Source organism: Coregonus clupeaformis, unplaced genomic scaffold (genome assembly GCF_020615455.1).
Source record: "Coregonus clupeaformis isolate EN_2021a unplaced genomic scaffold, ASM2061545v1 scaf0473, whole genome shotgun sequence".
Lineage (NCBI taxonomy): Eukaryota > Metazoa > Chordata > Actinopteri > Salmoniformes > Salmonidae > Coregonus > Coregonus clupeaformis.
Window position 1 is genome coordinate 17,251 of NW_025533928.1, and position 62,677 is coordinate 79,927.

The following is a 62,677-nucleotide window of genomic DNA, read 5'->3' on the forward strand; positions in this document are numbered from 1 at the left end:
CTGAGGGGGAGTGGGGGACATGGTGCCTGTGGGCCTCTGGAGGGTAGAGAATGGACTCAGCGCTGAGGGGGAGTGGAGACATGGTGCCTGTGGGCTCTGGAGCGTAGAGAATGGACTCAGTGCTGAGGGGGAGTGGGGACATGGTGCCTGTGGCCTCTGGAGGGTAGAAAATGGACTCAGTGCTGATGGGGAGTGGGGACATGGTGCCTGTGGGCCTCTGGAGGGTAGAGAATGGACTCAGAGCTGAGGGGGAGTGGGGACATGATGCCTGTGGCCTCTGGAAGGTAGATAATGGACTCAGTGCTGAGGGGGAGTGGGGACATGGTGCCTGTGGGCTCTGGAGGTTAGAGAATGTACTCAGCGCTGAGGGGAGTGGGGACATGGTGCCTGTGGGCTCTGGAGTGTAGAGAATGGACTCAGCGCTGAGGGGAGTGGGGACATGGTGCCTGTGGCCTCTGGAGGGTAGAGAATGGACTCAGTGCTGAGGAGTGGGGACATGGTGCCTGTGGGCTCTGGAGGGTAGAGAATGGACTCAGTGCTGAGGGGGAGTGGGGACATGGTGCCTGTGGCCTCTGGAGGGTAGAGAATGGACTCAGTGCTGAGGGGGTGGGGACATGGTGCCTGTGGCCTCTGGAGGGTAGAGAATGGACTCAGTGCTGAGGGGGAGTGGGGACATGGTGCCTGTGGCCTCTGGAGGGTAGAGAATGGACTCAGTGCTGAGGGGAGTGGGGACATGGTGCCTGTGGCCTCTGGGGGTAGAGAATGGACTCAGTGCTGAGGGGGAGTGGGGACATGGTGCCTGTGGCCTCTGGAGGGTAGAGAATGGACTCAGCACTGAGGGGGAGTGGAGACATGGTGCCTGTGGGCTCTGGAGGGTAGAGAATGGATTCAGCGCTGAGGGGGAGTGGGGACATGGTGCCTGTGGCCTCTGGAGGGTAGAGAATGGACTCAGTGCTGAGGGGGAGTGGGGACATGGTGCCTGTGGCCTCTGGAGGGCAGAGAATGGACTCAGTGCTGAGGGGAAGTGGGGACATGGTGCCTGTGGCCTCTGGAGGGTAGAGAATGGACTCAGCGCTGAGGGGGAGTGGGGACATGGTGCCTGTGGCCTCTGGAGGGTAGAGAATGGACTCAGCGCTGAGGGGGAGTGGGGACATGGTGCCTGTGGACTCTGGGGGGTAGAGAATGGACTCAGCGCTGAGGGGGAGTGGGGACATGGTGCCTGTGGACTCTGGAGGGTAGAGAATGGACTCAGCGCTGAGGGGGAGTGGGGACATGGTGCCTGTGGACTCTGGGGGGTAGAGAATGGACTCAGCGCTGAGGGGGAGTGGGGACATGGTGCCTGTGGCCTCTGGAAGGTAGATAATTGACTCAGCGCTGAGGGGGGGGAGTGGGGACATGGTGCCTGTGGGCCTCTGGGGGGTAGAGAATGGACTCAGCGCTGAGGGGGAGTGGGGACATGGTGCCTGTGGACTCTGGAGGGTAGAGAATGGACTCAGTGCTGAGGGGGAGTGGGGACATGGTGCCTGTGGACTCTGGAGGGTAGAGAATGGACTCAATGCTGAGGGGGAGTGGGGACATGGTGCCTGTGGACTCTGGAGGGTAGAGAATGGACTCAGTGCTGAGGGGGAGTGGGGACATGGTGCCTGTGGGCTCTGGAGGGTACAGAATGGGCTCAGCGCTGAGGGGGAGTGGGGACATGGTGCCTGTGGACTCTGGAGGGTAGAGAATGGACTCAGCGCTGAGGGGGAGTGGGGACATGGTGCCTGTAGGCCTCTGGAGGGTAGAGAATGGACTCAGCGCTGAGGGGGAGGTGGGACATGGTGCTTGTGGGCCTCTGGAGGGTAGAGAATGGACTCAGTGCTGAGGGGGAGTGGGGACATGGTGCCTGTAGGCCTCTGGGGGGTAGAGAATGGACTCAGCGCTGAGGGGGATAGGGGACATGGTGCCTGTAGGCCTCTGGGGGGTAGAGAATGGACTCAGCGCTGAGGGGGAGTGGGGACATGGTACCTGTGGCCTCTGGAGGGTAGAGTCTGCTGCTGTTGCTAGCTAGCTCCTGTTTAGCTCAAAAACCGGCAAAAAGAGTTAGAAATCTTCACACAAAGAAACAGAAGATATGTTTAAAGTTAGAGTCCGTGCTTCTTTTTGATTTACTCACTCAGTTTGATTGTTTGATGTAGTTGTATTAACTCCCCTTGCTAGGTTTGTTCTAGCTCAATTTTCTGGCTGGCTTGTTAGCCTGCTGGCTATGTTTTTGTGGTGTAGCTAGCTAGTGAGAGTAAAAACTTCTTAATTTGAGGTGCAAAGTTACTTTTTTCTCTATTCTGATTTAATAGAGTTGTTTTTCATCACTTCTTGTCTTGAATTCTTTTAGATTTGAGTGTTTATCTCTTTCTAAAAACAAAACAACAGAAATATATCAGGAGCTCACGTTGAGCATGTCTCTCTCTCTCGCTCTCCCTGCCTCTCTCTTTACTATTTTTCCTTCTCTCTCTCTCTCTCTCTACTATCTTTCCTTCTCTCTCTCTTTCTCTCTCCCTTCCTTTCTTTTCTCTCTCTCTCTCTCTCTCTCTCTCTCTCTCTCTCTCTCTCTCTCTCTCTCTCTCTCTCTCTCAGATCTCTCTCTCTCTCTATCTTTCCTTCTCTCTCTCTCTCTCTCAATTCAATTCAATTTCAATTTAAGGGCTTTATTGACATGGGAAACGTGTGTTAACGTTGCCAAAGCAAGTGAAGTAGATAGTAAACAAAAATGAAATAATCAATAAATATTAACAGTAAACATTACACTCAGAAGTTTCAAAAGAATAAAGACATTTCAAATGTCATATTATGTCTATATACAGTGTTGTAACAATGTGCAAATAGTTAAAGTACAAAAGGGAAAATAAAACAACATAAATATGGGTTGTATTATCAATGGTGTTTGTTCTTCACTGGTTGCTCTTTTCTTGTGGCAACAGGTCACAAATCTTGCAGCTGTGATGGCACACTGTGGGTTTTCACCCAGGAGATAAGGGAGTTTATCAAAATTGGGTTTGTTTTCGAATTCTTTGTGGGTCTGTGTAATCTGAGGGAAATATGTGTCTCTAATATGGTCATACATTTGGCAGGAGGTTAGGAAGTGCAGCTCAGTTTCCACCTCATTTTGTGGGCAGTGTGCACATAGCCTGTCTTCTCTTGAGAGCCAGGTCTGCCTACGGCGGCCTTTCTCAATAGCAAGGCTATGCTCACTGAGTCTGTACATAGTCAAAGCTTTCCTTAAGTTTGGGTCAGTCACAGTGGTCAGGTATTCTGCCACTGTGTACTCTCTGTTTAGGGCCAAATAGCATTCTAGTTTGCTCTGTTTTTTGTTTGTTCTTTCCAATGTGTCAAGTAATTCTCTTTTGTTTTCTCATGATTTGGTTGGGTCTAATTGTGTTGTTGTTGTTGTTGTTGTTGGCCTGGGGCTGTGTGGGGTCTGTTTGTGTTTGTGAACAGAGGCCCAGGACAAGCTTACTTAGGGGACTCTTCTCCAAGTTCATCTCTCTGTAGGGTGATGGCTTTGTTATGGAAGGTTTGGGAATCGCTTCCTTTTAAGTGGTTATAGAATTTAACGGCTCTTTTCTGGATTTTGATAATTAGCGGGTATTGGCCTAATTCTGCTCTGCATGCATTATTTGGTGTTTTACGTTGTACACGGAGGATGTTTTTGCAGAATTCTGCATGCAGAGTCTCAATTTGGTGTTTGTCCCATTTTGTGAATTCTTGGTTGGTGAGCGGACCCCAGACCTCAGAACCATAAAGGGCAATGGGTTCTATAACTGATTCAAGTATTTTTAGCCAGATCCTAATTGGTATGTCAAATTTTATGTACCTTTTGATGGCATAGAAGGCCCTTCTTGCCTTGTCTCTCAGATCGTTCACAGCTTTGTGGAAGTTACCTGTGGCGCTGATGTTTAGGCCGAGGTATGTATAGTTTTTTGTGTGCTCTAGGGCAACGGTGTCTAGATGGAATTTGTATTTGTGGTCCTGGCAACTGGACCTTTTTGGAACACCATTATTTTTGTCTTACTGAGATTTACTGTCAGGGCCCAGGTCTGACAGAATCTGTGCAGAAGATCTAGGTGCTGCTGTAGGCCCTCCTTGGTTGGTGACAGAAGCACCAGATCATCAGCAAACAGAAGACATTTGACTTCAGATTCTAGTAGGGTGAGGCCGGGTGCTGCAGACTGTTCTAGTGCCCTCGCCAATTCGTTGATATATATGTTGAAGAGGGTGGGGCTTAAGCTGCATCCCTGTCTCACCCCACGGCCCTGTGGAAAGAAATGTGTGTGTTTTTTGCCAATTTTAACCGCACACTTGTTGTTTGTGTACATGGATTTTATAATGTCGTATATTTTTCCCCCAACCCCACTTTCCATCAATTTGTATAGCAGACCCTCATGCCAAATTGAGTCAAAAGCTTTTTTGAAATCAACAAAGCATGAGAAGACTTTGCCTTTGTTTTGGTTTGTTTGTTTGTCAATTAGGGTGTGCAGGGTGAATACGTGGTCTGTCGTACGGTAATTTGGTAAAAAGCCAATTTGACATTTGCTCAGTACATTGTTTTCACTGAGGAAATGAACTAGTCTGCTGTTAATGATAATGCAGAGGATTTTCCCAAGGTTGCTGTTGACGCATATCCCACGGTAGTTATTGGGGTCAAATTTGTCTCCACTTTTGTGGATTGGGGTGATCAGTCCTTGGTTCCAAATATGGGGGAAGATGCCAGAGCTAAGGATGATGTTAAAGAGTTTAAGTATAGCTAATTGAAATTTGTGGTCTGTATATTTTATCATTTCATTGAGGATACCATCAACACCACAGGACTTTTTGGGTTGGAGGGTTTGTATTTTGTCCTGTAGTTCATTCAATGTAATTGGAGAATCCAGTGGGTTCTGGTAGTCTTTAATAGTTGATTCTAAGATTTGCATTTGATCATGTATATTTTTTTGCTGTTTGTTCTCTGTTATAGGGCCAAAAAAGATTGGAGAAGTGGTTTACCCATACATCTCCGTTTTGGATAGATAGCTCTTCGTGTTGTTGTTTGTTTAGTGTTTTCCAATTTTCCCAGAAGTGGTTAGAGTCTATGGATTCTTCAATTACATTGAGCTGATTTCTGACATGCTGTTCCTTCTTTTTCCGTAGTGTATTTCTGTATTGTTTTAGTGATTCACCATAGTGAAGGCGTAGGCTCAGGTTTTCTGGGTCTCTATGTTTTTGGTTGGATAGGTTTCTCAATTTCTTTCTTAGGTTTTTGCATTCTTCATCAAACCATTTATCACTGTTATTACTTTTCTTTGGTTTTCTGTTAGAGATTTTTAGATTTGATAGGGAAGCTGAGAGGTCAAATATACTGTTTAGGTTTTCTACTGCCAAGTTTACACCTTCACTATTACAGTGGAACGTTTTGTCCAGGAAGTTGTCTAGAATGGATTGAATTTGTTGTTTCTAATTGTTTTTTGGTAGGTTTCAACACTACTTTCCTTCCATCTATAGCATTTCTTAATATTATTCAGTTCCTTTGGCTTTGATGCCTCATGATTGAGTATTGCTCTGTTCAAGTAGACTGTGATTTTGCTGTGGTCTGATAGGGGTTTCAGTGGGCTGACTGTGAACGCTCTGAGAGACTCTGGGTTGAGGTCAGTGATAAAGTAGTCTACAGTACTACTGCCAAGAGATGAGCTATAGGTGTACCTACCATAGGAGTCCCCTCGAAGCCTACCATTGACTATGTACATACCCAGTGTGCGACAGAGCTGCAGGAGTCGTGACCCGTTTTTGTTGGTTATGTTGTCGTAGTTGTGCCTAGGGGGGCATATGGGTGAGGGAATGCTGTCACCTCCAGGTAGGTGTTTGTCCCCCTGTGTGCTGAGGGTGTCAGGTTCTTGTCCAGTTCTGGCATTTAGGTCGCCACAGACTAGTACATGTCCCTGGGTCTGGAAATGATTGATTTCCCCCTCCAGGATGGAGAAACTGTCTTCATTAAAGTATGGGGATTCTAGTGGGGGGATATAGGTAGCACACAGGAGGACATTTTTCTCTGTTGAGATCATTTCCTTTTGAATTTCTAACCAAATGTAAAATGTTCCTGTTTTGATTAATTTAATAGAGTGAGTTAGGTCTGCTCTATACCAAATTAGCATACCCCCTGAGTCCCTTCCCTGTTTCACACCTGGTAGTTTGGTGGATGGGACTACCAGCTCCCTGTAACCTAGAGGGCAACCAGTGGGTCCGTCTCCTCTATACCATGTTTCTTGTAGGATGACAATGTCTGTATTTCCGATTTCTTTGGTGAAGTCCGATTCCTGCTCTTTAGGCCAAAGGCAGATAACCTCAGGCCTTGGATATTCCAGGATAAAATAGTGAAGGCTTTGTGTTCCATAAAGTGTCTAATGTTGTTGGTTGTGTGGTTTGGCCTCAGGCCAGTAATTGTGAGCAGAGCCTGCTGAGCATCTGGTACATGCCATTGGCTTGGGCTAGTGTAAGAGTGGGTGTTGGGCCTGTTTGCCTGCTCACGGCCTGGGCGTATGTGTGACTTTCATGTTGAGGCCCTCTTTGTGGGAGTGGGGGGCGTGGGGTGGGTAGGAGGGGCATAGGTCTGATCTGAGGGGGCCTAAATGGGGTGTGGGCATGGTTGACTTGGGGGGGTATTGTTTGGGGTGGGGGTGTAGATGTGGTTGATGGTGCTGTGGTCTGGATGTAGGTCCTCTCTGCGGGGGGTCCTCTATGTGTGGGTCCTGGGGGGGGTCCCGCAAGTCTGGGAGAGTGTCTCGCTGGTCTGGGCGGGGTGTCTGTTGATCTGTTGCTCCTGTGTGAGGTGTTGGGTCTGCGGTTGAGGGCGATATCCTTTAGGGTCCGGGAGAAGGTGGGCACTGCTGCCTTGTATAGGTGGACCTGGTCATAAAGGCTGTTCACGTCCAGGGTGGAGTGGTGGGCCAGGAAGACATTTGGTTTTGATGCACAGTCACGGGAAATACTTGCGTTTACCCGCTGTATGGTAGCAGGGTGGAAGTCTTTTCGTGGTAACAGGGTTGAGATAACCACTTGTGCGTTGGGGAAAGTAGAAGAAGCTTTTTCTATCACTCCCTTGAGTGATGTGGCCACCCTTTCCTGCTGTGTTCTCAGGTCGTTTGTGCCTGTGTGTATTATTATGTGGCTGGGTGACCCTAGTCGGTCCTTAGACAGAAGGTCTAGGGCGCGTTGGGTGTTTGGACACCAGAGTTTAGAGACTGTGTGTTTTGGAAAAAGTTTATTTTCTTGTATGTATTTCCCGTTTGAGTCCATAAGGAGTACAATCTGTGGCTTGTGTATGGGGAAAAAAAGTATTTAGTCAGCCACCAATTGTGCAAGTTCTCCCACTTAAAAAGATGAGAGAGGCCTGTAATTTTCATCATAGGTACACGTCAACTATGACAGACAAAATGAGAAAAAAAAATCCAGAAAATCACATTGTAGGATTTTTAATGAATTTATTTGCAAATTATGGTGGAAAATAAGTATTTGGTCACCTACAAACAAGCAAGATTTCTGGCTCTCACAGACCTGTAACTTCTTCTTTAAGAGGCTCCTCTGTCCTCCACTCGTTACCTGTATTAATGGCACCTGTTTGAACTTGTTATCAGTATAAAAGACACCTGTATAATAAGTATTTGGTCAATAACAAATGTTTCTCAATACTTTGTTATATACCCTTTGTTGGCAATAACACAGGTCAAACGTTTTCTGTAAGTCTTCACAAGGTTTTCACACACTGTTGCTGGTATTTTGGCCCATTCCTCCATGCAGATCTCCTCTAGAGCAGTGATGTTTTGGGGCTGTCGCTGGGCAACACAGACTTTCAACTCCCTCCAAAGATTGTCTATGGGGTTGAGATCTGGAGACTGGCTAGGCCACTCCAGGACCTTGAAATGCTTCTTATGAAGCCACTCCTTCGTTGCCCGGGCGGTGTGTTTGGGATCATTGTCATGCTGAAAGACCCAGCCACGTTTCATCTTCAATGCCCTTGCTGATGGAAGGAGGTTTTCACTCAAAATCTCACGATACATGGCCCCATTCATTCATTCCTTTACACGGATCAGTCGTCCTGGTCCCTTTGCAGAAAAAACAGCCCCAAAGCATAATGTTTCCACCCCCATGCTTCACAGTAGGTATGGTGTTCTTTGGATGCAACTCAGCATTCTTTGTCCTCCAAACACGACGAGTTGAGTTTTTACCAAAAAGTTCTATTTTGGTTTCATCTGACCATATGACATTCTCCCAATCCTCTTCTGGATCATCCAAATGCACTCTAGCAAACTTCAGATGGGCCTGGACATGTACTGGCTTAAGCAGGGCGACACGTCTGGCACTGCAGGATTTGAGTCCCTGGCGGCGTAGCGTGTTACTGATGGTAGGCTTTGTTACTTTGGTCCCAGCTCTCTGCAGGTCATTCACTAGGTCCCCCTGTGTGGTTCTGGGATTTTTGCTCACCGTTCTTGTCATCATTTTGACCCCACGGGGTGAGACTTGCGTGGAGCCCCAGATCGAGGGAGATTATCAGTGGTCTTGTATGTCTTCCATTTCCTAATAATTGCTCCCACAGTTGATTTCTTCAAACCAAGCTGCTTACCTATTGCAGATTCAGTCTTCCCAGCCTGGTGCAGGTCTACAATTTTGTTTCTGGTGTCCTTTGACAGCTCTTTGGTCTTGGCCATAGTGGAGTTTGGAGTGTGACTGTTTGAGGTTGTGGACAGGTGTCTTTTATACTGATAACAAGTTCAAACAGGTGCCATTAATACAGGTAACGAGTGGAGGACAGAGGAGCCTCTTAAAGAAGAAGTTACAGGTCTGTGAGAGCCAGAAATCTTGCTTGTTTGTAGGTGACCAAATACTTATTTTCCACCATAATTTGCAAATAAATTCATTAAAAATCCTACAATGTGATTTTCTGGATTTCTTTTTCTCAATTTGTCTGTCATAGTTGACGTGTACCTATGATGAAAATCACAGGCCTCTCTCATCTTTTTAAGTGGGAGAACTTGCACAATTGGTGGCTGACTAAATACTTTTTTTCCCCACTGTATATATGATGTTTATATATTATATACAGCTGGTGCTGTGATCCTGGAGAGACCTGTTTATATATGATGTTTATATATTATATACAGCTGGTGCTGTGATCCTGGAGAGACCTGTTTATATATTATATACAGCTGGTGCTGTGATCCTGGAGAGACCTGTTTATATATGATGTTTATATATTATATACAGCTGGTGCTGTGATCCTGGAGAGACCTGTTTATATATGATGTTTATATATTATATACAGCTGGTGCTGTGATCCTGGAGAGACCTGTTTATATATGATGTTTATATATTATATACAGCTGGTGCTGTGATCCTGGAGAGACCTGTTTATATATGATGTTTATATATTATATACAGCTGGTGCTGTGATCCTGGAGAGACCTGTTTATATATGATGTTTATATATTATATACAGCTGGTGCTGTGATCCCGGAGAGACCTGTTTATATATGATGTTTATATATTATATACAGCTGGTGCTGTGATCCTGGAGAGACCTGTTTATATATTATATACAGCTGGTGCTGTGATCCTGGAGAGACCTGTTTATATATGATGTTTATATATTATATACAGCTGGTGCTGTGATCCTGGAGAGCCCTGTTTATATATGATGTTTATATATTATATACAGCTGGTGCTGTGATCCTGGAGAGACCTGTTTATATATGATGTTTATATATTATATACAGCTGGTGCTGTGATCCTGGAGAGACCTGTTTATATATGATGTTTATATATTATATACAGCTGGTGCTGTGATCCTGGAGAGACCTGTTTATATATGATGTTTATATATTATATACAGCTGGTGCTGTGATCCTGGAGAGACCTGTTTATATATGATGTTTATATATTATATACAGCTGGTGCTGTGATCCTGGAGAGCCCTGTTAATATATGATGTTTATACACTGCTCATAAAAATAAAGGGAACACTTAAACAACACAATGTAACTCCAAGTCAATCACACTTCTGTGAAATCAAACTGTCCACTTAGGAAGCAACACTGATTGACAATACATTTCACATGCTGTTGTGCAAATGGAATAGACAACAGGTGGAAATTATAGGCAATTAGCAAGACACCCCCAATAAAGGAGTGGTTCTGCAGGTGGTGTCCACAGACCACTTCTCAGTTCCTATGCTTCCTGGCTGATGTTTTGGTCACTTTTGAATGCTGGCGGTGCTTTCACTCTAGTGGTATCATGAGACGGAGTCTACAACCCACACAAGTGGCTCAGGTAGTGCAGCTCATCCAGGATGGCACATCAATGCGAGCTGTGGCAAGAAGGTTTGCTGTGTCTGTCAGCGTAGTGTCCAGAGCATGGAAGCGCTACCACGAGACAGGCCAGTACATCAGGAGACGTGGAGGAGGCCGTAGGAGGGCAACAACCCAGCAGCAGGACCGCTTACTCCGCCTTTGTGCAAGGAGGAGCAGGAGGAGCACTGCCAGAGCCCTGCAAAATGACCTCCAGCAGGCCACAAATGTGCATGTGTCTGCTCAAACGGTCAGAAACAGACTCCATGAGGGTGGTATGAGGGCCCGACATCCACAGGTGGGGGTTGTGCTTACAGCCCGACACCGTGCAGGACGTTTGGCATTTGCCAGAGAACACCAAGATTGGCAAATTCGCCACTGGTGCCCTGTGCTCTTCACAGATGAAAGCATGTTCACACTGAGCACATGTGACAGACGTGACAGAGTCTGGAGACGCCGTGGAGAACGTTCTGCTGCCTGCAACATCCTCCAGCATGAACGGTTTGGCGGTGGGTCAGTCATGGTGTGGGGTGGCATTTCTTTGGGGGGCCGCACAGCCCTCCATGTGCTCGCCAGAGGTAGCCTGACTGCCATTAGGTACCGAGATGAGATCCTCAGACCCCTTGTGAGACCATATGCTGGTGCGGTTGGCCCTGGGTTCCTCCTAATGCAAGACAATGCTAGACCTCATGTAGCTGGAGTGTGTCAGCAGTTCCTGCAAGAGGAAGGCATTGATGCTATGGACTGGCCCGCCCGTTCCCCAGACCTGAATCCAATTGAGCACATCTGGGACATCATGTCTCGCTCCATCCACCAACGCCACGTTGCACCACAGACTGTCCAGAGTTGGCGGATGTTTTAGTCCAGGTCTGGGAGGAGATCCCTCATGAGACCATCCGCCACCTCATCAGGAGCATGCCCAGGCGTTGTAGGGAGGTCATACAGGCACGTAGAGGCCACACACACTACTGAGCCTCATTTTGACTTGTTTTAAGGACATTACATCTAATTTGGATCAGCCTGTAGTGTGGTTTTCCACTTTAATTTTGAGTGTGACTCCAAATCCAGACCTCCATGGGTTGATACATTTGATTTCCATTGATACTTTTTGTGTGATTTTGTTGTCAGCACATTCAACTATGTAAAGAAAAAAGTATTTAATAAGATTATTTCATTCATTCAGATCTAGGATGTGTTATTTTAGTGTTCCCTTTTTATTTTTTTGAGCAGTGTATATTATATACAGCTGGTGCTGTGATCCTGGAGAGACCTGTTTATATATGATGTTTATATATTATATACAGCTGGTGCTGTGATCCTGGAGAGACCTGTTTATATATGATGTTTATATATTATATACAGCTGGTGCTGTGATCCTGGAGAGACCTGTTTATATATGATGTTTATATATTATATACAGCTGGTGCTGTGATCCTGGAGAGACCTGTTTATACATGATGTTTATATATTATATACAGCTGGTGCTGTGATCCTGGAGAGACCTGTTTATATATGATGTTTATATATTATATACAGATGGTGCTGTGATCCTGGAGAGACCTGTTTATATATGATGTTTATATATTATATACAGCTGGTGCTGTGATCCTGGAGAGACCTGTTTATATATGATGTTTATATATTATATACAGCTGGTGCTGTGATCCTGGAGAGCCCTGTTTATATATGATGTTTATATATTATATACAGCTGGTGCTGTGATCCTGGAGAGACCTGTTTATATATGATGTTTATATATTATATACAGCTGGTGCTGTGATCCTGGAGAGACCTGTTTATATATGATGTTTATATATTATATACAGCTGGTGCTGTGATCCTGGAGAGACCTGTTTATATATGATGTTTATATATTATATACAGCTGGTGCTGTGATCCTGGAGAGACCTGTTTATATATGATGTTTATATATTATATACAGCTGGTGCTGTGATCCTGGAGAGACCTGTTTATATATGATGTTTATATATTATATACAGCTGGTGCTGTGATCCTGGAGATCCCTGTTTATATATTATATACAGCTGGTGCTGTGATCCTGGAGAGACCTGTTTATATATGATGTTTATATATTATATACAGCTGGTGCTGTGATCCTGGAGAGACCTGTTTATACATGTTTATATATTATATACAGCTGGTGCTGTGATCCTGGAGAGACCTGTTTATATATGATGTTTATATATTATATACAGCTGGTGCTGTGATCCTGGAGAGACCTGTTTATATATGATGTTTATATATTATATACAGCTGGTGCTGTGATCCTGGAGAGACCTGTTTATATATGATGTTTATATATTATATACAGCTGGTGCTGTGATCCTGGAGATCCCTGCCCTTCCTGTGACTGAGGGAGATTCAGTGACTCTGCGCTGCAGATATCAGGGAACTCCCTTTAACCTCACAGCTGATTTCTACAAAAATGGATCCCTCATCAGGACTGAGACTACAGGAGAGATGACCATCCCTGCAGTATCCAAGTCAGATGAAGGACTCTACAAGTGTACCAACTCTGAAGGAGAATCACCAGAGAGCTGGATGACTGTGACAGGTGAGACATTATATGTAACTAACCATGAAAATATACTGAACATTTTACATGTATGAACATTATTCTAAATCTGTGTATTTTTCTTGCCATTTCCATCTTTCTCCAGCATCTCCAGTGTTTTAAACTGTTTTCTTTCTCCAACTGCAGATCCAGTGTTGTCCATGTCTCTACCCAGGCTGCTGTGTAGTCTACTAGTGATGTCTCCCTACCTGCTGGTGACCATCATACTGCTGGTGAAATACTGCAGGAGCAGGACTCAAGGTGAGAGCCTGAGTTTATACAGGATCGCCTCATTCCAACAAAATACCTGTTGTAAATCAGAGTTATATAACTAGGACAATACTGCAGTAACTCTGAATGAGTCATGTTTAAAGTGTTGATAACTAGCTCTGATTGAGTCATGTTTAAAGTGTTGATAACTAGCTCTGACTGAGTCATGTTTAAAGCATTGATAACTAGCTCTGATTGAGTCATGTTGTAAAGCATTGATAACTAGCTCTGATTGAGTCATGTTTAAAGTGTTGATAACTAGCTCTGATTGAGTCATGTTTAAAGTGTTGATAACTAGCTCTGATTGAGTCATGTTTAAAGTGTTGATAACTAGCTCTGACTGAGTCATGTTTAAAGTGTTGATAACTAGCTCTGACTGAGTCATGTTTAAAGTGTTGATAACTAGCTCTGACTGAGTCATGTTTAAAGTGTTGATAACTAGCTCTGATTGAGTCATGTTTAAAGTGTTGATAACTAGCTCTGACTGAGTCATGTTGTAAAGTGTTGATAACTAGCTCTGAATGAGTCATGTTTAAAGTGTTGATAACTAGCTCTGATTGAGTCATGTTTAAAGTGTTGATAAGTAGCTCTGAATGAGTCATGTTGTAAAGTGTTGATAACTAGCTCTGACTGAGTCATGTTTAAAGTGTTGATAACTAGCTCTGACTGAGTCATGTTGTAAAGAGTTGATAACTAGCTCTGAATGAGTCATGTTTAAAGTGTTGATAACTAGCTCTGACTGAGTGATGTTGTAAAGTGTTGATAACTAGCTCTGATTGAGTCATGTTTAAAGTGTTGATAACTAGCTCTGACTGAGTCATGTTTAAAGTGTTGATAACTAGCTCTGACTGAGTGATGTTGTAAAGTGTTGATAACTAGCTCTGAGTCATGTTGTAAAGTGTTGATAACTAGCTCTGACTGAGTCATGTTTAAAGTGTTGATAACTAGCTCTGATTGAGTCATGTTTAAAGTGTTGATAACTAGCTCTGACTGAGTGATGTTGTAAAGTGTTGATAACTAGCTCTGACTGAGTCATGTTGTAAAGTGTTGATAACTAGCTCTGACTGAGTCATGTTTAAAGTGTTGATAACTAGCTCTGATTGAGTCATGTTTAAAGTGTTGATAACTAGCTCTGATTGAGTCATGTTTAAAGTGTTGATAACTAGCTCTGAATGAGTCATGTTGTAAAGTGTTGATAACTAGCTCTGAATGAGTCATGTTTAAAGTGTTGATAACTAGCTCTGACTGAGTCATGTTTAAAGTGTTGATAACTAGCTCTGACTGAGTCATGTTTAAAGTGTTGATAACTAGCTCTGATTGAGTCATGTTGTAAAGTGTTGATAACTAGCTCTGACTGAGTCATGTTGTAAAGTGTTGATAACTAGCTCTGACTGAGTCATGTTTAAAGTGTTGATAACTAGCTCTGACTGAGTCATGTTTTAAAGTGTTGATAACTAGCTCTGACTGAGTCATGTTTAAAGTGTTGATAACTAGCTCTGATTGAGTCATGTTTAAAGTGTTGATAACTAGCTCTGAATGAGTCATGTTTAAAGTGTTGATAACTAGCTCTGATTGAGTCATGTTTAAAGTGTTGATAACTAGCTCTGACTGAGTCATGTTTAAAGTGTTGATAACTAGCTCTGACTGAGTCATGTTTAAAGTGTTGATAACTAGCTCTGACTGAGTCATGTTGTAAAGCATTGATAACTAGCTCTGATTGAGTCATGTTTAAAGTGTTGATAACTAGCTCTGATTGAGTCATGTTTAAAGTGTTGATAACTAGCTCTGACTGAGTCATGTTTAAAGTGTTGATAATTAGCTCTGACTGAGTCATGTTTAAAGTGTTGATAACTAGCTCTGACTGAGTCATGTTGTAAAGCATTGATAACTAGCTCTGATTGAGTCATGTTTAAAGTGTTGATAACTAGCTCTGATTGAGTCATGTTTAAAGTGTTGATAACTAGCTCTGACTGAGTCATGTTTAAAGTGTTGATAACTAGCTCTGATTGAACCATGTTTAAAGTGTTGATAACTAGCTCTGATTGAACCATGTTTAAAGTGTTGATAACTAGCTCTGATTGAACCATGTTTAAAGTGTTGATAACTAGCTCTGATTGAACCATGTTTTAAAGTGTTGATAACTAGCTCTGATTGAACCATGTTTAAAGTGTTGATAACTAGCTCTGATTGAACCATGTTTTAATGTGTTGATAACTAGCTCTGACTGAGTCAAGTTTTAAAGTGTTGATAACTAGCTCTGAATGAACCATGTTTTAAAGTGTTGATAACTAGCTCTGATTAAACCATGTTCAAAGTGTTGATAACTAGCTCTGACTGAGTCATGTTTAAAGTGTTGATAACTAGCTCTGATTAAACCATGTTCAAAGTGTTGATAACTAGCTCTGACTGAGTCATGTTTAATGTGTTGATAACTAGCTCTGACTGAGTCATGTTTTAAAGTGTTGATAACTAGCTCTGAATGAACCATGTTTTAAAGTGTTGATAACTAGCTCTATCTTGTTTGAAAGTGTTGATAACTAGCTCTGACTGAGTCATGTTTAAAGTGTTGATAACTAGCTCTGATTAAACCATGTTCAAAGTGTTGATAACTAGCTCTGACTGAGTCATGTTTAATGTGTTGATAACTAGCTCTGACTGAGTCATGTTTTAAAGTGTTGATAACTACCTCTGAGTCATGTTTGAAAGTGTTGATAACTAGCTCTATCGTGTTTGAAAGTGTTGATAACTAGCTCTATCGTGTTTGAAAGTGTTGATAACTAGCTCAGATTGAGTCTTGTTTTAAAGTGTTGATAACTGTGGCTCTGACTGAGTCATGTTTAAAGTGTCAATAACTAGCTCTGATTGAACCATGTTTAAAGTGTTGATAACTAGCTCTGATTGAACCATGTTTTAAAGTGTTGATAACTAGCTCTGATTGAACCATGTTTAAAGTGTTGATAACTAGCTCTGATTAAACCATGTTTTAAAGTGTTGATAACTAGCTCTGATTGAACCATGTTTTAAAGTGTTGATAACTAGCTCTGAATGAGTGATGTTGTAAAGTGTTGATAACTAGCTCTGATTGAACCATGTTTTAATGTGTTGATAACTAGCTCTGAATGAACCATGTTTTAAAGTGTTGATAACTAGCTCTTATTGAACCATGTTTTAAAGTGTTGATAACAGTAGCTCTGAATTAACCATGTTTAAAGTGTTGATAACTGTCTGTTTAGGGGAAACCAGGGTACCCAGGAAGACACACCAAGACCAATTAGGTGAGTTTCTACCTTACAACACAACAGCTGCAGGGGCACAATATGGTATTAACACAGAGTGACCCATAGTATGTTACCGCTTAGGATGGATTAGAGTCAACTACCAAAATATGGTATTAACACAGAGTGACCCATAGTATGTTACTTCTTAGGATGGATTAGAGTCAACTAAATATGGTATTAACACAGAGTGACCCATAGTATGTTACCGCTTAGGATGGATTAGAGTCAACTACCAAAATATGGTATTAACACAGAGTGACCCATAGTATGTTACCCCTTAGGATGGATTAGAGTCAACTACCAAAATATGGTATTAACACAGAGTGACCCATAGTATGTTACCCCTTAGGATGGATTAGAGTCAACTACCAAAATATGGTATTAACACAGAGTGACCCATAGTATGTTACCCCTTAGGATGGATTAGAGTCAACTACCAAAATATGGTATTAACACAGAGTGACCCATAGTATGTTACCCCTTAGGATGGATTAGAGTCAACTACCAAAATATGGTATTAACACAGAGTGACCCATAGTATGTTACCCCTTAGGATGGATTAGAGTCAACTACCAAAATATGGTATTAACACAGAGTGACCCATAGTATGTTACCCCTTAGGATGGATTAGAGTCAACTACCAAAATATGGTATTAACACAGAGTGACCCATAGTATGTTACCGCTTAGGATGGATTAGAGTCAACTACCAAAATATGGTATTAACACAGAGTGACCCATAGTATGTTACCCCTTAGGATGGATTAGAGTCAACTACCAAAATATGGTATTAACACAGAGTGACCCATAGTATGTTACCGCTTAGGATGGATTAGAGTCAACTACCAAAATATGGTATTAACACAGAGTGACCCATAGTATGTTACCCCTTAGGATGGATTAGAGTCAACTACCAAAATATGGTATTAACTCAGAGTGACCCATAGTATGTTACCGCTTAGAATGGATTAGAGTCAACTACCAAAATATGGTATTAACACAGAGTGACCCATAGTATGTTACCGCTTAGGATGGATTAGAGTCAACTACCAAAATATGGTATTAACACAGAGTGACCCATAGTATGTTACCGCTTAGGATGGATTAGAGTCAACTACCAAAATATGGTATTAACACAGAGTGACCCATAGTATGTTACCGCTTAGGATGGATTAGAGTCAACTACCAAAATATGGTATTAACACAGAGTGACCCATAGTATGTTACCGCTTAGGATGGATTAGAGTCAACTACCAAAATATGGTATTAACACAGAGTGACCCATAGTATGTTACCGCTTAGGATGGATTAGAGTCAACTACCAAAATATGGTATTAACACAGAGTGACCCATAGTATGTTACCCCTTAGGATGGATTAGAGTCAACTACCAAAATATGGTATTAACTCAGAGTGACCCATAGTATGTTACCGCTTAGGATGGATTAGAGTCAACTACCAAAATATGGTATTAACACAGAGTGACCCATAGTATGTTACCGCTTAGGATGGATTAGAGTCAACTACCAAAATATGGTATTAACACAGAGTGACCCATAGTATGTTACCGCTTAGGATGGATTAGAGTCAACTACCAAAATATGGTATTAACACAGAGTGACCCATAGTATGTTACCGCTTAGGATGGATTAGAGTCAACTACCAAAATATGGTATTAACACAGAGTGACCCATAGTATGTTACCGCTTAGGATGGATTAGAGTCAACTACCAAAATATGGTATTAACACAGAGTGACCCATAGTATGTTACCCCTTAGGATGGATTAGAGTCAACTACCAAAATATGGTATTAACACAGAGTGACCCATAGTATGTTACCGCTTATTATGGATTAGAGTCAACTACCAAAATATGGTATTAACACAGAGTGACCCATAGTATGTTACCGCTTAGGATGGATTAGAGTCAACTACCAAAATATGGTATTAACACAGAGTGACCCATAGTATGTTACCGCTTAGGATGGATTAGAGTCAACTACCAAAATATGGTATTAACACAGAGTGACCCATAGTATGTTACCGCTTAGGATGGATTAGAGTCAACTACCAAAATATGGTATTAACACAGAGTGACCCATAGTATGTTACCCCTTAGGATGGATTAGAGTCAACTACCAAAATATGGTATTAACACAGAGTGACCCATAGTATGTTACCCCTTAGGATGGATTAGAGTCAACTACCAAAATATGGTATTAACACAGAGTGACCCATAGTATGTTACCGCTTAGGATGGATTAGAGTCAACTACCAAAATATGGTATTAACACAGAGTGACCCATAGTATGTTACCGCTTAGGATGGATTAGAGTCAACTACCAAAATATGGTATTAACACAGAGTGACCCATAGTATGTTACCGCTTAGGATGGATTAGAGTCAACTACCAAAATATGGTATTAACACAGAGTGACCCATAGTATGTTACCCCTTAGGATGGATTAGAGTCAACTACCAAAATATGGTATTAACTCAGAGTGACCCATAGTATGTTACCGCTTAGGATGGATTAGAGTCAACTACCAAAATATGGTATTAACACAGAGTGACCCATAGTATGTTACTGCTTAGGATGGATTAGAGTCAACTACCAAAATATGGTATTAACACAGAGTGACCCATAGTATGTTACCGCTTAGGATGGATTAGAGTCAACTACCAAAATATGGTATTAACACAGAGTGACCCATAGTATGTTACCGCTTAGGATGGATTAGAGTCAACTACCAAAATATGGTATTAACACAGAGTGACCCATAGTATGTTACCGCTTAGGATGGATTAGAGTCAACTACCAAAATATGGTATTAACACAGAGTGACCCATAGTATGTTACCGCTTAGGATGGATTAGAGTCAACTACCAAAATATGGTATTAACACAGAGTGACCCATAGTATGTTACCCCTTAGGATGGATTAGAGTCAACTACCAAAATATGGTATTAACACAGAGTGACCCATAGTATGTTACCGCTTATTATGGATTAGAGTCAACTACCAAAATATGGTATTAACACAGAGTGACCCATAGTATGTTACCGCTTAGGATGGATTAGAGTCAACTACCAAAATATGGTATTAACACAGAGTGACCCATAGTATGTTACCGCTTAGGATGGATTAGAGTCAACTACCAAAATATGGTATTAACACAGAGTGACCCATAGTATGTTACCCCTTAGGATGGATTAGAGTCAACTACCAAAATATGGTATTAACACAGAGTGACCCATAGTATGTTACCCCTTAGGATGGATTAGAGTCAACTACCAAAATATGGTATTAACACAGAGTGACCCATAGTATGTTACCCCTTAGGATGGATTAGAGTCAACTACCAAAATATGGTATTAACACAGAGTGACCCATAGTATGTTACCGCTTAGGATGGATTAGAGTCAACTACCAAAATATGGTATTAACACAGAGTGACCCATAGTATGTTACCGCTTAGGATGGATTAGAGTCAACTACCAAAATATGGTATTAACACAGAGTGACCCATAGTATGTTACCGCTTAGGATGGATTAGAGTCAACTACCAAAATATGGTATTAACACAGAGTGACCCATAGTATGTTACCGCTTAGGATGGATTAGAGTCAACTACCAAAATATGGTATTAACACAGAGTGACCCATAGTATGTTACCCCTTAGGATGGATTAGAGTCAACTACCAAAATATGGTATTAACACAGAGTGACCCATAGTATGTTACCCCTTAGGATGGATTAGAGTCAACTACCAAAATATGGTATTAACACAGAGTGACCCATAGTATGTTACCCCTTAGGATGGATTAGAGTCAACTACCAAAATATGGTATTAACACAGAGTGACCCATAGTATGTTACCGCTTAGGATGGATTAGAGTCAACTACCAAAATATGGTATTAACACAGAGTGACCCATAGTATGTTACCGCTTAGGATGGATTAGAGTCAACTACCAAAATATGGTATTAACACAGAGTGACCCATAGTATGTTACCGCTTAGGATGGATTAGAGTCAACTACCAAAATATGGTATTAACACAGAGTGACCCATAGTATGTTACCGCTTAGGATGGATTAGAGTCAACTACCAAAATATGGTATTAACACAGAGTGACCCATAGTATGTTACCCCTTAGGATGGATTAGAGTCAACTACCAAAATATGGTATTAACTCAGAGTGACCCATAGTATGTTACCGCTTAGGATGGATTAGAGTCAACTACCAAAATATGGTATTAACACAGAGTGACCCATAGTATGTACCCCTTAGGATGGATTAGAGTCAACTACCAAAATATGGAATGTAACTGATATAAATTCATGCATTTAGCAGTAAATAGCCTGGGTATTGATAAGGAGTAAATAGCCCTGCTATTGATATGGGAGAGCTGGACATAAGGAGTAAATAGCCCTGGTATTGATATGGGAGAGCTGGACATAAGGAGTAAATAGCCCTGGTATTGATATGTGAGAGCTGGACATAAGGAGTAAATAGCCCAGGTATTGATATGGGAGAGCTGGACATAAGGAGTAAATAGCCCTGGTATTGATATGGGAGAGCTGGTCATAAGGACTAAATAGCCCTGGTATTGATATGGGAGAGCTGGACATAAGGAGTAAATAGCCCTGGTATTGATATGGGAGAGCTGGACATAAGGAGTAAATAGCCCTGGTATTGATATGGGAGAGCTGGAAATAAGGAGTAAATAGCCCTGGTATTGATATGGGAGAGCTGGACATAAGGAGTAAATAGCCCTGGTATTGATATGGGAGAGCTAGACTTAAGTAGTAAATAGCCCTGGTATTGATATGGGAGAGCTGGACATAAGGAGTAAATAGCCCTGGTATTGATATGGGAGAGCTGGACATAAGGAGTAAATAGCCCTGGTATTGATATGGGAGAGCTGGACATAAGGAGTAAATAGCCCTGGTATTGATATGGGAGAGCTGGACATAAGGAGTAAATAGCCCTGGTATTGATATGGGAGAGCTGGACATAAGGAGTAAATAGCCCTGGTATTGATATGGGAGAGCTGGACATAAGGAGTAAATAGCCCTGGTATTGATATGGGAGAGCTGGACATAAGGAGTAAATAGCCCAGGTATTGATATGGGAGAGCTGGACATAAGGAGTAAATAGCCCTGGTATTGATATGGGAGAGCTGGACATAAGGAGTAAATAGCCCTGGTATTGATATGGGAGAGCTGGACATAAGGAGTAAATAGCCCTGGTATTGATATGGGAGAGCTGGACATAAGTAGTAAATAGCCCTGGTATTGATATGGGAGAGCTGGACATAGGGAGTAAATAGCCCTGGTATTGATATGGGAGAGCTGGACATAAGTAGTAAATAGCCCTGGTATTGATATGGGAGAGCTGGAAATAAGGAGTAAATAGCCCTGGTATTGATATGGGAGAGCTGGACATAAGTAGTAAATAGCCCTGGTATTGATATGGGAGAGCTGGATATAAGGAGTAAATAGCCCTGGTATTGATATGGGAGAGCTGGACATAAGGAGTAAATAGCCCTGGTATTGATATGGGAGAGCTGGACATAAGGAGTAAATAGCCCTGGTATTGATATGGGAGAGCTGGACATAAGGAGTAAATAGCCCTGGTATTGATATGGGAGAGCTGGACATAAGGAGTAAATAGCCCTGGTATTGATATTGGAGAGATGGACATAAGGAGTAAATAGCCCTGGTATTGATATGGGAGAGCTGGACTTAAGGACTAAATAGCCCTGGTATTGATATGGGAGAGATGGACATAAGGAGTAAATAGCCCTGGTATTGATCTGGGAGAGCTGGACATAAGGAGTAAATAGCCCTGGTATTGATATGGGAGAGCTGGACATAAGGAGTAAATAGCCCTGGTATTGATATGGGAGAGCTGGACATAAGGAGTAAATAGCCCTGGTATTGATATGGGAGAGCTGGACATAAGGAGTAAATAGCCCTGGTATTGATATGGGAGAGCTGGACATAAGGAGTAAATAGCCCTGGTATTGATATGGGAGAGCTGGACATAAGGAGTAAATAGCCCTGGTATTGATATGGGAGAGCTGGACATAAGGAGTAAATAGCCCTGGTATTGATATGGGAGAGCTGGACATAAGGAGTAAATAGCCCTGCTATTGATATGGGAGAGCTGGACATAAATAAGGAGTAAATAGCCCTGGTATTGATATGGGAGAGCTGGACATAAGGAGTAAATAGCCCTGGTATTGATATGGGAGAGCTGGACATAAGGAGTAAATAGCCCTGGTATTGATATGGGAGAGCTGGTCATAAGGAGTAAATAGCCCTGGTATTGATATGGGAGAGCTGGAAATAAGGAGTATATAGCCCTGGTATTGATATGGGAGAGCTGGACATAAGGAGTAAATAGCCCAGGTATTGATATGGGAGAGCTGGACATAAGGAGTAAATAGCCCTGGTATTGATATGGGAGAGCTGGTCATAAGGACTAAATAGCCCTGGTATTGATATGGGAGAGCTGGACATAAGGAGTAAATAGCCCTGGTATTGATATGGGAGAGCTGGACATAAGTAGTAAATAGCCCTGGTATTGATATGGGAGAGCTGGACATAAGGAGTAAATAGCCCTGGTATTGATATGGGAGAGCTGGACATAAGGAGTAAATAGCCCTGGTATTGATATGGGAGAGCTGGATATAAGGAGTAAATAGCCCTGGTATTGATATGGGAGAGCTGGACATAAGGAGTAAATAGCCCTGGTATTGATATGGGAGAGCTGGATATAAGGAGTAAATAGCCCTGGTATTGATATGGGAGAGCTGGACATAAGGAGTAAATAGCCCTGGTATTTATATGGGAGAGCTGGACATAAGGAGTAAATAGCCCTGGTATTGATATGGGAGAGCTAGACTTAAGGACTAAATAGCCCTGGTATTGATATGGGAGAGCTGGACATAAGGACTAAATAGCCCTGGTATTGATATGGGAGAGCTGGACATAAGGAGTAAATAGCCCTGGTATTGATATGGGAGAGCTGGACATAAGGAGTAAATAGCCCTGGTATTGATATGGGAGAGCTGGACATAAGGAGTAAATAGCCCTGGTATTGATATGGGAGAGCTGGACATAAGGAGTAAATAGCCCAGGTATTGATATGGGAGAGCTGGACATAAGGAGTAAATAGCCCTGGTATTGATATGGGAGAGCTGGACACAAGGAGTAAATAGCCCAGGTATTGATATGGGAGAGCTGGATATAAGGAGTAAATAGCCCTGGTATTGATATGGGAGAGCTGGACATAAGGAGTAAATAGCCCTGGTATTGATATGGGAGAGCTGGACATAAGGAGTAAATAGCCCTGGTATTGATATGGGAGAGCTGGACATAAGGAGTAAATAGCCCTGGTATTGATATGGGAGAGCTGGTCATAAGGAGTAAATAGCCCTGGTATTGATATGGGAGAGCTGGACATAAGGAGTAAATAGCCCTGGTATTGATATGAGAGAGCTGGACATAAGGAGTAAATAGCCCTGGTATTGATATGGGAGAGCTGGACTTAAGGAGTAAATAGCCCTGGTATTGATATGGGAGAGCTGGACTTAAGGAGTAAATAGCCTGCTATTGATATGGGAGAGCTGGACATTCATTGGAAATAATTTGATAGGATTCTAAGTAGCACAGTCTTGACTAGTAAATCATCTGATATGATTTCAATTTCTAAGTGGTACTGTATTGGATAAGTAAATACATGACCAATCTGATGAACTACTTCTGTGTTGAACAGGTGATCGTGTTGAAGAAGAGTGAGGCTGAGATCACTTGATCACCATAACAACCATCAGAATGGAACTCATTGGATTCTAATATAGAACTGTGAGACACAATGCTGTATGTTTTTACATTTTACCTCCATTTGATCAAATGTGATATATTAACTGCTAGATGTATTTTTCTTATTTGAATGTGTTTTAATATATTGTGTGTTGTATTATTCATTCAATAGCTGTCCTTTAACAGCAGTCATATACTGGTCATATACTGTATAGCATTATGGTTGATACATTATTAATGCCTTAACTTTTCATGTCTAAACAGATAAACTGATAGGTGTTATGGTTCAGACATTATTGTTACAGGTTCAGTATAATGTTATACCGTTACATGTTACAGAGTTAGAAAACATACAGGAGAGGAGAATTCAATTATTATAATGATTTTCTTTATTTTCCCATTTTGGTCTATAGTAGTTCAGCATTATTTTATTTTATTTAAACATGAAACTAATGTTGCCCTTTTGTTTCATTGTGGTCGTTTTGTGCAAAACCATTATTTTTCAATTAATCATCTAGGGAAGATATTGCTTTTGTCTTTGTAGCATTCTTTGTAGCATATAGAATGAAATAAATGATTTTCCTCAATCATGTAGCCTGTTTTTTAATTTGTTCTTAATGACATTAAAATCACTCCGTGTTTAATTTCACTCACTTTCCTTCATGTATCTTCTAAATGCTCCATTCCAGGTTGAGTATATTTCTAATATTGAACATCGCAAGTTGTTACTAGTTGAAATATTTACTACAGCCTACATTTATTTCATGATTGCCATTAGTTGACGGATGTGTTTTAGGACATTTGACATGAAGGTAGTTTCCATATCAGAACACTAGATGGAGCAAGATATCGCGAGATGAGATGCAACAAGAAGTACAGGAAGTGAAAGTAAAGTGTGAAACTCCACCACCCTTTCCGACGTTATTTCCTGGAACAGACGCCATGTTACATTCTGTTCGTTGCCAAATTAGCTTTTCTACTGTTTTAGTTAATTTTCTAAACTCCTAACAGTTTTATTCAGCAGTTACAAACAGCTTTACCTTGGAGTCACACTTATTTTGTTAGTGAAATGAAGACCTTTCCGACCTCGGCGGCCTGGTGTTTCTGGATTCTGTACATCAGTGTTTCTTTGAAAACGACAGGTAGGCCTCAACATTATTCCTTCGTTATTTAGCCTATAGGCTATTTTATTATCGGAACATAATCTTAATAAGAAAGCCCAGAAACGGGGCGAATTCAAGTGCAGGCTCAAAACCGAGTGCGGGAAGTCTACGATGTCTCATCGTCTGTGCGTTGTTGTCTGATCAGACAGGGCTTGTAGTCTGGGGTGTGGTGGTGCCATAGGGTGGTGTCCGGGGCAGACAAACTATTTTACTTCGATATGGGGTTTCTGGTGCCATAGCAGTCTGGGGTGTGGTGGTGCCATAGCAGTCTGGGGTGTGGTGGTACCGTAGCAGTCTGGGGTGTGGTGGTACCGTAGCAGTCTGGGGTGTGGTGGTACCGTAGCAGTCTGGGGTGTGGTGGTGCCATAGGGTGGTGTCCGTGGCAGACAAACTATTTTACTTCGATATGGAAGTGACTGTTTCGTAGCAGGTTAGGAGAAGTTACAAAAGTAGGTTAGGAGAATTAGTTAAGTTTAGGGTTAGTGAAAATACTCTCCTAAATTGTTACGGAAATCGTAGCTGTATGGAAGTGGGGTGAAAATAGTGTCCGTCCGCGGCAAAGTAGAGGGTGGCGAAAACTGTTGGGCTGAAGGAAGTGTAGCCATGTTCACGACTAAAAAGAGAAGACGTTTTATGATCTGAATTGAAGAGATACAAAGAATTCAGATCGTAAAACGTCTTCTCTTTTTAGTCATAAATATGGCTAAAACCAAGGAAGTGTGGACTCACCAGGTCGAAATAATTCAGGTTAGGTTTGGGAACTGTTAAGTATACTTTAGTGAGTGTTAAGATTAGGGTAATGCCCATGGAGATAGAGGACTCATCTTCATATCTGTGCCATTATAGCGTCTGGTCAACAGCAAAAGAAGAAGGCTGCAGAAGGCTGCAGCACGGGTACTGATCAAGAGAGACAGAGAGCACACATTACACCGGTTTTAAGGTCTCTGCCCATCACCACCACCACCACACCGTCACCACTGGCTGCCTGTGTTACCAGACGGAGAGCACACATTACACCGGTTTTAAGGTCTCTGCACTGGCTGCCTGTGTTTTAGAATTTATTTTCCGGGCTTGCTTGCCATTGGCACCTGTCCAATTGACCATTTTTGTAAGGGAATTGGACAGTTTTAACCATGTTTTGAGATTATCCAGTGTTTTCAGTTAAACAGGCCTATTACAGAGATCTACCAGACAGTTGATAGGTCAATAGGGTCAAACCACAGTCTCTTGAAATATGGATATTGCACATATCAATATCACAATTTTGATCTGAATTCAATTAATTGTACAGCCTTGCTACTAAATCCAAATTGTAAAGCTAATCAATAGCAAAACACCTAGCAGTCAAAGCTGAACTAGGCGTGGCCAGGCTTCATCCAATCCTAACGTCCCCCACCAGTCAAACGTCCCCCACCAGTCAAAGCTGAACTAGGCATGGCCAGGCTTCATCCAATCCTAACGTCCCCCAGCAGTCAAACCAAACCAAATACATTGGACACCAATCTCTCTGGACCGTACAGTTAACGGAAATGCTTTGAAAATTACACCAGCAAAGTCTTGGTAGGCTACAGTATTTGGAGTTAGGTTGGATATAGTTGGATATAGTCATGGTTGGCCACAGTATTTGGAGTTAGGTTGGATATAGTCATGGTAGGCTACAGTATTTGGAGTTGGGTTGGATATAGTTGGATATAGTCATGGTAGGCTACAGTATTTGGAGTTGGGTTGGATATAGTCATGGTAGGCTACAGTATTTGGAGTTGGGTTGGATATAGTTGGATATAGTCATGGTAGGCTACAGTATTTGGAGTTAGGTTGGATATAGTCATGGTAGGCTACAGTATTTGGAGTTGGGTTGGATATAGTCATGGTAGGCTACAGTATTTGGAGTTGGGTTGGATATAGTCATGGTAGGCCACAGTATTTGGAGTTAGGTTGGATATAGTCATGGTAGGCTACAGTATTTGGAGTTGGGTTGGATATAGTCATGGTAGGCTTCAGTATTTGGAGTTGGGTTGGATATAGTTGGATATAGTCATGGTAGGCTACAGTATTTGGAGTTAGGTTGGATATAGTCTTGGTAGGCCACAGTATTTGGAGTTAGGTTGGATATAGTTGGATATAGTCATGGTAGGCTCCAGTATTTGGAGTTGGGTTGGATATAGTTGGATATAGTCTTGGTAGGCCACAGTATTTGGAGTTAGGTTGGATATAGTTGGATATAGTCATGGTAGGCCACAGTATTTGGAGTTGGGTTGGATATAGTCATGGTAGGCTACAGTATTTGGAGTTGGGTTGGATATAGTCATGGTTGGCCACAGTATTTGGAGTTAGGTTGGATATAGTTGGATATAGTCTTGGTAGGCCACAGTATTTGGAGTTGGGTTGGATATAGTCATGGTAGGCTACAGTATTTGGAGTTGGGTTGGATATAGTTGGATATAGTCTTGGTAGGCCACAGTATTTGGAGTTAGGTTGGATATAGTTGGATATAGTCATGGTAGGCTACAGTATTTGGAGTTGGGTTGGATATAGTCATTGTAGTGGCTTCTTTTCCTCTTTACCATAGCCACTGCCCTAGCCTGAAGCGGGGTTGTTTCGGACGCATACAGTCCACACTCAACGTTTCCAAACGGCCAAACATTCAATGAGATCCAGGGATATAGTGCAACAAAAAAAAATTATTCTTCTTATCTAACAAAAAGTATTCTCCAATCAACATAAAGCAGAGATTACTTGAAATGCAAATACATAATATAATATGACCTGTCTGTCTGTATTTCTGTATGTCTATATGGTCAAAAAACTATACCGCTCCCGCATCTAGCAAGGACTCCTCCCCGAAGGCCCAACTTCCTGCCTTTATACTAACACAATTAACACAGTACAATGAATGGGCAAGAGGGGGGGCCAAAAACTGAGTTACACTAATAACAAATGAATATATCTCAATCCGGTAAATAAATCATAAAGGTACGTACCTAATATTTCATCATATACATTAATATTTAATATATTTACACAAATGTACATGGAGCTCAGTATGTTCAGTCTTTTATACAAAATATGCCCAAATCGGCTCTAACATACCGGCCCCTAATTGTTGACTGCACTGAATGCACAACAATTACTTAATATTCAAGCGTAGAGCCAATACAAAACCATTCTATACTAGAGCACCATTACAGTTCATAGCTATATACAAATATACAAGGTGCCATATAGGAAAATAGTCCATAGATCTCAGTCTGAGTTGAAGTGTAAAGGTGTTCAACTTCCAAAAAATGTCAAGAGTTTGACGTCCAAAAAATGTATGACATCAAAGAATGTAAGAGTACGACATCAACGAATCAGAGGTGCACGTGATTCAAAGATGGAGCACTGTGTGTGTGTGTGTGTCTCACTTCGTCGCCTCAAGGAGCAGACAGAGTTTATTGATAGGTCTCTGTAAGATATTGGTCTTAGTCTTAACCATGACGCTCCGGACAAGACCTTTGGCCCCTGGCAAAGCCTTCACCACACGCCCCATTAGCCAAGAGTTCCTTGGGGCGGTGTCATCGACGATGACCACAAGGTCACCAGGACTGAAGTTTCTCTTAGTTTTGTTCCACTTGTTCCGCTCCTGCATAAGTGGAAGATACTCCCTGATCCATCTCTTCCAGAAGAGGTCAGTGATATATTGTACTTGCTTCCATCTCCTTCGTGAGTATAGGTCACTTCTCTGGAATAGTCCTGGTGGCAGGACTGGCTTTGCTTTCAGATGAAGCAGATGGTTCGGAGTCAGGGGTTCTAGATCGTTAGGGTCATTTGTTACAGTAGTGATTGGTCTGTCGTTCATAATCGCCTCAACTTCACACAAGGCTGTCTGCAAAGCCTCATCATCCAGTACTTGCTCTTTAAGGACTGAATAGAGGATCTTTTTCACCAGTCGGATCAACCTCTCCCATACCCCCCATGGTGGGCTCCAGAGGGAGGGTTGAATGACCATGTCACTCCTTCCTTCAGTAATTTATTTTGAATCTTGTTGTGATCCAGCTCTTTCAGAGCTTCTCCTAGCTCTCTGTGTGTTCCAACAAAGTTGGTGCCATTGTCTGTTCTGATACTTGTTACTGGGCCCCTTCGACAGATGAACCTGCGCAGGGCATTGATGCAGGAATCAGTATCCAGATAACTAGCAACTTCTAGATGGACAGCTCGACTCACAAGGCAAGTAAAGATCACACCATACCGCTTCACATGAACGCGGCCTCGCTTCACCTCTATGGGGCCAAAGTAATCTATGCCCACATGGGTGAAAGGCGGCAAATCAGGTGCTACCCGATCTTGTGGAAGGTCAGCCATCTTCTGTTCCCCAGCTCTAGCTTGCATCCGCCTGCAGAAGACACAGCTCTTAAGGATCTTCCTTGCTAAGGAGTTGGCACAGGGTATCCAATATCGCTGGCGAAGTCTAGAAAGCATGTGACCTCTCCCAGAGTGGCCAACCTGCTCATGGATGTGGAGTAAGATCAGTCTGGAGATGTAGGAGTCTTTGGGCAGGATCATAGGATTCTTTAGTTCCGTAGGGCATAGCAGCTTTGCTTAACCTTCCTCCTACTCTCAGAATGCCATTGTCAACTATTGGATCAAGCTTACAGATTGAGCCGCTTCTCTTGGCACATTGTTTTCCTTTTACAACTAGTGCAATTTCTTGTTTAAAGTGCTGTCGTTGCTCAAATCGAATGATGACCTTTTCTGCTTCATCTAGGTCATCTACAGACAGACTTTCTTTTCCAAACGTCAGTTTGAACTTGTCAATTTGTTCCTTCAGTGAGTTTGTCAGACTCTGATCTGATCCTGGATCAGTTTGGGTGAGAACTTTCCTTTTCTGGCTTAACTGTAGTAGAAGTCTCTTCAGTTTCAGCATCCAGGCAACTGCTTTCTTCAAGCTGTTCCATGTTGAATAGTACTCAATCAGTTTGCTGGTCGGACTCTTTTCTTCCACACATGTACTGTTTACGATGACGTCTTTTCTCACCTCTGGATCATCTGGAGGGATGGAGCCAAGCTCCTCTGGGACTTTTGGCCATTGTGTTTCTGTTTTCTCCAGGAATTCTGGTCCTTTGCGCCATCTCTTTGAGTTCAGGAAAGTTTCAACATGTAATCCTCTTGAGGCATCATCGGCTGGGTTGTGTTTGGAGTTCAAATACCTCCACTGTTTTGCTTTCGATAGGTCACGGATCATAGCAACCCTATTAGCCACAAAAGTATGGAATCTCTTGGTATCGTTGCGGATGTATTTTAGCACCGACTGGCTGTCTGTCCAGAAAGTTGACTCCTCAAGTTCAATCTGGAGCTCCAACCTTAACATCCTGTCCACTCGCACTGCCAATGTTGCTGCAGCAAGTTCCAGTCTGGGGATCGTCATCTGCTTGAGTGGAGTCACCCTTGATTTCCCCAGTATGAATGCGATGTGGACCTTTTCCATAACGTTTGTGAACCTAAGGTAGCTTGCCGTGCCATAACCTTGTTCACTTGCATCACCGAAGTGATGCAGCTGTGCGGTCTTGATTTGACCAAAGTTCTCCGGCATCATACACCTGTTGATCTGGAATCTGGAGAGCTGGTCCAGCTCTGAGAGCCATCTCTTCCATGAAATAGAGTGTTCTTCAGGGATGACTTCGTCCCATCCACACTTTAGCTTGCAGAGCACTTGAAGAATTTGCTTTGCCTTTAATACGAATGGGGCGAGGAAACCTAATGGATCATAAATAGAGCTGACAGTTGAGAGAATACCTCTTCTTGTAAGGGGTCTGTTCTTGACAGTGACCTGGAAGTTAAACACATCCCTTTCAATGTTCCATCGGATTCCAAGTGCTCTTTCAACAGGCAGCTTTTCTCTGTCCAGGTCCAGTTCTTTTATCTGCTTGGCTTTGTGTTCATCAGGGATAGAAGCTAGTACAGTGCGGCTGTTGCTGACCCACTTGGTCAATTTGAACCCACCTTGAGAGCACACATCCCTGAGGTTTCTTGTGAGAGCTATGGCTTGTTCTTCTGTGGCCACTGACTTGAGGCAGTCATCAACATAGAAGTTGGACTTGACTGTTTGAATCACCTCTTCATCGTACCCCTCACAGTTGTCTTCTGCAGTCTTTCGCAGTGCAAAGTTTGCACAACTTGGAGAGGATATAGCACCGAAAAGATGTACTGTCATTCTGTACTCCTCCAATCTTTTGTTAGTATCTCCATCCGGCCACCATAGGAATCGCAGGAAGTCTAAGTCATCTTCATGGACACGTACTTGATGGAACATTCCTTCGATGTCTGCCATCATGGCAATGTGCTCTTGCCGAAATCTTAGCAAGACTCCTATAAGCGTGTTTGCCAGGTCAGGGCCTTGAAGGAGTTCACTGTTAAGAGATGTACCTTTATAGGATGATGAACAGTCAAACACCACTCGTATCGTTCCTTTGCGCTTCCATATGCAGACAACTACGGACCAGATCCTTGGGCTGACCAGAGGTGTATTGTTCCAGGTAATAGAGCCTATCCTGGTGACTGCTTGTCTTATCTTCTATACCATGCTCAAATGCACGCATGAATGGCCTAAAGTTTAGAGGATCACCGTCAAACATAGGTATCTCCCTAACAGGGAGTGTGGCTTGTTTGTGCTGTAGTACAAGGAGGTCAGCAATTTCATTCTGCCTTTGCATGACAGTAGAGAGGTTATCATGGCTGGTATTATGGCTGATACCCGCAGTGTTGATTCTGTGTCGATTGCTAGACCTTGCTGTTGGCTGCTGAAGAGTGTGGTTTACGACTGTTTTCGGAATAGGGTTTGATGGCTTTGTGGTCGGTTGTTGTAAAACTCTTTGTAGTGGGGTCTTTGGAACTGCACCTAATGCAGCAAACTCAACAGGTGATGGTTCAGGTTCCACATAGACCTCTGGTTCCTGTTTCTCAAAATAAGAGTTCATTCCATCTTCTTGGCTTAGTAAATGGGCTGCCACAGAATGGGATTGAGAAGTTGACTCGGTACTCTCCAGGACCTTCAGTTTGGCATTATATGCTGCTATGTCCGTTTCCAGTGCCATTTTTCCATCCTAACATTCAGTTGAGCTTTCTCCAGTTCCAATGCATGCTTGTCTTGTAATGATGCTTGGCGAGCTAGTAGAGCTGCTCGTTCTGCCTCGGCTTTAAGGCGTTCAGAGGACACTGAGGAAGCAGTCTTAGAATACTTAGTTTTACTTGATATTTTTGACACATTGGAAATGCTGTCATGTGGTTCAATGAGCGTTTGTGGCTCAACTTCAGCCTTTTTCCATATTTCCACCTCTTTCAGGAAATGTTCATAAGTTCTCATTCTTGGTTGATAATAGTTAATGCTCTCCTGTTCCTGTTCCTCCTCTGTGACCAGCTCTAGCACAGATTCATGAGCCTTCTTAAAGTCATTGAGCACAGCATCAAATGCTTCAAGACTCTCATTCACAGTTGCAATGTTTCCTCCATCAACAAGAAGGACTTTTATTTCATTCATTTTACGTGTACACACTCCAAGTTTGCCTCTCCGGGCTGCATAGAGTGAATTTAGATGCTCCTCTGCCCTCTCCAGTGGAGTCTTATTTGGGATTTCCTCCTCCATCATTCACTTTTAGTTCACTCAATTTACAATGACACGGTTGTTGGTTTGATTGTTAAACGTAATGCCCCTTTAGACCTCCTTTAATCTTTAAAAACACAGTCATCCATTTCAGCATATTGACCCATTTTGAATTGCACATGTGCAAGTTTGGCATTTTAGATGCGTTTTAAACATTTCATCCCGTTGAGGTTTTGTCCCTTTAATGAAGTTTTAACACGCAGTATCTTTAGATCCTTAAGTTGCATTCGTTGCGTTGATGGATTGCATTTCCACGTTAGGCCAAATATTAGATATATGATTAGGCTACATTGTGCATAGGATCTGTGTTTCCCAAACTTAAACTTCTTAATTGTTTTCACAGCGCTGTATTTTGAATTCCATTCCCAAGTTTATCAAACATTCCAATTATAAGCACATTTGCGCTTCCATAATATGCATGATCAAACGATCGCCTTGAACAGGGCAGCTCATTCATTCGCAGTGGTTACTCACGGCTGGCGAAATCTAGGAGTTCAAATCCTTCCAAGCGAGCTGTCCTTATGGTCCGAATGCAATTACAAATAGAACAAAATCCAGCGTGTGTCCGAACCGGAGATTTCCTTCCGGTAGTAATCCTTCACAGAGTTTTTTGACTTGAATGTAGTGGCTTCCTTTCCTCTTTACCATAGCCACTGCCCTAGCCTGAAGCGGGGTTGTTTCGGACGCATACAGTCCACACTCAACGTTTCCAAACGGCCAAACATTCAATGAGATCCAGGGATATAGTGCAACAAAAAAAAATTATTCTTCTTATCTAACAAAAAGTATTCTCCAATCAACATAAAGCAGAGATTACTTGAAATGCAAATACATAATATAATATGACCTGTCTGTCTGTATTTCTGTATGTCTATATGGTCAAAAAACTATACCGCTCCCGCATCTAGCAAGGACTCCTCCCCCCGAAGGCCCAACTTCCTGCCTTTATACTAACACAATTAACACAGTACAATGAATGGGCAAGAGGGGGGGCCAAAAACTGAGTTACACGAATAACAAATGAATATATCTCAATCCGGTAAATAAATCATAAAGGTACGTACCTAATATTTCATCATATACATTAATATTTAATATATTTACACAAATGTACATGGAGCTCAGTATGTTCAGTCTTTTATACAAAATATGCCCAAATCGGCTCTAACAGTCATGGTAGGCTACAGTATTTGGAGTTAGGTTGGATATAGTCATGGTAGGCTACAGTATTTGGAGTTAGGTTGGATATAGTCATGGTAGGCTACAGTATTTGGAGTTGGGTTGGATATAGTCATGGTAGGCTACAGTATTTGGAGTTAGGTTGGATATAGTCATGGTAGGCTACAGTATTTGGAGTTAGGTTGGATATAGTCATGGTAGGCTTCAGTATTTGGAGTTGGGTTGGATATAGTCATGGTAGGCTACAGTATTTGGAGTTGGGTTGGATATAGTCATGGTAGGCTACAGTATTTGGAGTTGGGTTGGATATAGTCATGGTAGGCTACAGTATTTGGAGTTGGGTTGGATATAGTTGGATATAGTCATGGTAGGCTACAGTATTTGGAGTTAGGTTGGATATAGTCATGGTAGGCTACAGTATTTGGAGTTGGGTTGGATATAGTCATGGTAGGCCACAGTATTTGGAGTTGGGTTGGATATAGTCATGGTAGGCTTCAGTATTTGGAGTTGGGTTGGATATAGTCATGGTAGGCTACAGTATTTGGAGTTGGGTTGGATATAGTCATGGTAGGCTACAGTATTTGGAGTTGGGTTGGATATAGTCATGGTAGGCCACAGTATTTGGAGTTAGGTTGGATATAGTCATGGTAGGCTACAGTATTTGGAGTTGGGTTGGATATAGTCATGGTAGGCTAAAGTATTTGGAGTTAGGTTGGATATAGTCATGGTAGGCTACAGTATTTGGAGTTGGGTTGGATATAGTCATGGTAGGCCACAGTATTTGGAGTTAGGTTGGATATAGTCATGGTAGGCTACAGTATTTGGAGTTAGGTTGGATATAGTTGGATATAGTCATGGTAGGCCACATTATTTGGAGTTGGGTTGGATATAGTCATGGTAGGCTACAGTATTTGGAGTTGGGTTGGATATAGTCATGGTAGGCTACAGTATTTGGAGTTAGGTTGGATATAGTCTTGGTAGGCCACAGTATTTGGAGTTGGGTTGGATATAGTTGGATATAGTCATGGTAGGCTACAGTATTTGGAGTTGGGTTGGATATAGTTGGATATAGTCATGGTAGGCCACAGTATTTGGAGTTAGGTTGGATATAGTCATGGTAGGCTACAGTATTTGGAGTTAGGTTGGATATAGTCATGGTAGGCTACAGTATTTGGAGTTAGGTTGGATATAGTCTTGGTAGGCCACAGTATTTGGAGTTGGGTTGGATATAGTTGGATATAGTCATGGTAGGCTACAGTATTTGGAGTTGGGTTGGATATAGTCTTGGTAGGCCACAGTATTTGGAGTTGGGTTGGATATAGTTGGATATAGTCATGGTAGGCTACAGTATTTGGAGTTGGGTTGGATATATTCATGGTAGGCTACAGTATTTGGAGTTAGGTTGGATGTAGTCATGGTTGGCCACAGTATTTGGAGTTAGGTTGGATATAGTCATGGTAGGCTACAGTATATCTTACAATCTTATATATTGACTGGAATTGTGTTGGGTATCTTTAATAAGTGCAGAATTTCTTCCATTTCAAAATAGTTCTGCCAAAAACTTTACTCATCAGATTGTAAGATGTGCTGCTTCCCCCTTTTTTAGTTGCAGGAAATTACATTTTCGGGGTGCCATTTTGTTGTTTGAGCACATGCCTCCAAAAGGTCTGCATGGCCCTAAATCTTCTCATCAAGCTTCTAAACGGAAAAATCTGGAACAACAATCTTTGAATCCCAGAGCCGACTAGGTGAAAAATCTGTCTGTGCCCTTGAGCAAGGCACTTAACCCTAATTGCTCTGGATAAGAGCATCTGCTAAATTACTAAAATGTAATGATTTTGCATAAATCTACATCTGTGTGAAATTTGGTGCTTTTATCACAAAATGCACGATTGTTTTGCTTAGCTGCCCCTCTCCCACATGATAACATCAAGCCTGGCCTAAAGAGAACTGTTTCCACTAGTTACCACAGCCACAAAGGCAAAATTGGCTATATCGTAAAAATATATGGAAACAAAAATGAGATATTTGGTCTTAATTTAAAGTTCTTTTTAGGCGTAAGTATATTCTCTAATTGACAGGTCCAACATTTTGTAAGCATATTCTCTAATAGACGGGTCAGAACCAACAGTTTATAAGCATATTCTCTAATAGACGGGTCAGAACCAACATGGCTGAATACCTCTGGTGGGAGGCAAAGAGACCCGAACCCTCTGGAGGTGCAGTTGTAGAGGGACCTCGGTATGCACCGGACTGACGCGGGAGTGGAGAATGGCCAAATTAGTTGTTGTTCTAGTTTGGTTGTGTTCATTTTGTAATTGTATAACCCACTAATGTCCCACAAAATCATCCCGCATTTGGGTATTTTTAAATGTGATCATCACCCACATCTGTACACTTTCCGTCTGCTGATAAACGGGACACATGAAAGTAGCGCAATTGATGTTGAATTGACCATTGAATTCACCCAATGCAAGAGCATCAGACTGTAATTTAATAAAGTAGATGACTGTTGACTCATTTATACTCCTATGGTCCTTTAGTGGTAATATTATGTGTGAGTCCTTTATCTTAGAACTTGTTGACAACCAAGATGACATGTTCTGTAGGCTACAGCAATGACCCGATGGAACTAAAACTTGGTATGGACATTTATCCTCAAGACATTTAAACTCTGTCTGTAGAAGATTCAGTCAGTGCCATTAGTGAGGATATGATACAGCACACTTGTGTGGGTGGGGTATAGGACAATGCACTGTCTGGTACGAGGGGTGGGGGTCTGGGACGAGGGTGGGGGGTCTGGGACGAGGGGGGGGGGTCTGGGACGAGGGGTGGGGGGTGGGGGGTCTGGGACGAGGGTGGGGGTCTGGGACGAGGGGTGGGGGTCTGGGACGAGGGTGGGGGTCTGGGACGAGGGTGTGTGGGGGTCTGGGGCGAGGGGTGTGTGGGGGGTCTGGGGCGAGGGGTGGGGGTAGTGCTTGCTGTGAATTATAGTGCAGTGCATTGTGGGCTGCATGGAAGCAGGACAAAATGAATTGACAACCCAAATCATAGTGTGGACCGGATAGAAATGTGTCACGGGCCAGATTGTGTTTGACAAGTTATCTACACTGATTTGAAGTGGATTTAACAAGTGCCCGAACTTTCTACATAAATCTCCCACATGACGCCATCTTAACAGACTTCATTTGGCTTCAATGCACTATTATGCCTTCACATAGGAATGAATGGTGTCACATGATCAATGACTTTGTCCATTCATATGGGCCAGAATCCATGGAAGAACAGGAAGTTACCAGTTATCTTTGACCGTGTAATTTGTTTTTCTCCAGGGTCGTCTGAGGTTGTTGGATCGGCTGACCCAGTCGTTGCCATAGCTGGTGATGACGTCATTCTGCCATGTTCCCTGAAACCCAGTGTCAATGCTGAGGACATGCTAGTGAAGTGGACAAGATCGTACCTGAAAACAGAAAACGTCCATCTTTACCTTGACGGTCGAGACTCCGATGAAGAGCAGGTTCCATCCTACAAGGGAAGGACATCAATGTTTTATGACGAACTGAAGAACGGTAACGTCTCCTTAAAGCTGACCAGAGTTACTCTCTCTGATCCTGGAAGCTACAAGTGCTACATTCCAAGTCTGACCACCAGCCAGGTGAAGGAAACCACAGTTCAACTCTTTGTTGGTGAGTCATGAATACTGGACATGTGATCAGAGGTTGTATTGGTAAATCTGTCTAAACGATTGGCTGCTAAAATATCAAAATGTCTTCCTCCCTCATGTCATCATTCCTTCCTCAATATTGTTACTTCCTACTGTTGACTCATAGTAGTTACTATGTATTACTGATAGTGATACATTCTATAGAGAAGGTGTTGGCTCATAGTAGTTACTATGTACTACTGATAGTGATACATTCTATAGAGAAGGTGTTGGCTCATAGTAGTTACTATGTACTACTGATAGTGATACATTCTATAGAGAAGGTGTTGACTCATAGTAGTTACTATGTATTACTGATAGTGATACATTCTATAGAGAAGGTGTTGACTCATAGTAGTTACTATGTATTACTGATAGTGATACATTCTATAGAGAAGGTGTTGACTCATAGTAGTTACTATGTATTACTGATAGTGATACATTCTATAGAGAAGGTGTTGACTCATAGTAGTTACTATGTATTACTGATAGTGATACATTCTATAGAGAAGGTGTTGACTCATAGTAGTTACTATGTATTACTGATAGTGATACATTCTATAGAGAAGGTGTTGACTCATAGTAGTTACTATGTATTACTGATAGTGATACATTCTATAGAGAAGGTGTTGACTCATAGTAGTTACTATGTACTACTGATAGTGATACATTCTATAGAGAAGGTGTTGACTCATAGTAGTTACTATGTATTACTGATAGTGATACATTCTATAGAGAAGGTGTTGACTCATAGTAGTTACTATGTATTACTGATAGTGATACATTCTATAGAGAAGGTGTTGACTCATAGTAGTTACTATGTACTACTGATAGTGATACATTCTATAGAGAAGGTGTTGACTCATAGTAGTTACTATGTATTACTGATAGTGATACATTCTATAGAGAAGGTGTTGACTCATAGTAGTTACTATGTACTACTGATAGTGATACATTCTATAGAGAAGGTGTTGACTCATAGTAGTTACTATGTATTACTGATAGTGATACATTCTATAGAGAAGGTGTTGACTCATAGTAGTTACTATGTATTACTGATAGTGATACATTCTATAGAGAAGGTGTTGACTCATAGTAGTTACTATGTATTACTGATAGTGATACATTCTATAGAGAAGGTGTTGACTCATAGTAGTTACTATGTATTACTGACAGTGATACATTCTATAGAGAAGGTGTTGACTCATAGTAGTTACTATGTATTACTGATAGTGATACATTCTATAGAGAAGGTGTTGACTCATAGTAGTTACTATGTATTACTGATAGTGATACATTCTATAGAGAAGGTGTTGACTCATAGTAGTTACTATGCATTACTGATAGTGATACATTCTATAGAGAAGGTGTTGACTCATAGTAGTTACTATGTACTACTGATAGTGATACATTCTATAGAGAAGGTGTTGACTCATAGTAGTTACTATGTATTACTGATAGTGATACATTCTATAGAGAAGGTGTTGACTCATAGTAGTTACTATGCATTACTGATAGTGATACATTCTATAGAGAAGGTGTTGACTCATAGTAGTTACTATGTACTACTGATAGTGATACATTCTATAGAGAAGGTGTTGACTCATAGGAGTTACTATGTATTACTGATAGTGATACATTCTATAGAGAAGGTGTTGACTCATAGTAGTTGCTATGTATTACTGATAGTGATACATTCTATAGAGAAGGTGTTGGCTCATAGTAGTTACTATGTACTACTGATAGTGATACATTCTATAGAGAAGGTGTTGACTCATAGTAGTTACTATGTATTACTGATAGTGATACATTCTATAGAGAAGGTGTTGACTCATAGTAGTTACTATGTATTACTGATAGTGATACATTCTATAGAGAAGGTGTTGACTCATAGTAGTTACTATGTATTACTGATAGTGATACATTCTATAGAGAAGGTGTTGACTCATAGTAGTTACTATGAAAACATTACTGATGCGAAGGTCCATCGGTATGCAGATGCCACCATCATCTATAGCCCTACTCCCATACTTGGATTAGGTATTTCTCAAATAGCAAGAAGTATTTAATGTTGTCCAACTTCACCTCTTTCAGATCAAATTGGTCCTAAATGTGTTGAAAATCTAACTAATGGGATTGTCAAGATCAAGAAAGCAACCCTGCCTCAGATAGTCACTTAGCAAAACAAGCCACTAGAGGTGTTGTCGTCACACAAGTAGGGTTTTCATATTTTCTTTTAATACTAATAATACAACGGGGGACCAGAGTGTGTGTGTTTCAGGGGAAGGGGGTGGATCTGATCTCCATCACCTAGGACTTGACATAGGTTAATCAAATCTCAAATTCGTGTCAATTTTTGCTCAATCTTGCATGCTTTCTCAAACAGCTGTAACTGTATATGCATTCGTAAATCAGGTCCTTTCTTGAGTTGGGCTCTGGGATGTAACAACCGTTGAGCATTTGAGCTTATGGTTGATTGTGGAGGAAAGGGGTTGAGTGTGTGTGTGTGTGTGTCCCACATCTGTTGCAAGGGGGTTAGGGAGAATATCGGATGAACCACAATAATTGTTTGCTAAAATAATAATTGCTTTTTCTCTCTTATCAACTGTCCTGGTCCTCCTGGAGGTGATTTGTTAACAATTGTCTGTACAATTAAACAATTGTCATTTGTTTAACTGTGGTTTGAATCAAGAGTGATTTCAACAGAGGTAGTATGCAACAGTACACTACTCCATTACTATCAAGGCTACACCTCAGAACTGCCATCTTTGCAAACATGCCTCCCCATTTTCCCAGAGTCAAGTCCAGCCAATCCCAGGCATGTCTCTGACTTCTTGTCGTTGTCCTTTGAGTTTTATCATAGCTTCAGCAAAGGATCCTTCTGGGGCGGTGTTATTGGGGATAAAGGTACAACACTGTTCCCCAAACATAACACAGACTCCACCTTTTTCTGTTAGGAGCCAATCTAAAGCCTGTCTATTCTGCCAGGTCATCCTACTTGTTGCCTGTTCTTGTTCTCCCAGAGCTGTCAATGCTGAGTCCGTATCATTTATTAACCTGTTCTTGTTCTCCCAGAGCTGTCAATGCTGAGTCAGTATCATTTATTAACCTGTTCTTGTTCTCCCAGAGCTGTCAATGCTGAGTCCGTATCATTTATTAACCTGTTCTTGTTCTCCCAGAGCTGTCAATGCTGAGTCCGTATCATTTATTAACCTGTTCTTGTTCTCCCAGAGCTGTCAATGCTGAGTCCGTATCATTTATTAACCTGTTCTTGTTCTCCCAGAGCTGTCAATGCTGAGTCAGTATCATTTATTAACCTGTTCTTGTTCTCCCAGAGCTGTCAATGCTGAGTCCGTATCATTTATTAACCTGTTCTTGTTCTCCCAGAGCTGTCAATGCAGAGTCACTATCATTTATTAACCTGTTCTTGTTCTCCCAGAGCTGTCAATGCTGAGTCACTATCATTTATTAACCTGTTCTTGTTCTCCCAGAGCTGTCAATGCTGAGTCCGTATCATTTATTAACCTGTTCTTGTTCTCCCAGAGCTGTCAATGCTGAGTCCGTATCATTTATCAACCTGTTCTTGTTCTCCCAGAGCTGTCAATGCTGAATCAGTATCATTTATTAACCTGTTCTTGTTCTCCCAGAGCTGTCAATGCTGAGTCCGTATCATTTATTAACCTGTTCTTGTTCTCCCAGAGCTGTCAATGCTGAGTCCGTATCATTTATCAACCTGTTCTTGTTCTCCCAGAGCTGTCAATGCTGAATCAGTATCATTTATTAACCTGTTCTTGTTCTCCCAGAGCTGTCAATGCTGAGTCCGTATCATTTATTAACCTGTTCTTGTTCTCCCAGAGCTGTCAATGCTGAGTCCGTATCATTTATTAACCTGTTCTTGTTCTCCCAGAGCTGTCAATGCTGAGTCAGTATCATTTATTAACCTGTTCTTGTTCTCCCAGAGCTGTCAATGCTGAATCAGTATCATTTATTAACCTGTTCTTGTTCTCCCAGAGCTGTCAATGCTGAGTCAGTATCATTTATTAACCTGTTCTTGTTCTCCCAGAGCTGTCAATGCAGAGTCACTATCATTTATTAACCTGTTCTTGTTCTCCCAGAGCTGTCAATGCAGAGTCACTATCATTTATTAACCTGTTCTTGTTCTCCCAGAGCTGTCAATGCTGAGTCACTATCATTTATTAACCTGTTCTTGTTCTCCCAGAGCTGTCAATGCTGAGTCCGTATCATTTATTAACCTGTTCTTGTTCTCCCAGAGCTGTCAATGCTGAGTCCGTATCATTTATTAACCTGTTCTTGTTCTCCCAGAGCTGTCAATGCTGAGTCCGTATCATTTATCAACCTTTGCTGATTGTAATACATGTAATTGATCCCATTCTAAGTTTTTATTGGGAGTTATCCAGACGAATATTGATTCAAGTCCTGATGTAATTTCACTTCTAGCTTTCAATTCGTTAGGAATTCCCCGGGGTTGGCCTATAGAATCTAGCTGTGCATTGGGATCGGTTTGATATGTTCTCTTTGATCTTTTGAATTGGGTTTCCTGCTCATCAACCTTTAGGGCCTCCCAGTCAGCTATTACAACTAGCTGTATCAGCTGTACTCTCTGGCACAGAGCCCCTTCCATCCTTTTGGTAATGTTGCCCTGAGTTGCCCCTGATGTTGCCCTGAGTTTCCCCTGATGTTGCCCTGAGTTTCCCCTGATGTTGCCCTGAGTTGCCCCTGATGTTGCCCTGAGTTGCCCCTGATGTTGCCCTGAGTTGCCCCTGATGTTGCCCTGAGTTGCCCCTGATGTTGCCCTGAGTTGCCCCTGATGTTGCCCTGAGTTGCCCCTGATGTTGCCCTGAGTTGCCCCTGATGTTGCCCTGAGTTGCCCCTGATGTTGCCCTGAGTTGCCCCTGATGTTGCCCTGAGTTGCCCCTGATGTTGCCCTGAGTTGCCCCTGATGTTGCCCTGAGTTGCCCCTGATGTTGCCCTGAGTTGCCCCCTGATGTTGCCCTGAGTTGCCCCTGATGTTGCCCTGAGTTGCCCCTGATGTTGCCCTGAGTTGCCCCTGATGTTGCCCTGAGTTGCCCCCTGATGTTGCCCTGAGTTGCCCCTGATGTTGCCCTGAGTTGCCCCTGATGTTGCCCTGAGTTGCCCCTGATGTTGCCCTGAGTTGCCCCTGATGTTTCCCTGAGTTGCCCCTGATGTTGCCCTGAGTTGCCCCTGATGTTGCCCTGAGTTGCCCCTGATGTTGCCCTGAGTTGCCCCTGATGTTGCCCTGAGTTGCCCCTGATGTTGCCCTGAGTTGCCCCTGACAGACCCAGAAGAAATCTGCCACGGCCAACGACTGATCCTCATAAGGAGCGATCAGCGGTAATGCCAGTGTCTGATTCTCACATACTTCAGGGGTAATTATCACTCCAGCACTTGACCCTGCTGCATGATAGATTTTCCTTTGGGGGGTGTCTGCATTCCAAGAGATATTCTTATCCAGGTGCCGTGTAGTTTCACATTTTCCCTTGAATTTTCCCAAATCAAACCCCAATTGTTTTGTTGTAGCACTCATACTTCTGCCCATAATCTCTTTGATATGTCTTCCATTTCTTCCATTGTCCTGGTTTCTATTCTAACACCTAGTTGCTTACACCACTCCCCCCACCCTGTTTGACTATAAAATGGTTTATATTCCGGGTTTCCTAAATAATATAAACATTCTGCTGGACAGTACGGTCTCTCCCAGTCTCTTAGAGGACAGAAGTTGTGGTTAAAATCAGCCCAGTCCTGGTAGCTGTGGGGATTTGGTACTTCTATCAGTTCCTTTAATGAGGAGGGGTTGTATACTAGACCATTTTCTTTCTTCAGGTTTAATGTAGTATATTGTGCCCACTTATACCAGTCATTACCCAGCGCCTCCTTCCATGCCCTTTCTTCCACGTCTGTTGGGGCCCTAGCAGGTAAGGGGCCAGCCATTACCCAGCGCCTCCTTCCATGCCCTTTCTTCCACGTCTGTGGGGGCCCTAGCAGGTAAGGGGCCAGCCATTACCCAGCGCCTCCTTCCATGCCCTTTCTTCCACGTCTGTTGGGGCCCTAGCAGGTAAGGGGCCAGTCATTACCCAGCGCCTCCTTCCATGCCCTTTCTTCCACGTCTGTTGGGGCCCTAGCAGGTAAGGGGCCAGTCATTACCCAGCGCCTCCTTCCATGCCCTTTCTTCCACGTCTGTTGGGGCCCTGGCAGGTAAGGGGCCAGCCATTACCCAGCACCTCCTTCCATGCCCTTTCTTCCACGTCTGTTGGGGCCCTAGCAGGTAAGGGGCCAGCCATTACCAGCGCCTCCTTCCATGCCCTTTCTTCCACGTCTGTTGGGGCCCTAGCAGGTAAGGGGCCAGCCATTACCCAGCGCCTCCTTCCATGCCCTTTCTTCCACGTCTGTTGGGGCCCTAGCAGGTAAGGGGCCAGCCATTACCCAGCGCCTCCTTCCATGCCCTTTCTTCCACGTCTGTTGGGGCCCTGGCAGGTAAGGGGCCAGCCATTACCCAGCGCCTCCTTCCATGCCCTTTCTTCCACGTCTGTTGGGGCCCTAGCAGGTAAAGGGCCAGCCATTACCCAGCGCCTCCTTCCATGCCCTTTCTTCCACGTCTGTTGGGGCCCTAGCAGGTAAGGGGGCTGGTGTACATGCCCAAGGAATAATTACTTCAGCGTTGCCTCCTGGGAATGTCGTGCTTGTAATTGCTACATCATATTGTTTATCTGGATCTTGGGCTGTTTCTCTTATGTCTCTGGTCCACCTGTCTCCTTTTATTATCTTGATACCACAGTTACTGCTGTCTCATGTGGTTTCCCCATAATCCCGGTGATGGGCCCACCCACACAATCCATCATCTGACCTTTGCTCCTTAATAGCGAATGCTTTCTGTGTTTCCGTCGTGGTTCTTGTTTGTGCAGGAATGGACATTCTAGTCCTGTCTGTTTCTAGTCTTTGTCTTGTTTCTGTGCTTTTCACTACTGCCAGCATGTAATTTTCCTTATTCAGCTGTTTTGGTTTCCAATTTCTGTTAGGGGGACCAGTCAAAGGCAGAGAAATCAATGGTGGGGAGGTCTGGTGAGTCCTGGAGGTCTGGGAAGGTCTTTCCCTCTCTGGTCTGGGCGGTCTGTCCCTCTACTGAGGGAATCAGCCATAGTATGTAGCTCATCAACAGCATTCCTACTGCCATCCTCCCCCATCTCCTGATTCTGGCCACCTCCAGCAGGGAGTGGTGATTCCCCCAGCAGGGAGTGGTGATTCCCCCAGCAGGGAGTGGTGATTCCCCCAGCAGGGAGTGGTGATTCCCCCAGCAGGGAGTGGTGATTCCCCCAGCAGGGAGTGGTGATTCCCCCAGCAGGGAGTGGTGATTCCCCCAGCAGGGAGTGGTGATTCCCCCAGCAGGGAGTGGTGATTCCCCCAGCAGGGAGTGGCGATTCCCCCAGCAGGGAGTGGCGATTCCCCCAGCAGGGAGTGGCGATTCCCCCAGCAGGGAGTGGCGATTCCCCCAGCAGGGAGTGGCGATTCCCCAGCAGGGAGTGGCGATTCCCCCAGCAGGGAGTGGCGATTCCCCCCAGCAGGGAGTGGCGATTCCCCCAGCAGGGAGTGGCGATTCCCCCAGCAGGGAGTGGCGATTCCCCCAGCAGGAGTGGCGATTCCCCCAGCAGGGAGTGGCGATTCCCCCAGCAGGGAGTGGCGATTCCCCCAGCAGGGAGTGGCGATTCCCCCAGCAGGGAGTGGCGATTCCCCCAGCAGGGAGTGGCGATTCCCCCAGCAGGGAGTGGCGATTCCCCCAGCAGGGAGTGGCGATTCCCCCAGCAGGGAGTGGCGATTCCCCCAGCAGGGAGTGGCGAAGCAGGGAGTGGTGATTCCCCCAGCAGGGAGTGGTGATTCCCCCAGCAGGGAGTGGTGATTCCCCCAGCAGGGAGTGGTGATTCCCCCAGCAGGGAGTGGTGATTCCCCCAGCAGGGAGTGGTGATTCCCCCAGCAGGGAGTGGTGATTCCCCCAGCAGGTGATTCTAGATCGTCTGTTTCCTCGTGGTACTCTGGTGCAGTGCTTTAGGTGACACCAGGTCGAACTCCCCTCTATCCGTATGGCCGTTGGTGTAGCCCGGACGTAGACCTTGTCCCCTGGGACTGCTGGGGGTCGTGGTGGTGGTGGATATTATAAAATAAGGATTTGCTGGAGTCCAAGTCAAACTAAGATTCCTTATTTTTCTGAGCTCAGAGAGAAATATACAGAATTCCACAGAGCAGTGTAGACAGTCTGGAGCATTGGGTGATAAGCACATATCTTTCCAGTTTCTGTTCTTGGGCGAAACGCTGTTCCGTTTTTATCTTTACAAGGACACAGGTGCAGCTGGTTTGCAACACAGGATTATACTCCCCAGAACAGGAGATGATAATAGGAACATTTCACACAGTTTCACTCAATTATGTGAACACATGCAATAAAAATGTCCCAGTACACTCCTCCCTGTTGTTAATTCCTTAACAATTTTCTAATCAATTTTAAATGTAGCAAGCTTCTAAAGGAACAATATCCTGTAGTCCACCAATTAGTCCATGTAAGTCTCATCTGTTGTGAAACTGAGTTTAAAACCTTTAACCTTCTACACATACCGTAAACAGTTCTAACTTGCCTGCTGATGATTAGGTATAACAAAGATAGCCAAGTGCATCCTTTCTCAGCAAAGCGTTTGCTCCCAGAGTGAGGCTGCTTAGGAGAGAACACCTGGCAACCACAGAGTCTGGACGTTCAGACCAGAGTGAGGCTGCTTAGGAGAGAACACCTGGCAACCACAGAGTCTGGACGTTCAGACCAGAGTGAGGCTGCTTAGGAGAGAACACCTGGCAACCACAGAGTCTGGACGTTCAGACCAGAGTGAGGCTGCTTAGGAGAGAACACAACCACAGAGTCTGGACGTTCAGACCAGAGTGAGGCTGCTTAGGAGAGAACACCTGGCAACCACAGAGTCTGGACGTTCAAACCAGAGTGAGGCTGCTTAGGAGACAACACAATCACAGAGTCTGGACGTTCAGACCAGAGTGAGGCTGCTTAGGAGAGACACAACCACAGAGTCTGGACGTTCAGACCAGAGTGAGACTGCTTAGGAGAGAACACCTGGCAACCACAGAGTCTGGACGTTCAGACCAGAGTGAGGCTGCTTAGGAGAGAACACCTGGCAACCACAGAGTCTGGACGTTCAAACCAGAGTGAGGCTGCTTAGGAGACAACACAATCACAGAGTCTGGACGTTCAGACCAGAGTGAGGCTGCTTAGGAGAGACACAACCACAGAGTCTGGACGTTCAAACCAGAGTGAGGCTGCTTAGGAGAGAACACCTGGCAACCACAGAGTCTGGACGTTCAGACCAGAGTGAGGCTGCTTAGGAGAGAACACCTGGCAACCACAGAGTCTGGACGTTCAGACCAGAGTGAGGCTGCTTAGGAGAGAACACCTGGCAACCACAGAGTCTGGACGTTCAGACCAGAGTGAGGCTGCTTAGGAGAGAACACAACCACAGAGTCTGGACGTTCAAACCAGAGTGAGGCTGCTTAGGAGACAACACCTGGCAACCACAGAGTCTGGACGTTCAGACCAGAGTGAGGCTGCTTAGGAGAGAACACCTGGCAACCACAGAGTCTGGACGTTCAGACCAGAGTGAGGCTGCTTAGGAGAGAACACCTGGCAACCACAGAGTCTGGACGTTCAGACCAGAGTGAGGCTGCTTAGGAGAGAACACAACCACAGAGTCTGGACGTTCAAACCAGAGTGAGGCTGCTTAGGAGAGAACACAACCACAGAGTCTGGACGTTCAGACCAGAGTGAGGCTGCTTAGGAGAGAACACCTGGCAACCACAGAGTCTGGACGTTCAGACCAGAGTGAGGCTGCTTAGGAGAGACACAACCACAGAGTCTGGGCGTTCAGACCAGAGTGCAGCTGCTTAGGAGAGAACACAACCACAGAGTCTGGACGTTCAGACAATGTTCCACTCCCACTGAGCCGACCTTGTGAGAGCAAACCTCTGTCTACAACAGGTCAAACATCACAGTCTTCAGCAGTAAAGGGTAGCTCAGCTAATCATTCTGGCCCTGGGTCATGGCAACATTTAACATTACATTTGGCCTTGACTTTGTTACCAGTTTTAAACACATATTGCAGCAAAACTCCAACATGAGGATGAGCAGCAACATCAATACAATGACTAAAACAACGGTCAGACACAGTTACATGATCCACCCTCCAAACCCGGTATTATCTGGCCCAGCAAACCACAGTGGGCCTGTGTGGTTGTGTAATACAGAGAACGTCATGGGGTCAGGGTTACATGGTATCTCCACTAAGAATGGTAATCCATTACCCCTATGGGAACTCCAACAAGCGGTAAACCTGCTCCTACCTTAACCGGCCCCAACCCACACACCCAACACTCTTTTTGTCCAGATGTAAGATTAGCAACCATTTCTGCTCTAGATAAGAACAAATTGTCCTCATTGTTCTGAGGGCCCAGCAGGGCTCTCTTCCGACCATGACCATCTACTTCTGGGCCTCTACTCCGGGCCGGCGTCGGGTCCCTTTGGCTCTGGACCTTCTTCCGTCACTAGGGTCTCGGGCTCAGGCAGAATATATCTCAATTTATCAACATCGGTCTGTGGAGTGTGTCCTTCTGGCAGCGTACCTATAGGGAAGCTGAGAGTCACTGCTGCAAAGACACACAGACACAGACAGACAGAAAATAAAAAGATGCTCCGCAGTGGCGAGGCCATCTTCCTCTTCTGGGGTTGGAACTCTCCTACAGTAGGACACATGGATCCAGGTATCTCTCTCTGCTACTTTCCCCGTCATCGAGGTAGTCAGCAACACCTGGTACGGGCCCCTCCACCTAGGGTCTTTCCAGCTCTTTCCTCTGTAGTCTTTTACTGCCACAAAGTCTCCAGTGTGCAGACAATGCTCAGATTCTCCTGCTAGGTTGGGCAGAGAAGCCTTCACCCATTGGAAGAGAGTCTTAAGAACATTGTTAGGTGAGACACCGTATGCTACTGTACCCTGTCTTCTCATCAGTCAGGAGAAGCCTTGAGATTAGGAAGTGCACATTCTTGCAGCCTGCTGCAGTCCACTAGTTTCAGAGACAGGCCCCCCTTTACTTCCCCTGTACCTCAGACATTATTTAAAGATATTTCAAACATTTTGTGTACCTGGTTTACATTGGGTTTTTCAGTACATTTCTTATCAGGAGAATTAGCATGTGTGCAACCAAAACTCTGACAATAGAAACTACAGAAAATGTCATTTGTGTGCCCTTTAAGGTTTATCATTTCTAACCCGTGAAAAACCCACTAAAACCAAAATAAAAAACCCTACACCACTAACAAATATTCATAACAGGTGGGTTGTGTGTGTGTGGTAAAACGTAGGGCAAAAACAAACAAATGGCCAGGCCTTACTTCATTCTACGGACTAATCCGGATCCTCATATACTTATAAAACTGCTGAATTTCACTAACTGCTCTCCTCAGCTCACAGACTCGGGAAACATCCCAAAGAGAGATAATGAAACCCCCATTCTCCTGGAAGAGAAAGTGTACATGTCATTAACATTCACTATAGCACATCTTAATCAGCAACCCAAACGTTTTATTTACAAACAAAACATGATGAAGATCATTCCACTGTCTTCCCTCAAATCATTAATCGTTTGTTTCAATCTAATTCCTCGTGACTACTCCAGAATAAGACTACATACAAAATTAGACTCCATTGTCTGTAATTCTTCAACGATTATCCAACCCCAAAATCGGCTCCATTTGCTCCCATGTCAAATTATCCTGGTAACGTTACAACGCCTTAGATCAGGGGTGTCAAACGTACGGCCCGCGGGCCGGATCAGGCCCGCAAACGGGTTTAATCCGGCCCGCGAGATGATTTTGAAAAAAATAATAAATAAAAAATAATATTTTTATTATTTTTTTATTTATTAAAATGCGCTGCAATTTTTCAATAAAATAAACTGCTGTTCCAATTGCGTCCACTGGATGGCGCAATAGCAATTGTGTTAAGCAAGCAAACTGTTTATACCGGGGCAGAGCAAGTAGGTCAAGCACGTGCAGCCAATGAGCTACTTTGTTTTGCCCGCGATATTTATTACGGCTTCTACTTTTAACATTATGTGCTTTGGCACCCTCATTGCCCCAATATGTCTCTGTCAAAAAAGAGAAAAGTGGACGCAGAGTGCAGAGTGTTCCAAGAAAAATGGTCATCCTATTTAATCACGGAATTGAATGGGAAAGCTGTATGTTTGGTGTGTTAAGAGCATGTTGCAGTGCTGAAAGAATATAACCTTCGTCGCCACTATGTGAGTCTTCATGCCGACAAATATGACAACTTTCAAGGACAGCGGAGATGAGAGAAGGTGAATGAACTGTTGGCGGGTCTGAAGAAACAGCAGTCTGTGTTTACTCACAGCCGAGACATCAGTGCAGTGAAAGCTAGCTACCTCATTGCTAATGAAATCGCAGTGGCTTCAAAACCATTTCGTGAGGGTGAATTTGTAAAAACATGCATGATGAAGGCAGCGGAGATTGTGTGCCCTGAAAAGCGGCAGGCTTTTGCAAATATCAGCCTGACAAGAAACACAGTTGCAGACAGGATTTCTGATCTTTCAGTGGATTTGGACAGCCAGTTGAAGCAAAAAGTAAAGTCATTTATTGCGTTTTCGGTTGCAATTGATGAAAGCACGGACATTACAGATGTTGCACAACTGGCCATTTTTTCATCCGCGGAGTTGATGACACATTGACCGTCACCGAGGAGTTCGTGGAGTTGGTGCCGATGACAGATACAACGACAGCAGCTGATATTTTTACCGCACTCGTCGGCGCGCTGGACAGGGTCGGCCCTCAATGATCGGGAAAAAAGCAGGCGTTGTGACAAAGTTCAGAGAGAAAGTGCAATCTGCAAATGGAGGACGTGATTTTTGACTTTTCACTGTATTTTGCACCAGGAGGCTTTGTGTTGCAAGTCATTAAAGATGGATAACGTCATGAAGGTGGTCATCCAAACTGTTAATTTCATCCGATCCAGAAGCCTGAATCACCGTCAGTTTGACAGCCTTCTCAGAGAGAAAGACCACATCTATGGCCTGCCATACCACACTGAGGTAAGATGGTTAAGCCGAGGTGCTGTGCTGAGGCGTTTCTTTGATTTACGAGAAGAAATTGAACAGTTCATGGAAGAAAAGGGCAAACCAGTGTTAGAATTTCATTCCGCAGAATGGATGCCGGACCTTGCATTTATGGTGGATGTTACAGAGCACCTGAATAACTTGAACAAACAGCTGCAAGGGCGCAACAAAGTTGTCATGCAGTATTATGACAGCATACGTTCTTTCAAGTTGAAGCTGTCATTGTGGGAGACGCAACTTGCCGGTGGTGATGCAGCTCACTTCCCCTGTCTGAAAAATGTGTGCGCGACCCAACATGTGGCAGACATGAAGCGGTTCAAAGATAAAATAACTGGACTGTTACGGGAGTTTGAGCAACGCTTTCAGATTTATGTTTCTATGTTGATGTGCTATTGTTTTTAATTGATTTTATTTTATTTGTATATTTAACCTATTCTTGACTCTGTGGTTCTTGCACTTGTTTGGGGAACAGGATTTCATTATTTTTATCTACATTTCTGCCTGAGAAATGACACCCTGATATAGTTCTGTGATCTGTAATATACTTCTGTGAATCACTGAGGCATTGTGTGTTTGTGTTCTTTGTCCTCAGAACTTTCAAATAACTTGAGGTGTTTTATGATTAATAATGATGTTGTGCTTTTGGACACTGTCCTAAGGCTCCAGCTTTATGTTTATATGTTTTTATGTTGATGTGCTATTGTTTTTAATTGATTTTATTTTATTTGTATATTTAACCTATTCTTGACTCTGTGGTTCTTGCACTTGTTTGGGGAACAGGATTTCATTATTTTTATCTACATTTCTGCCTGAGAAATGACACCCTGATATAGTTCTGTGATCTGTGAAACAGTTCTGTTAATCACTGAGGCATTGTGTGTTTGTGTGTTCTTTTTCTTTAGAATTTTCAAATAAACTTGACGTGTTTTATGATTAATAGTGATGTTGTGCTTGTACTATTTTGGACACACTGTCCTCAGGCTCCAGCTTTATGTTGTATGTTGATCGTATTAAAACAAAGAAAACAATCTGAAGTTGTTGTTTTTAAGTTATATATACCATGATTTTTCCGGTCCGGCCCACTTGGGAATAGATTTTCCTCCATGTGGCCCCTGAGCTAAAATGAGTTTGACACCCCTGCCTTAGATCCTTCCTGTTACCCCTCTAAATGTAATACTTTTTCCTGTCGCAAATATAGTCAATTACTCCGCGTAAGGAATCAGTGATATTTGATCCCAGGCATCTATTAAAAAGTTGTTTGAGATGTGGTCTCCTACGTCTCCCTTACATACTGTAGTGGACTTCCATCAGTCCTGGAAGAAAGACTCCTACTCAAGACACATCAGATAATACCTTGTTCCATTAAGGGGAATAGAAAGAATCCTACTCAAGACACATCAGATAATACCTTGTTCCATTAAGGGGAATAGAAATAATCCTACTCAAGACCCATCAGATAATACCTTGTTCCATTAAGGGGAATAGAAATAATCCTACTCATGACACATCAGATAATACCTTGTTCCATTAAGGGGAATATAAATAATCCTACTCAAGACAGATCAGATAATACCTTGTTCCTTTAAGGGGAATAGAAATAATCCTACTCAAGACACATCAGATAATACCGTGTTCCATTAAGGGGAATAGAAATAATCCTACTCAAGACCCATCAGATAATACCTTGTTCCATTAAGGGGAATAGAAAGAATCCTACTCAAGACACATCAGATAATACCGTGTTCCATTAAGTGGAATAGACACCTTCTAAAATAAAACAAACCCATAACCCGGTAATGTAATAATTGCAACCTGTTGCATTGATTTACTAAAAATATAAACCTGTTCATTAACAAATCTAGAACCTTCAAAAAGTTGGTGCTGCCCCAACAGCGTAATAGTCAAAACGAACTGTAATCCACTTCAATTACTTCACTCTGTCACGATCGTCAAAAGGAGTAGACCAAGGCGCAGCGTGGAATGGGTACATCTTTTATTAGAGTACTTACACAACTAACAAAACAACAAAACGAAACGTGAAGTCCTCGGTTAACAAACAAACCAACACGGAACAAGATACCACACCACACAAATGCCAAACGACTACCTAAGTATGGTTCCCAATCAGAGACAACAAGCAACAGCTGATTCACGTTGCCTCTGATTGAGAACCACCCCGGCCAACATAGAAACACAAAACATAGAAACTAACACCCTGGCTCAACATTAAAGAGTCCCCAGAGCCAAGGCGTGACAGTACCCCCCCAAAGGCGCGGACTGCGACCGCGCCAACCAAACACCACAGGGGAGGGACCGGGTGGGCATTCCACCTCGGCGGCGGATCCGGCTCCGGGCGTGACCCCCACCCTCTAACAACCCCCCCACCCCCGTAGTGCCCCTGGTCTGGTCTGGTCCCGCTGGCTGGAGCTGGACTGGACATCGGTGGAGCGGATTGCTTAGGCTCCGGTGTGGAGCAGCTGACCGGTACCTGGCCAGGCACCTGTGAAACGGGCACGGGCTGTGCCGGACTGACGACGCGCACCACAGGCTTGGTGCGGGAAGCAGGGACGGGCCGGACCGGGCTGACGACGCGCACCATTGGCTTGGTGCGGGGAGCAGGGACGGGCCGAACCGGGCTGACGAAGCGCACCACTGGCTTGGTGCGGGGAGCAGGCCGGACCGGACTGGCGACGCGCACCATTGGCTTGGTGCGAGGGGCAGGAACAGGCCGGGCCGGGCTGGCGACGCGCACCATAGGCTTGGTGCGAGGGGCAGGAACAGGCCGGGCCGGGCTGGCTACGCGCACCATTGGCTTGGTGCGAGGGGCAGGAACAGGCCGGGCCGGGCTGGCGACGTGCATCACAGGCTTGGCGCGAGGGACAGGAACAGGCCGGACCGCACTGGGAACACACACCACTGGCCTTATACGGGGATCAGGAACGGGCCGGACCGGACTGGCAACACACTTCAGTACCTCTCGCCGTGCCTCTACACTTTCCCTCCCTCTAATCACCAATGGCTCCCGTAACCCGGTGGCCTTCTCTCCTTGTCCACAAACTCGCCCCTTATCTGCCTCCAGCAGCCCCGTCGTCCACGGTGTGAGCCCCCCCCTAAACATTTCTTGTGGTTGCCTCTCCCCTGTGGATATGGCCTCCATGGCTCTCGCCAGACTCTCCATCCTCTGCTCCCAAGTCCAACCTCTCTCCTCTTCACGCTGCTTGACCCAGTTGAGGTGGTATCTTCTGTCACGATCGTCAAAAGGAGTAGACCAAGGCGCAGCGTGGAATGCGTACATCTTTTATTAGAGTACTTACACAACTAACAAAACAACAAACCGAAACGTGAAGTCCTCGGTTAACAAACAAACCAACACGGAACAAGATACCACACCACACAAATGCCAAACGACTACCTAAGTATGGTTCCCAATCAGAGACAACAAGCAACAGCTGATTCACGTTGCCTCTGATTGAGAACCACCCCGGCCAACATAGAAACACAAAACATAGAAACTAACACCCTGGCTCAACATTAAAGAGTCCCCAGAGCCAGGGCGTGACACACTCTGTTCCACGTAATGGAAACAGATTATCGGTTTAGAATACATTAACTTTCTGCTCCAAATCACTGGTGTTACCTAAACTATAGAATTTAGTAATAATAATTAGAAATTGTCAAAGAACATCTCCGCATTCAACTTAGTCATACCACTACACAAAACTGAACCCATTATATCCCTTACAGCCTGCTGGAGTTCAGGGAGCCACAGTCGCTAACACCCGCAGACTAAAACATGGAAACTCTTCTATTCTTACTAGTAGAACAAATGTAAACCATTCTCAAACAACGTTCTGCGTTTACCTAAATCGTAAGGTTTAAAATAAACTAAATTGACAACTTTCACAATACTAGATTGCTGTTGTAGCCTTGTAATTATCATGCAATATTGTACAGGATTTCTGCCTGTCTAAGCAGCTCTTTATTGATTCACTTCCTCAACACACTAGAGCGGTATCCGCAGGACTTTTCTTATGTTAACATACATGCATGCTTTTTGTCTTTCCTCTCTAAAACTCTGTGCTTTTTCCTAACTTTAGCCTGTAATTTTGGAGAGACCTCCGATACCTGACCTCTGAATCAGCTGATCAGAACCACACAAACTTCTATACTAATAGTAAGCTTACCTCTTTTTCAGTGGCCACTGTGTTTGTGTAGTTTGTTCAGCGGCTCAGTACCCGTCCGATCCCTTTTTCCAGTCCCATCTGGGGTGACAATTATGTTGTGGAAAATCGTCCTTATCCTCAATAAAAAATAAAGCACTTTCAGAGTTTTGTAGAATCAAGATAGACTTTATTACACAGGCAATAAAGCCGAGCTGGTCTGCAGAGCAACTGCCAGTCCCAGACTTGGAGCTCTCTTTTTACACAGTTTCATCTTTTCATATCGTATCGGAACCCCCTCTTTATCCAAACAGCCACCCTCCCTTGAACTTGAGCCACTATGGTTTCTTTGTCTAGCCTCTTTCCTGTCTATGCCCATGTCTGCTTGGTTTCCCCTCCTCTTGCCTGACTCTATTGGTGGCGTGATAAAGACAGTTTCTTTAAAAATAATATACACACACACCTGATGATAATTATACAGTACATTGATTACTGCAGTCACAATGTGGTTGTCCAGTCTTTCATCTGGATTACAAAATATGTTTCATACATCATAGACGGGTGCAGTCACTAATCCTCTTTTAAACCCATAATGATTCTGCTTATTGTTAAATGATTTTATAATATGTAATGGAAAAATACCTATAAGAACAGACTAACTATACTGAACAAAAATATAATAACATAAAAAAATATAACATGCAACAATTTCAACAATTTTACTGAGTTACAGTTCAGTTGCAGTGGCCCAGCCCTCCACATCCGGCTTCTTTACCTGCAGGAGGTCCAGAGCTGGCGAGGTTGTGAAGCAGGTTGGACGTACTGCCAAATTCTCTAACAACATTCGAGGCGGGTTATGGTAGAGAAATGAACATTACATTCTCTGGCAACAGCGCTGGTGGACATTCCTGCAGTCAGCATGCCAGTGGCACGCTCCCTCAAAACTTGAGATATCTGTGGCATTGTGTTGTGTGACAAAACTAATGGGTGTGCAGGCTTTTATTCCAGTCCCCCTCTAACAAACCACATTTTATAAATGAGCTGCTCAACCAGACCTTGATAAACTGTCTCTGATGTGTTTGAGCAGGGCTTGATCAAAAGCCTGCACACCCAGCATCTCTCCAGACTGAGGGTTGACCACATGTGTTTTATACAGTTGCCTATCAGGTATTCTACTTTGTGGGGGGTGAAGGGCCCAAAGACAGGAGATGGTCCATGGCATCAGAGAGCAGCTTCCCAGTGTCCATACCACTTTACGCATACTCTTTTATACCTACATAGAGATGCCTCGAATTGTTGGTCATGGAAATAATGTTAAGTCATGGAAATGTCATGAAATTCCATCTGTCAAAATGTTGATGAACCCTGTATCTTGTATCTGTAGGTGCTGTATCTCAGCCAGTGATCTCTATTGTTGGAACCAAAGACCTGGGGGTGGTCCTGAAGTGTGAGTCTGGAGGCTGGTATCCTGAACCTGGGATGGAGTGGCTGGACAGTGCTGGAACCATCCTCCCTGCTGATGGACCTCCAGAGAGACACAGGGACTCAGAGGACCTCTACACTCTGAGACGACATGTCACCGTGAACAAGACTGACACCAACAGGTTCACCTGTAGAGTTCAACAGCTGGAGATCAACCACCTGAGGGAGACAGAGATTACTGTCCCAGGTGAGGTCTTCATTGGTTAACCCAAGTACCTGAGACCCCTTGTTAGTTAGGAAACTGTTGCCCTAGTCTAAGGTATGACCTTATTGACCTGTTTTCAGTAGTACTGTATTTATAAATGATTTACTTCCTGTACAGTATATATGTAGGTGTTGTAATGGTTTGACATGGCTTCTCTGTTTCAGATGATGTGTTTCCTAAATCACTGGCAGGGTTGATTGTTGGTCTAATAGCAGCAGCTGTTGCAGTTGCAGTTATTGCAGCTTTAGTTGGTGTCTACATGCGGAGAAAACAACATATTGAAGGTAAGTTTAACCTTGATCTCTGAGTGGCCCTGGATGTCTCATCATTAAACAAGATATTACATTTTCTTATGAATTTGCAAAAAAATCTAAAAACCTGCTTTTGCTTTTGTCATTATTGGGTTTAAATGTTTAACCTGGTTATTATTATTGTAAATGTTTATCCTGGTTATTATTATTGTAAATGTTTATCCTGGTTATTATTATTGTAAATGTTTATCCTGGTTATTATTATTGTAAATGTTTATCCTGGTTATTATTATTGTAAATGTTTATCCTGGTTATTATTATTGTAAATGTTTATCCTGGTTATTATTATTGTGTGTAGATTGAAGAGGGGGAAAAAACGATTGAATCCATTTTAGAATAAGGCTGTAACGTAATAAAATCTGGAAATAGTCAAGGGGTCTGAATACTTTCCGAATGCACTGTATAAGAAAGGTCAGGGTTGGACTTGGAATGACCCATGTACTGTACATTAGAACCGATTCACTTCTGTTCATTTTTACCACCTGGTACCAGGTTACCTTCAGACCAGTCCTGTTCAGCTTGTGGGCGTTGTAGATCAAAATGGATGTGTTCGTGTTCAGGAGAGTTTTAGCTTTTTAGAACAGGGTCCAAATAGTTTCTATCTCAAACAGTTTTGACAGTCCAGATACGTTTGCATGCCGAGGGGTCCGACTCCCAACCTACCAAACAGCCAGATAGCAAACACTGCAGTGGAAGTCTCTAGCGTAAAGTGACAGATTTTAGTTTAGCATTAGTTTAGCATTATGCTAAGTAGATCAATTGGAAGAACAAGGTAAATATGCTGTGTTGTCTTGTGTTAGAGTTTCACATATACAGTGGGGAGAACAAGTATTTGATACACTGCCGATTTTGCAGGTTTTCCTACTTACAAAGCATGTAGAGGTCTGTAATTTTGATCATAGATACACTTCAACTGTGAGAGATGGAATCAAAAAAAAATCCAGAAAATCACATTGTATGATTTTTAAGTAATTAATTTGCATTTTATTGCATGACATAAGTATTTGATACATCAGAAAAGCAGAACTTAATATTTGGTACAGAAACCTTTGTTTGCAATTACAGAGATCATACGTTTCCTGTAGGTCTTGACCAGGTTTGCACACACTGCAGCAGGGATTTTGACCCACTCCTCCATACAGACCTTCTCCAGATCCTTCCGGTTTCGGGGCTGTCGCTGGGCAATACGGACTTTCAGCTCCCTCCAAAGATTTTCTATTGGGTTCAGGTCTGGAGACTGGCTAGGCCACTCCAGGACCTTGAGATGCTTCTTACGGAGCCACTCCTTAGTTGCCCTGGCTGTATGTTTCGGGTCGTTGTCATGCTGGAAGACCCAGCCACGACCCATCTTCAATGCTCTTACTGAGGGAAGGAGGTTGTTGGCAAAGATCTCGCGATATATGGCTCCATCCATCCTCCCCTCAATACGGTGCAGTCATCCTGTCCCCTTTGCAGAAAAGCATCCCCAAAGAATGATGTTTCCACCTCCATGCTTCACGGTTGGGATGGTGTTCTTGGGGTTGTACTCATCCTTCTTCTTCCTCCAAACACGGCGAGTGGAGTTTAGACCAAAAAGCTCTATTTTCGTCTCATCAGACCACATGACCTTCTCCCATTCCTCCTCTGGATCATCCAGATGGTCATTGGCAAACTTCAGACGGGCCTGGACATACTCTGGCTTGAGCAGGGAGACCTTGCGTGCGCTGCAGGATTTAAATCCATGATGGCGTAGTGTGTTACTAATGGTTTTCTTTGAGACTGTGGTCCCAGCTCTCTTCAGGTCATTTACCAGGTCCTGCCGTGTAGTTCTGGGCTGATCCCTCACCTTCCTCATGATCATTGATGCCCCACGAGGTGAGATCTTGCATGGAGCCCCAGACCGAGGGTGATTGACCGTCATCTTGAACTTCTTCCATTTTCTAATAATTGCTGCTTGCCTATTGTCCTGTAGCCCATCCTAGCCTTGTGCAGGTCTACAATTTTATCCCTGATGTCCTTACACAGCTCTCTGGTCTTGGCCATTGTGGAGAGGTTGGCGTCTGTTTGATTGAGTGTGTGGACAGGTGTATTTTATACAGGTAACGAGTTCAAACAGGTGCAGTTAATACAGGTAATGAGTGGAGAACAGGAGGGCTTCTTAAAGAAAAACTAACAGGTCTGTGAGAGCCGGAATTCTTACTGGTTGGTAGGTGATCAAATACTTATGTCATGCAATAAAATGCAAATTAATTACTTAAAAATCATACAATGTGATTTTCTGGATTTTTTTGATTCCGTCTCTCACAGTTGAAGTGTACCTATGATAAAAATTACAGACCTCTACATGCTTTGTAAGTAGGAAAACCTGCAAAATCGGCAGTGTATCAAATACTTGTTCTCCCCACTGTATATCTTGTGTTTTTTACTATAATACTGATGGGTCAACTATCACAGAACACAGAGGTTATGCTGCATTTGTGTTCTAAAAGACTGTGTGTGTGTGTGATTGCGTGTGTGTGTGTGTGTGTGTGTGTGTTTGCGTGTGTGTGTGTGTGTGTGTGTGTGTGCTAATACAACCAGGCTTTTTAATGATTATTATTGTAATGCTTTTATACATTTGTTTTCTTTTGTCTACAGAGAAGGAGCGTAGAAAAGAATTTGAAGAACTAGGTAAGTGGGCTGTTTTGTCTTGTGTTAGAGTTTCATATATACAGGATATCTGATGTTTTAATGGGTTATTACTATAATACTGATGGGTCAACTGTTTATCACAGAGCTCATGGTTTTAATGGGTTATTACTATAATACTGATGGGTCAACTGTTTATCACAGAGCTCATGGTTTTAATGGGTTATTACTATAATACTGATGGGTCAACTGTTTATCACAGAGCTCATGGTTTTAATGGGTTATTACTATAATACTGATGGGTCAACTGTTTATCACAGAGCTCATGGTTTTAATGGGTTATTACTATAATACTGATGGGTCAACTGTTTATCACAGAGCTCATGGTTTTAATGGGTTATTACTATAATACTGATGGGTCAACTGTTTATCACAGAGCTCATGGTTTTAATGGGTTATTACTATAATACTGATGGGTCAACTGTTTATCACAGAGCTCATGGTTTTAATGGGTTATTACTATAATACTGATGGGTCAACTGTTTATCACAGAACACAGAGGTTATGCTGCATTTGTGTTCTAAAAGACTGTGTGTGTTTGCGTGTGTGTGTGATTGCGTGTGTGTGTGTGTGTGTTTGCGTGTGTGTGTTTGCGTGTGTGTGTGTGTGTGTGTGTGTGTGTGTGTGTGTGTGTGCTAATACAACCAGGCTTTTTAATGATTATTATTGTAATGCTTTTATACATTTGTTTTCTTTTGTCTACAGAGAAGCGTAGAAAAGAATTGGAAGAACTAGGTAAGTGGGCTGTTTTGTCTTGTGTTAGAGTTTCATATATACAGGATATCTGATGTTTTAATGGGTTATTACTATAATACTGATGGGTCAACTGTTTATCACAGAGCTCATGGTTTTAATGGGTTATTACTATAATACTGATGGGTCAACTGTTTATCACAGAGCTCATGGTTTTAATGGGTTATTACTATAGAACACAGAATACTACTAATTACTACAGAATATTAATGAATTCATGTTTTTCCTTGTGTCTACAGAGAAGGAATTTCACTTGGCACGGGAACAGAAGCGTAAGTGGTCTGAAACCTGACTAGTAATGTCCACTTTGTCTTGTTCTACAGTATATAACTCTACATCTAACCTGACTAGTAATGTCCACTTTGTCTTGTTCTACAGTATATAACTCTATAACCTGACTAGTAATGTCCACTTTGTCTTGTTCTACAGTATATAACTCTATAACCTGACTAGTAATGTCCACTTTGTCTTGTTCTACAGTATATAACTCTATAACCTGACTAGTAATGTCCACTTTGTCTTGTTCTACAGTATATAACTCTACATCTAACCTGACTAGTAATGTCCACTTTGTCTTGTTCTACAGTATATAACTCTATAACCTGACTAGTAATGTCCACTTTGTCTTGTTCTACAGTATATAACTCTATAACCTGACTAGTAATGTCCACTTTGTCTTGTTCTACAGTATATAACTCTATAACCTGACTAGTAATGTCCACTTTGTCTTGTTCTACAGTATATAACTCTACATCTAACCTGACTAGTAATGTCCACTTTGTCTTGTTCTACAGTATATAACTCTACATCTAACCTGACTAGTAATGTCCACTGTGTCTTGTTCTACAGTATATAACTCTATAACCTGACTAGTAATGTCCATTTTGTCTTGTTCTACAGTATATACCTCTATAACCTGACTAGTAATGTCCACTTTGTCTTGTTCTACAGTATATAACTCTATAACCTGACTAGTAATGTCCACTTTGTCTTGTTCTACAGTATATAACTCTATAACCTGACTAGTAATGTCCACTTTGTCTTCTTCTACAGTATATAACTCTACATCTAACCTGACTAGTAATGTCCACTTTGTCTTGTTCTACAGTATATAACTCTACAACCTGACTAGTAATGTCCACTTTGTCTTGTTCTACAGTATATAACTCTATAACCTGACTAGTAATGTCCACTTTGTCTTGTTCTACAGTATATAACTCTACAACCTGACTAGTAATGTCCACTTTGTCTTGTTCTACAGTATATAAGTCTATAACCTGACTAGTAATGTCCACTTTGTCTTGTTCTACAGTATATAACTCTATAACCTGACTAGTAATGTCCACTTTGTCTTGTTCTACAGTATATAACTCTATAACCTGACTAGTAATGTCCACCTTGTCTTGTTCTACAGTATATAACTCTATAACCTGACTAGTAATGTCCACTTTGTCTTGTTCTACAGTATATAACTCTATAACCTGACTAGTAATGTCCACTTTGTCTTGTTCTACAGTATATAACTCTACAACCTGACTAGTAATGTCCACTTTGTCTTGTTCTACAGTATATAACTCTATAACCTGACTAGTAATGTCCACTTTGTCTTGTTCTACAGTATATAACTCTATAACCTGACTAGTAATGTCCACTTTGTCTTGTTCTACAGTATATAACTCTATAACCTGACTAGTAATGTCCACTTTGTCTTGTTCTACAGTATATAACTCTATAACCTGACTAGTAATGTCCACTTTGTCTTGTTCTACAGTATATAACTCTATATCTAACCTGACTAGTAATGTCCACTTTGTCTTGTTCTACAGTATATAACTCTATAACCTGACTAGTAATGTCCACTTTGTCTTGTTCTACAGTATATAACTCTATAACCTGACTAGTAATGTCCACT

General features: G+C 43.0%; 1 protein-coding gene and 1 long non-coding RNA gene across 3 annotated transcripts; both read left to right on the forward strand.

The window, feature by feature from the left end:
- Positions 1-13,075: 13,075 nt before the first annotated feature.
- LOC123484808 lies at positions 13,076-24,286 on the forward strand. Its single transcript, XR_006658714.1, has 3 exons — positions 13,076-13,182; positions 16,425-16,466; positions 24,257-24,286. It is a non-coding gene; the product is annotated as an uncharacterized LOC123484808 (long non-coding RNA).
- A 918-nt stretch (positions 24,287-25,204) lies between these two features.
- LOC123484804 (butyrophilin subfamily 1 member A1-like) lies at positions 25,205-60,556 on the forward strand. Of its 2 annotated transcripts, XM_045215563.1 has the most exons (5): positions 25,205-25,445; positions 37,614-37,967; positions 56,732-57,016; positions 57,199-57,318; positions 59,962-60,556. In XM_045215563.1, the coding sequence occupies exons 1-5, from the start codon at positions 25,373-25,375 to the stop codon at positions 60,045-60,047; spliced, it is 918 nt and encodes a 305-aa protein (XP_045071498.1). In that variant the 5' UTR covers positions 25,205-25,372; the 3' UTR covers positions 60,048-60,556. The 2 variants fall into 2 exon arrangements, with proteins under 2 accessions (XP_045071498.1, XP_045071499.1); XM_045215564.1 differs by lacking the exons at positions 57,199-57,318; positions 59,962-60,556 and having other exon boundaries at positions 25,209-25,445; positions 56,732-57,036.
- Positions 60,557-62,677: the final 2,121 nt, after the last annotated feature.

Excerpts from the sequence above, each read along its gene's own strand:
- LOC123484804 (XM_045215563.1), top strand. The coding sequence starts at position 25,373 with ATGAAGACCTTTCCGACCTCGGCGGCCTGGTGTTTCTGGATTCTGTAC. Across the intron at positions 25,446-37,613 it reads TGTTTCTTTGAAAACGACAG|GGTCGTCTGAGGTTGTTGGA; the intron begins GTAGGCCTCAAC and ends GTTTTTCTCCAG. Across the intron at positions 57,319-59,961 it reads GAGAAAACAACATATTGAAG|AGAAGGAGCGTAGAAAAGAA; the intron begins GTAAGTTTAACC and ends TTTTGTCTACAG.